Source organism: Scleropages formosus, chromosome 16, assembly GCF_900964775.1.
Source record: "Scleropages formosus chromosome 16, fSclFor1.1, whole genome shotgun sequence".
Classification (NCBI taxonomy): domain Eukaryota; kingdom Metazoa; phylum Chordata; class Actinopteri; order Osteoglossiformes; family Osteoglossidae; genus Scleropages; species Scleropages formosus.
The window spans coordinates 4,920,515-4,990,874 of NC_041821.1; the positions used below are offsets into that span (position 1 = coordinate 4,920,515).

The 70,360-nt window shown below is 47.1% G+C and overlaps 5 protein-coding genes across 5 annotated transcripts; 3 read left to right on the forward strand and 2 right to left on the reverse strand.

Moving 5' to 3' along the window:
- The first annotated feature begins 823 nt into the window (after positions 1 to 823).
- Positions 824 to 20,903, forward strand: mxd4 (MAX dimerization protein 4). The gene is made up of 6 exons (XM_018735935.2): positions 824 to 1,063; positions 1,766 to 1,865; positions 5,290 to 5,319; positions 16,495 to 16,609; positions 18,327 to 18,486; positions 19,825 to 20,903. The coding sequence occupies exons 1-6, from the start codon at positions 1,000 to 1,002 to the stop codon at positions 20,004 to 20,006; spliced, it is 651 nt and encodes a 216-aa protein (XP_018591451.1). The 5' UTR covers positions 824 to 999; the 3' UTR covers positions 20,007 to 20,903.
- A 3,652-nt stretch (positions 20,904 to 24,555) lies between these two features.
- Positions 24,556 to 34,219, reverse strand: LOC108924313 (PRELI domain-containing protein 1, mitochondrial-like). The gene is made up of 6 exons (XM_018735611.2): positions 33,919 to 34,219; positions 32,518 to 32,712; positions 30,188 to 30,413; positions 28,661 to 28,774; positions 27,859 to 27,937; positions 24,556 to 25,750 (listed from the first exon to the last, which is right to left on the reverse strand). The coding sequence occupies exons 2-6, from the start codon at positions 32,604 to 32,606 to the stop codon at positions 25,611 to 25,613; spliced, it is 648 nt and encodes a 215-aa protein (XP_018591127.1). The 5' UTR covers positions 32,607 to 32,712; positions 33,919 to 34,219; the 3' UTR covers positions 24,556 to 25,610.
- Positions 34,220 to 35,924: 1,705 nt separating this feature from the next.
- On the reverse strand, positions 35,925 to 36,623 carry LOC108924378 (transmembrane protein 215-like). The gene has a single exon (XM_018735697.1). The coding sequence runs from the start codon at positions 36,621 to 36,623 to the stop codon at positions 35,925 to 35,927; it is 699 nt and encodes a 232-aa protein (XP_018591213.1).
- A 9,310-nt stretch (positions 36,624 to 45,933) lies between these two features.
- Positions 45,934 to 47,771, forward strand: ndufb6 (NADH:ubiquinone oxidoreductase subunit B). The gene is made up of 4 exons (XM_018735767.2): positions 45,934 to 46,233; positions 47,000 to 47,092; positions 47,393 to 47,437; positions 47,608 to 47,771. Exons 1-4 carry the CDS (start codon positions 46,054 to 46,056, stop codon positions 47,677 to 47,679), a joined length of 390 nt encoding a protein of 129 aa, XP_018591283.1. The 5' UTR covers positions 45,934 to 46,053; the 3' UTR covers positions 47,680 to 47,771.
- Positions 47,772 to 62,087: 14,316 nt separating this feature from the next.
- Positions 62,088 to 63,750, forward strand: LOC108924451 (E3 ubiquitin-protein ligase Topors-like). The gene is made up of 2 exons (XM_018735784.1): positions 62,088 to 62,244; positions 62,805 to 63,750. Exon 2 carries the CDS (start codon positions 62,808 to 62,810, stop codon positions 63,486 to 63,488), a length of 681 nt encoding a protein of 226 aa, XP_018591300.1. The 5' UTR covers positions 62,088 to 62,244; positions 62,805 to 62,807; the 3' UTR covers positions 63,489 to 63,750.
- Positions 63,751 to 70,360: the final 6,610 nt, after the last annotated feature.

The following is a 70,360-nucleotide window of genomic DNA, read 5'->3' on the forward strand; positions in this document are numbered from 1 at the left end:
TGAGAAGAGCGACTTACACAAATAAATTGAACTGAACTGAGTAAATTTATACATCTCTCTCGAATGAAAGTTTTTTTTTTTGTAGTGTTAAGTAAAACACTTTGTTCTGGTTTCCTGATCAGCTGAAACAATTATTTTCACAGGCCTTGCAATACCTATTTAAATAATTAAAAATATCAAAAATGTATATTCTGCAGCCAGCAGAATCCCAGTACCTTTCTAACCCTATTAGTATGTATGCAGTGGTTATTACTAATACCTTGCTTACATGTTTATTACTGCAATTTTTCAATATTTGCAATTCCAACTTTAGGCCAACGCTAACATAAATACTATGCTGTGCATTAAAAAAACACGAATCTACAAATGCACAGGTTGTTACTCAAGTTATAGCACAATGTAATAAATAATAATGCATAAAAAATGCGTATATGCACTAGCTGCACAGATAGCCTGTAACTAACACTGTCTGGCAGCCTTGGCACATCTTCAAGTTCACTTCTGTGATGACGTAGGCGGACACGCCTGCTTGTTATATCACAGCCAATCGGGAGCCAGTTATCGACACGTCACACCAATGAGGGACCACGGGGGTGTGTCACACGTGCTGTTGCTAGGGCCCTGCTTCTAAATTGTTACAATTGCAGCCGGGCCAATGAGTAGTCGCCTCGCAGCACATCAACACTGTACTGTAAACCCGAGCTGCCGCATCTTCTGATTGGATGTCATGCGTCATTATAGACCCCCCTCCTTTTAAAAGCCTCGTTTTGATTGGCTAAAAAGCATAACTCCGCAAGTAGATATTAGTTGAGGTGCAGTTGATATGAATTTGGCAGGGAGTCTCTGAGGGAAGCAGGACGTAGTGATCGGGCACAGCTTTAGTTGGCCATTTTCTCATTTTCCTCAAATAATTGATATTTTGTGTATATATATATATATATATATACATATATATTTATAAGATTTTATTTTTTTACCTATTTTTCTAATCAGACAAACATGGAACTTAATTCTCTTTTAATACTTCTGGAGGCAGCGGAATACCTGGAAAGGAGAGACAGAGGTATTTTTTCTTTAGTCTGTGTTTTTATAAGTATATATAATTTAAGTTTATGTTTATATAATCTTAATGGATAACGACAGCAACTTTATTGTTAGCTTTTCGGCTAGCGCCGTATCACTTTACGACATTTTCTGTATTTTTCTTTGACAAACACGACGACCATCTCAGAGCAAATACATATTTGAAATTACGTTACTGTTGTTTGGTGTAAACGGTGTTATTTAATGTGTCAGGTGTCAGTGATTTGTGGCCGATCGCCCACTGCGTTGTGCTACATGGTAGCAGTCCGTGTTCTGCCTCTGCGCTGTTTATTTGTTACACGTCCGTCTCAAAGGAACTGGGTATCAGGGGTGAAGGACTGCGCGAGCGAGGACAGTGTGTTCACCGCACTTTTACCACATTACACCAGCTCATTTACACCACTCCCTGCTTCTTAAGAGTGTGACACGTCTCTTTTTTTTTTGTGGTTGCTGCTCGCGCCGTGACACGACTGTTTGCGTGCCCGTGCCGCGCGGCGCGTTTCTGCGCCTGTCCTCCTGCACGAGCCGCGCTCGCGCTCCCGCGCCCGCGCGCGCGTCCACCACCACCACCTCCCCCCCCCCCCTCCTCCCCCCACGGATGCTCAGCAGAAGCGATCGCCCGTTTTTGTTCGATTCCCCCACTGATTTTTGTTTGTTTTCCCTTTGCTCTGTCCCCCCTTAGAAGCGGAGCACGGCTACGCGTCCGTTTTACCCTTCAACAGCGACTATTCCGGGAAGAAAACGAAAGCTTCTGCAATTTCAAGAAAAGCTCAGAACAATAGGTAAATATGCATATTTCCTGTCGGCCTGGCCTGTGCTGACCCGACCCGACCCAGTGCCCACCCCGAGGAACCCCTTCATTCCCTGGATTCCCTGCCCCTGGTGCACCCCCGATGCCTGCTGTGTGTTTCCCTGCAGGATTCCAAGCCCCAGACACACCCTGTTAGCTATTTTCCTGCAGAATTCCCAGCCACAGATGACCGCTTTCCGGCAGGATTCCTTTCCACAGCTGCACGCTCACGGCCCCGTTTCCCCGCAGAATTCCCAGCCGCAGCTGCGCAGCGACGGCCGCGTTTCCCTGCAGGGCTTGGCCGCTTGGCTCCGTGTTTTCGTCCTGCACAAACACTGCCACGCGTACAGCATCAGCTTCGCCACCCGATCCGCTTTCTCTCCGAGCCGTGTGCTCGCTTTAACCCTGTCTCACATGCTCTGCCCCCCTTTTCTGCAGCATGAAACCATGCAGTGATTTCCCTCCTTTTATGGCTAATAAGAGGCAGAAGGAACATTTGTGATTTGTTACACGGATCACTGTAGGCAGTCTGATCCACGGTCACATTTAGCACAGATTGATGCAGCGAGTCTTGCGACATTTGCTGTGGCTTCAGTCCCGTTGTACGATGATGGTTTAAGGAGCTGTAAACCGTCAGATGATCGAGTTCGCCCACAGCGTCACGCCGATAAGTTGTCCCCAGCGAGTGCTGTCCTGATTCCGCACAAAGAATGCGTACAAAGAATCTCAGCAAATGTTGGCTCTCGTTTCAAGAGTCGGAGAAGTTACTGTTTGTGATAAAAGTTTCTCCTGTGGAAAGTTTCACACGTACCCGTTAACACGTATGCATCCGAGTATAAGCCGAGCGCTTGCCAGCACAGGCCGTTTTTATTGGCTGACGGGGAAATAACAAGCAGTGCGATAGAAGCTATCCAGGCCACGGCTGGGCTCTCCGTCAGTGCTTAATGTAGTAATATTAACCTTTTTTTAACGCTCTGCTCTTGTCTGTTTCTTCCATTCGGTTTTAGGCGCGTGCATTTTTGTTCCAAGTGAAGTTAGATTTATAGATATATGGAAACAAGACACGTTGCTTCCAAGTCATAAAGTTGAAATGTGTTCTCTAGCTCTTTGTAAAAGAAAATTTTAACGAAATGCATGCTTGATCATGATTTTGCTCGGAGAGGTACAACAATCATTGTGAAGCAGGTCTCATCCGATGCAAATCTGCTCTTTTTGTCACGAGAGTGGGGCCCTCCCACATCTCAGAGGGGGTTGGACAGCTTCAGAGGGTGGTCAGGTAGGATACTGACTGCCGGTAGCCCCAGCCGATTTTCCCTCCTTTTTCGAGTAAAACCAAACTGAAGGTAGTATTAAGTCCAAGTCCCTCTGCCTTTTCATGCATCCACACACTTCTGAATACAAACATGGCGATGAAACATACCCAAGAAACAATATTTTTGGGTGGTATTTGTTTTTAGCCTGCGGAAAGCCGGCCCTGTACTAAAATGTTTCTTGCACATAAAGTTCTGAGATGAATACATCCTGGAAGTTTGGTTCAAGACAGGAAGTGGAGCCAAATGAACTCCACCCACCGCAATGTGAAACATACAGGCCAGCGCTCGAGCCGGACAAACACGTACACACAGACTGAGATCAGAAAAACAAAACTGGGGAGCTACACATGCACACGCGCGCACGCACGTCTAATTTAGAAAATCAAATACTAGAAAAGCCACACACACGGATAATTTAGAAGAATGACGAAAAAACGTGTAAGCTGAATAAACAGCGACCTGAGGCTGAGTTCAAACTCGAGGCCAAAACTGCGCGAGTTAGCAGCGAAAGTCTGTCGAGCAACAGAGGTGGTCATTTTTTAGGGCTAAAGGCTGGTGCTAAAAGTTACACTTCGTGGCAAAAGTTGTCGGTTTATAGGCCTAGAATAGGTGCAGATATTTTTGTTTTGGTGGCACTCCTGAAGGACTGGTTTGTGTGGGTCAGCAGTTCCGGATTTGGGATGGAGAGCGTTCACCCCCCTCATACCACCACCGTCCCTGACTTCTCCCCTGAAAATTCGAGTGCGTTTGCATTTTCTGATGCACAGCGGGCACCGACCAGAGGGCATGCCTGGCTGCCCGCACCCCTCGTGTCCGCTTCCCTCTTCTCTCTGCTCCCGGGACCCGAAGCTCACGTCCCTCATTTGCCCATATTTGAATAAGGCCACTTCCCTCAGCCATTAATCTGCAGATTAAAAAGGGAAAAAAGCTCAACCGTGTCTCATGTAAGACGGAAGGGCCATCCACAGCAGTGTGTGGGTACCATGAATGTCACCTTCCTTTGGCACAGCGAGAAAAGCAACAAAATGTGCAGATGTAGGTCATTTGAAGAAGCTGAAAGCAGCTGCCAGCACAGGGCCAAAATTTGTGCTTTTATTTAGTGCGTGAGTGACCGAGAGTGTGTGTGTTCCACTGATGTATGGATGAGTGACCCAGTGGAAGTAGTGTATCTAGCAGTGTAAGTCACCGCGGTGAATAAGGTGTGTGGGCTCATAACACTGCATAGAGTTCATTGGAAGTCGCTTTGGAGAAAAGCGTCTGCTAAATAAATAAATGTAAATTTCACTGCAGTTGTAACCAGAGGTCCCCATGTGGCCAGTTTAGAACGCAGTCTTAGACTCGGAGAACCGCTTCTTCCGTCTGAGCGAAGACCTCGAAGTAGACACGTGTATGATTCGCCCGCAGTGTTGTGGCCGCTGGGGCTGTTTTCTCTTGGAGACTTTTGTCTTCTGCTCAGATTGCTTCCAAGTGTCTTGCTGCATGGCTGGATTGTCGTTATTCTCTGGGACAGGAAGCCCCCCTCCACCCCCTGCGGAGTGCTGTTGCGGCTGCGCTGCACGCCTAGGAGAGACGGCTCTGTCGCATATGGCACGGGGTTGCGCGCACCGTGCGCCAGGTGCACAGACATTGTACCGTTGGACGCGGTTCAAGAATCTCCGCCCTGTGCCCTGGTTTAGCGGCGAGGTGGTGGAAGCCAGAGGTCGTGCTGTTCGGCAGCCAAATGTTTCTGTGTAATGCTGATGTTCGGGAGTTCACGGGCGACAGCCCCTCTCGCTGGTCCTGCAGCCCTGCTGGTTGACCAATCCCAATGGCAGCTGCAGGACAAGGACGAAGGAAGTGCTCTCTTTCATACCAGATTGCAATCTGTTTGTTTACCTCTTGGCTCATGCATTACCCCCCTCCGCCTTCCTGCCCTCCCCATGCCTCCTCAATATTGCTGTAGTATTTCAGATGGTTTCCAGTAAATGCTACATCACTCTTGTCATCATTGTGACGTTGCCATGTTCCACTGTCATTTCTCCATGCGGTCTTGCCAGTGTTTTGTGCTGTTAACGGAAGAAATGGCCCGACAAACTCATGGATCTGTTTTATTTTCTCTTTCAGGTCATCACACAACGAGCTGGAGAAACACAGGTGAGTGACTGGAAAGCTTTTCTAGCAACTCATGGGATGAGTGTAGCGCTGGCTCCATCTCGGTCCCATCAGATGTCGGTCTCAGTCCCAGCCCTATTCAAGTCCCAGACTGCCCAGTTCCAGTCCCCCCCCTGGTTCCAGTACCATCCTGTCCCCATACCTCTGGACTCGGGGTCACTTGCTAGGTTGGACCGATGCTTTTAAGTGCCAGGTGTGTGTCTAGATTCTGGAATCATTAACGGTATGATGCATTTCTCTTCACATCGATTTGTACACACACCGCTGAATGTCAGTTTGAGTGTGTAATCACACATCAAAGGACTTACGCTCATCTGATTTTTCTCCCAAACCCGAAATGTGTTACCATGTATGGCAGGCTGGAAAGGAGGGGGGGGTCGTAATTAGACCCTGCTGTCTGTTTGCTTTAGCAATAGACCCCCGAGCTCCTCCGTACCGAAGACCAGCCCTCAGTAATGGAGTTAAACATAGTAAAATAGAGAGCTTCTCTGAAGAGGTTTAAGAAAAACAAAATTTGAAATCTCCTTTAGTGCCAGAATGACTTTGGGTTTTAGCTCTGTGTTGCAATTTCTAGGACAGCGTTGCCTTAGAAGATCATTTCTTCCCTTCATTTCAAAAGTCTTCAAATGACCAGTTCTTCTGCATTTCCCGCAGACGGGACCTGTCGATTTCATTGCAGCTTTTCTGCGGAGTCTTTCACCCCTTCCGGTGTTTAGAAAGGCAGTTGGACAAGTCTACGTCGAGTAGAGTCACCGAGGTCAATTGCAGCATCTAAATGCGAAGAGCCATCCGTTGCAGTCTTAATGAAGTTTTTATTTACAACCAGAACTTATAAGTCCTTTTGCTTTCAGTACCCACGCATGTGATGCTATCTCACATTAAAAGCACGGCGTCTATTTGTTTGCCCAAAAAAAGCAAACCACGACCTTTCTGAGGCTCGGGGGGCGAAACCCTAAGAAAAACAATGCAGGTCGAGGCCGTTTGGCACCATTGGCTTTAATGCAGACAGTGGCCTGGATCAGTTCGATGTGTTGGTGAAAATTTCAGAAAGTTGCCCAGGCTCAAAGGACAAGGCCTTTTTTGGAGGTGAAAATGAGGACTCCTACCCTACGCAAGCAGTCGTCCCACCGCGCGCGTGGCTGCGCAAGGGGGGATCCGCTTGATCCCGCAGCCGAGAGGGATTAGGCGGACGGTCAGCAATGTGACCTGCGGCATGTGTGAGAGCCAGGCGAGTGAGCGAGCATGTGAGAGAAGCCAAGGAGCTGGAGGCTTGCCGGTCACATGCCTCTGAGTAACTGATGACTTTATCTCCATCGCTGACTTGCAGAGACTTGTCCCTGCAACCTGAAATAACTGAGTCAGGGCTCTATCTCCACCTTCATATGTCGCGTACGCTGCTATTTGAGGTGGCCAGCCCTCGACGTTCTAGGAAGTGCTGCTCGGGATCCTTTCATCTCCTGTTCAGCACGGAGCTCCGGCAAACCGGTACAGAAAATATATGTGACGTCTCGTGTCACGCTCAGGGCTTCGACAGTTTTCTCGAAGAATGTTGCCCTAGACTGTTTTGGCACATTTTTGACATTTCTGTGATATGAAAGTGTTGCTGAATGCTGCTCGACCGCTCCCAGGTCACCGCAGGGATTGCGCCGCCATGCAACATTTTTTTTTCTGAGAAATTCTGCAGATTTTAACTGCGAATCCTTTCCTGCTGGAAAGGCACGGAGATGCATTCGCAGCACTACATGAGGTGTTGCACAATAAAAAATATTTCAGTGCAGAATTCAGGTGTTTCTTTTTTATTTTATTATGCTTTTACTGTTGCCCGAACTGGGTTTCAGAGGCAGAGGTGGATGTTGATCGGACTGCCCTGTAGGAAGGAGGTTTCCAATCCTCCAGGCTGGAGGGAGATTGGTCGTGTGATGGAGGTGTCATGTGGGACCCTGACTGCAGAGTGGGCAACAGAAATTAGCTCTACCTTTAGGTGACTCATAGATCACAAAAACAGTCTTGTGACCACATAGTCGTTGGTCAGATCCCAAATGGGAACTCTTGCATCCTTATTACCTCGGTAGCCATTGAACTCACGAATGGCTGACTGGAGTTCCGCGAACCCCGCGTGCAAGGAAGGCTTCAGAAGATCTAAGCTATTTCTTCTCAGTTCTGTCTTCCTCACTCGCAGCAAGGACCCTACGGTCTAGCTGCTTTTCTTGTTTGGCGCCTGCGCATGTCCTTGGACAGGTCGATGAGAGTGCCTTGGAAGGAGCGAAGATCCCACTGATTTAGTTTATGGATTTTGCGCAACGACCTGACAGTTTCACCTGTGTCTGTTGGGCCCAGACAACAATCTGACTCAGTGCTGCTTTCCATCGTTGGATTTTCTGAAGGAGTTCCACCCAGTCACGGGTGCTATTTTAGCCAACATCCACGTTAGCTGTGGCAGTTTGCTGACATGCTTAAGGGGAAAAAAAAAAGCTGGCCCTTGACCCACAGTTGTGTGTTTGAGAGCGTTTTGAGCTATTATTCGTGGCACGGTGCTCAGTTGGGTGAGAGCGACAGACGGAGAACCCGCACGTTCCCCTGATGGAGCAGGCGGTTTGGTGGAAAGGCTGGACTGGAGTGATCCGCTGTGACGCAACTCTCCTGCAGATTCCAGCGGGATTTAAACACATCCTTTAGCCAAGCCTGTCGTGCAGCGAGTGCTCTGATAGGCTACAGCTTGATCTCTGAACTCTTCTCCCACAATGCACCACAGGTGGGTTTCTGGTGTGCTGTCCTCATGGCACGCGGCCGGTTCCGGCACTGGAGGTCTGCCAGAGGCTGTCTGGCAGGGCCTGGAGGCCCGGCAGGGGGAAGCCTTGGCAGAAGAGGCTGCCTGGGGCTGTGGATGAAGCCCAGAGGGCCGGCTGGATACCGTGGTGGAGGCCCCCTAAGCAAAACTTGAGTGGCCCTGAGTCTTCTTAGCTTGAGTTTCCTGTTATGTGCTGTCACAAGGGCTCTGTGTGTGTGTGTTTGTGTGTGGCTCTGCCCTTCCCTTCTGTGTTCATGAGCTTTAGGAGGTCACATCTGTGCCTGAGGAGGAGGTTCTCCCTCTCCCTCCTTCGGTGCCAGTGGCTCTGCTGACTCAGCAAGCAGGAGACCAAGGGAGTAGGCCGAGGACGACTCCCGGACCCAGGTTGTTCTGTGTGCCTGTTTGTGTCTGCGTGGCGCTCCCCTCCGGCTTGGCAGCCGATCAACCTCCCCCACCCGTCCCCCACGGTGACTTTTTTCCCTCGACTGTGGAAGCCCCGTGAAGGTTCTTGTTTGCCCTCAACCGGAGGAAGCTGTTCAATGGGAAGAAAGGAGGCTCTGGAGGGATGGCCGAGGCCGTGGAGTCCAGGCGATGTTGAAAAGGGTCTTTGTGTGTCGGGTTTGCCCGTGCGAGGAGCCAGGAGGTTTGTCGAGGAGATGCACGTGTGTGTTGCGGACGCCCACTCGAGACGTGCATCCTGAGTCGCAGTCTCCTGCCGCATAGGTCCTGCAGGCCTAGTGGCTCCGGGCCGTCAGGTGCCACCCGAACCACGATTATTTTTTCTGTCGCTCTGCTGTTATGCAGGAAACCCTGCTTCTCCATGGCAACGGCTGCTTGTGACTCACTTGGGCAGGGTTCGGGCAGGGATAGGGAAAGCAGGCCAGACGGGTGACCTGTAGGAGTAGCAGCATTTCTTTTGGTGTCTTTCGGGAATAATGAAGGTCGGTCATCTCCCATCGAGCAGCGCGCATTGGGAGGGCGCACCTCTGCCCACGGTTTCCTCAGAAAACCTGCTGATAATCTCTCCAGTTGGGCTGGTGGCGTATCGAAGCATCCAGAATCGCAAGTCAGCACGCCGGCCGCATTACGCACGTCACACACTTCACACGTACCGACACACCGCAACTGGTACACATCACAGAGCTCCGTCACACATACACTCACACAAATCACAGTAGGCAGGCAGCACCGCCGAGATCACACACCGCAGCACTTATTGGTCACATCACACATGCACCACAACGGTCCACAAACACAGACACACCCATGCTGCGAGAATGGCGTATTTGAGAGACATTATTTTTAGATCTTTGGTATTTCTGGCGCAGCCTCGTCTGTGTTTTTTCAGCAGACCGGTGCAAAGGGACGCTTCCATTTTCAAATGTTTCCTTACAATATCCCCATCTGCCCCTAATACACTCAGCATGCACTTGGTTACGTACGTTCACATTTGTAGCAATGTACTTGCACGCCAATATTTTCCAGAAGTGAGATTTAATTGTTTTTCCTGCTCAGGCCTGGAGAAGTTTATTTTTGTTTTTCCAATCAAAATATGTGTTCTCTTCCTGGAAGGTTATCAGTACAGTGCCGTGTCGCAAGCTATCAGCTGAGCTGCGGTAAATGAAATCATGTTTGATGATTGACTGCCCCCCTTTGCTGGGACGTGCGGCCCCGCGGCGCGCGTTTCGATGTGTGCCTGCAGGGCGCGTGGCACACGCCGTTCCTCTGCGTCAGCAATTCACCCCGTCGAACGGTGGACCAGCTGACTCAGTAGCTCGTAAAAGAAAGAAAAAAAATCCCAGCTGGACCCTCGCCGCCGAGTCACATGTCTAGGTTGAGAAGTGAAAAACAACCGAGCACCGAGTAAGGGAAGTAGTCTACTGTCAGTCAACGTTTATTGTACAAGGAAAAGAAAGGCTCCGTATGTTGCCGTGCCTGGCGCCGTGCACACGTGGCGGCGACGTGTTGTTGATGTCTGCGACGGCCCCGCGGGACCCATCAGCTGGCATTTGAGCCGCTCGACGGGGACGCGGGGAGTCTGCTGGCGTGGGCTGTCCTGAGTCAGGCTTTTCATAGCACACCCTCCACGAAGCACATCCCAGGAACCTCGTACAGCCTTCGTAATCACAATCTATAATGAGATGTTGGGAGTTAGAGTAAATGACACACAAAGGCCCTGTCTTTGTCTCCGCTGTCCTGTCGTAAAAGCAGAAAACGGTCGTAACTGAGAAAATCCATTTGAACTTTAAAGCCTGTTATGGAAAAATAGAGCCTCCTGCCAAGCACGTACGAAGGGCTGCGCTGCTGTGAGCGCAGCCGCCCGGGCCAGCGGCCCACGGGTTCGACTTAGTCACAGCGGGTTGGTCCTTGTTAATCATTAACCGTGGCGCGAGAAGGAGCCAGACTCAGGGGGAGCGGGGCTTTGGCTCACAGCACGAACCATCGCCAGCTACATCTGCCTGACAGTGCACATGACCAGCCCCTCCCCACCCAGCCCAGGTGTGCTTCGTCGCCAAGCCTGGGATGTGAGGCGCATGCGCAGACACACACACACACATACACACAGACCCACGCAAACTCGCAGACACGGCTGCGGAGAGTTGTACGCTCCCCGTCCCAGACAGGTGACATTTCTTATCTGCTAGGCATCATCTATGTTCCTCCCTACGTGGGTCGCCTGCACCCCGCAGCCCTGCCGGCTGCCCGCCCTCGCTGGCTGTAAACACACACGTGGCGGCGGCAGGCTGCCGGAAGGCGACATGGCAGTTAATGCCATCTCTTAAGTCCATTGTTGCTGTGGCTAACAAACTTTTGCATGTGGTTGCTGGTTCGAGTCCCAGAAGGCTTCTCTGATATACCTTTTAAACACAGCACTGAATTGCTTCGGTAAACATTTCTATGCATGACCCGAGAAAATTGTGAGCCAGATGCTTTGAATAAAATCGCACCCCAAGCAAATAAATAGCGAGTTCCTCCGGAGCACGTCGCCGTCAGATAAGCTAGCAGGATGTGGACCGTAAATGGCTGGAAAATGGACGTGACCCCATCGTGCATCTGAAACTTGGAGCATGTTTCGCACCCGTGGTGTGTTCGCTACGTTGCTGCTGCACGTCTCCTCGCCTCCGGAAAACGCGCTTTACAGAGCGAAAGAGCTTAGCGGTGCGGCTCGCGGCTTCATGTGAGCCGATTTAAATCTTTCCAGGATCTTCCGGAACGCTGTAAACAAGATTCCAGTTTTGTTTGATCTGGAGACGCGGGCCGTGAGAAAGCGTGCCTTTCGGCTCCTGGGTCAAAACATGGCAGGAATGCCGGAGACGGCCTCAGCCCCGACGTGGCACGCAGGTGGGGGGTGGGGGTACAGCCGAGCTGACCTTTCGCTCGGTGAGAAGAGGCACACTCCCCACCAGATGGGCAGCTCCGCCTTCCACACGTGCGGACCTCAAGGAGACTCTGTGCCGTGACCTTATTTACCACCCCCCGGGGAGAGTGGGCCACAGGGAACGAAGGTGTGCGAGCTGTTGCACTCTTGCATTCTGGGTCTGCTGAGCTGGATCACCTCTAGGGGCTTACAGACCTTACAAACCTTCTGGAGGTTTTGGAGAAGCCAACCGGAGGTTCTGTTTGACCCGCCAGGCCCTCCTCGTGCCATGTTGTGCCGAGGCGGCCAGCTGGTGGTCACAGCAGGGTATGGGGGTTCAAAGGTCATCACGCAGCAGGCGGCCTCAGAAACGTTGTGTTATGTGAGCGATAAATCTTGTGTCGGGAGAAGGTGATCCAGCTCTGGTCTGCAGCTGCGAAGCACGCAGTGTCTGAAAGACCTAAATCTTTTTGGTCCCCTTCTCTACCGTGTTCAGTGAGTGTCTTTTTTTTTTTTTTACTTCTCACCCACTCAGTCCATGTGAAGGACACCAGTTCGAATCCCACCTCCCGCTGTATTACCCTTGATCTCTGCACTTACCCTGGATTGTTACAGTAAAAATTGCTATTTTGGGTAAATCAGTGTGTCACCTTTGGAGAAAAGCATCAGCTAAAATAATAATAAATGTTGCATGACTCAGTGCCTTGAGAGCCTGTAGAAGACAGCTCCCCCGCCAGGGGAGATGGAACTGTCCTTCTCACTGCACCCTGGGGGGGGTCCAGTACGCACAGCCGCCACCTGCGGGCCATCGCATCTGGAAAGCGCCCTCTAGACGGCTACCTGCACGACAGCAGAACGTGTGTCGTAGCAAATTGTCCCACCGCTCGCAGGCAAGGAGGGTCATAGTTCATAGTGGGGAGTAACGGATGAGTGCATTTTTCCTGTGTGGCTTTAATACGGCGAACTTTGTGGGAAATGAAGGCCAAAGCAAACAACAGGGGGAGGTTTCAGAAGGCGCTCGCATGAAGAGTGCAGTGATGGCTGGTGGGATAGGTGAACTGCGAATGTCATTAAGAGTGCCATTGCTTCTCCCTCCCTCTTCCTCTCTCTCTCTCTCTCCCCCCCAATCCCTCCCCACACGGGCCCTGATCCGGCTGGCCGCTCCTCTTCTGTGCTCCGCTGTACCTCCATTGCTTTCCGCTGAGCTTGAACGAACCCAGGCCGTTGTGCCAAGGTGTCGGGGTGCAGGTGGAAGGGGGGGATGGGGTGGAATCAATAAGCAGCGAGTGGTGATTGCGGCAGCGGTAGTGGTGGTGGTGGGGGGAACGCCCACAGACTCAGGTTACCCTCGGGCGATGAGACGGGTCCCGCCCGACACAGCTGAACACACTGTCCTCAATGGCCCCCTTGTTAGTCCTCGCCAAAAGAGAAATATTTCGACCAGATCGGCCCCCGGCCCCCCGGTCCCCCTTTCCTGCCTGCCTCCCTTGGCCCTCAGCCAGCTGCTTCATGTGGCTGAGGGGCCGGGCAGGTTTGAGAGGGACCCCCGCCCCATCGGCTCAACACAGGCACTTGTTCCCTAGCAGGGTGGGGCGAGGGAGCTGCACCAGCGAGGGGCAGGGTGGGGGTACGAGGTGAGGGTGTACCGTGTTTTCCGGGGAGCACAGGGAGTGGAGCGGGACAGGAGCGATTTCACACACTTCTCCAAGGAAGGCAGAAAATTTTCTTCTCGTTCATTTTCTTCTCGTTTCTCTTCATCCCCCTGAAACTTGGCAGTCCCTCCTCCTTCGTAGATTTCTGTCGTGTGTGGAGTTTCAGAGCAGCAGCAACAGCCAAGCAGCACCACCCGTGGTGGGAGAAGACGCTAAAGCCCACCGTGGGGCAGCATTTAAGGATAGGCCGGTTTAGTAGGGGTGCCTTAAAGTGAAATTTCGATTTTGAGTGTCCTTCGAGCCTCAAACCAAAACCTCAATGCACTGTGTGGGAGGTTCCTACTGCTGTGACGTGGACTAGAGAAAAGAAACCGTGGGATCTGCAGGTTTGCTTCCAGCAGGTGGGACTGGACTGACTCCGTGGCGGTTGCTCTCCTCGGATGCCATGTGAGGCTCGGGGGCTTCAAGAAGTTATGTGCACGTTGCACTTGTGGAGTTTGCTCTGAACTTCACTTGAAGGAACTAGAACAAGATTAACCTGTTTTATCTGCTGGGAAACAGAGAACCTCATCCACTGAAGGTTGTCTGACAGTATGATTGTGACCCCATTACCGTATGGTGTCCTCATTGACCTGTGATCCCAAACTTCAGGTGTCATGGTTTGATGGAGTGGGGGTGCTGATCCCACTACCTTACACCATGTTTACGGTTGAGCTCTGACCCCCATCCGCAGGTGGTTTACTTGTGTTCGGGTCACACCAAGGACACAGGTGGCTTTGCAGGTGAGGTTCTCATCGCATCACTGCCATGTTGGGGAATCAGACCATTGACCTCCTGCCTGCTACACACCCCCCTGTCACGCACCGCAATGTGAAATATGCCCCCATCTCCCTCCGGGGCGGCGCGTGGCACACGCACCCTGCGGGGCTTGAGTGATGACTGGCCCCTGCCAAGGCCGAGATTTAAGAGGTGCTCCCAGCACCCCTCCACCATTACTTTCCCTGTCTGGGAGGGGAAAACAAACACATGCTCTGCATTTCCTGGAGAGCAGCCCTGCGTGGCAATCCGGCTGCACCGGTCCAGCATTGCCGAGCATCGCACAAAGGGGGACGGCGGTGAAGGCACCCATCTGTGACCTGATCCAGAGAGCTGTAAGACCTCAGACCAAATCCCCCTTGCCCTCGTACTCAGACCGTCAAGCATGACCACAAACATGGGCTCAGTCAAGCGCCGTTTTTAAGTTAACCTCTGTGGTTGGATGCGCGCAGTCCCACAGTGCACTGGGTGTGGTAGCCGGTTGGGAAGCTCATCCTGGGTATGAGGAGCACCCATACGCGTGCTGTGAAGCAGGTCTATGAGAGCCAGTGCAGAACCTTCACATAAAACCCCTCCAGACCATAGGTGGCGTAGTAGTTAAGAATTTCTGCCTTTGCACTTAGATTGCAGCGTTTAATCCCACTTGTTGTTGTACCCTTGGGTAAGGTACTTACACTGAATTGATACAGTAAAAAACCACCCAGCTGTGTTGATGGGTAAATCAGTGTAAGGAGCTCAACAGTGTAGGCTGCTTTGGAGATGTAGGTGAAACGGTGCTGGTCCACAAGAGGAGGGAAGGCTGAGGACAGGCTGAGACAACATATTTTCCTTTAAACTGATGTGAAACTGTTTTCGGGCTGTGCTTTACCCTTCTCTATGTTTCTGCTTGGATTTTCACGAGAGAACAAACCACGACTGTGCGGTTTACAATTTCCAAACCTCTCGCGGTTTTCCTCCTCAGTTCGACAATTAATAACAGATTATTTTGTGGTGAAATATGCAGCCTGCAGTACCTTGATTTTTTTAAAATCGCTATAAAAGCTGTGTAACATTTGCAGTATCAGTGCTGACTTATCAGATAATGTGGGTAAATTGTTGCAGCACAGGATGTCTATGAAAATAACATGAATGAAACCGAATAAAAAACGCCTGTGTTCGATGGACTGGTGAGCAGTGGGTCATTTGGCCCTGCTGCAATTGGAGCCACTTGAGGGGCTCCTACTTTCATGAACGGTCAAATTATGTTCAAAAAGGCTTTTTGAGGTCCTCGGTTCTATAGTCACTTGCTCCCTTCTCACTTCCGGTGCCAAGGGAATAAATATCTGAGGTTGTTAGGCCTGCACTTGCTCATCAGCTGACGTCAAAGTGGAGTACTGAAGAGATCCGCTTGGCCTGGGTTCCTGTTGCCGTAGTAACATGAGTGTCGCCCTTGCGGGTCATTATATAATGTTGTACAAAGCACCATCACTGTCCTTTTACACCAACCGTGTGTCCAAGTAGACCAATAAACTTTCAAGAGGAAGATTTTACCTTACATTGTAAATTAATTGCGTGTGTGTATGTGTGTGTTCGTTCGCATGAACCTGAGAAAGTCTGAAAGTGAAGTAGCGGTTGGAAACCAAATTTTCGCAGCTTCTGAATCTTTGCATCAGACATATACAAGAGCGGGTTCTGCTTTTCGGACTGCCCACAGTGCTTTGCATTTTGATTGCTTGTGAAACTTGGCACTGGCGAGCCGAGGGTACGATCCTTGTTGAGATTGGCCAAAGAATTTTGCACATTTTTGCATTAGAAAACTACCAGTAGCATCCCTTTTGTGATTGGTTGAGAGCGAGTGATCCTTTTTGTGATTCGCTGGCAGTGAAGGGTGGCTTTTTTGATTTGTTTAAAGAGAAGGATCCCTGTTGTGATTGGTTATAAAGGGACCCCTCTTGCGATTGTTTGAGAATGAATGAATGATGTCTTTTGTGATTTGTTGACAGTGAAGGATGCCTTTGTGATTGGTTGGGAGTCAAGGGTGCTCCTTATTGTGATTGGTTGGGATTCTTAAGATTGAGCGAGGCAAGAGAACAATCCCTTGTGTGACTGGTTGAGACAATAGAGTCCTTTTCATGATTGGTTGACAAGCTTGGAGTCACAAAAGCAGTACTAGGTCCCCCCATGTGATTTAGAGCATCCCTTTGTTTGGCCACAACTGCTTACACGCACGCACGCACGCACGCACGCAGAGTCTACAACTGCTTGTCCTGAGCAGGGTCGTGGCAGACCGGAACCTAACCCGGCAACACCGGGTACAAGGCTGGAGGGGGAGGGGACACACCCAGAACGGGACGCCAGTCCATCGCAAGGCACCCCAAGCTGGGATTCGAACCCCAGACCCACCACAGAGCAGACCCCGGCCAAACCCACTGCCCCACCGTACCCCCCACAAGTTCTCCTAGACTCAACAGCAAACAACTGCTCTCTGTCTCCGGTAAATATAAACAGTTCAGGTCACACTTTTTTTTTTTAATCATAACAGTTGTCGTCTCCCTGCTCCGCAGACGGGCCAAGCTGAGACTCTACCTGGAGCAGCTGAAGCAGCTGGTGCCCCTGGGCCCGGACAGCACTCGGCACACGACGCTCAGCCTCCTCAAGAGAGCCAAGATGCACATCAAGGTACCGGCAGAGGAACGCCTGTTTTAGAGCACTCCCCGCTTCCGCACGATTACTGACATACAGCGGCACGTTTTCTCCTGCCACCTTCGTCAGTGTTTCACAACAACAGCAAAAAAAAAAAAAAACCACTCAGCTCTCGCACCCTGTCAAGACGTTCCACTTCAAACCGAACTGCTTCTCAAGAACAACAGGCGTACATTTGCAGTCGGAAGCGTCTGACCGTGCAGCTGTTTGCATGCAGCCTCGCCTGGGTATTTTGTCAGGCGGCACGGAACCCGGTTGTCTGCAGGACTCTCACAGCGTGAACAGCCTCTGCAACTGCATTTTCTACGGCGGGCGGTGTAGGCAACGCACCGCATCCTGAGGGGACGCCTCGGTGACGCACGCAGAAAGCCCGTTCTCGTTTCCTAGCGGGGCCCGCCGCGCAGACGGTTAAATACCCCTGCAAGGGGGGTACTTTCACTTGGGAGAAAACAATTATGTAGGTAGGCTGGCTGATGGAGATAATTTAATAGCATCATCTGACATGTCGTGAATTTGGGCGATTCTGCATGCAGTGCAGTGGATTCAGGGTAAAGTGGTGTCGACAGGGCGGGTGGAGAGATGGTGGGACCGTGTGCAAGAGACACCCCGGTCATCGCCTGCTCTTCACAGCTAATCTAAGATCAGTTACTTATTGGTCCAAATGGAGCCTTAACCGCTTTGAGCTGAGTTCAGAGCCGATTCAGGATGTGGGCAGCCTTCGGGCGGGTCCGAAATGCGCCGCCTCACCAGCCAGTGCGTTCAGGTGACCTGTCTGTTAATGTCATTGTTCTAGCGCTCTCAGAACAGACCTGCTGTTCTTCTTTTTCGAGAGAGAGGAAGACGGGAAGTTAATGCGCACGTCTTTAGCTCTCGTCCTGCCGGACTGTAGAACAAGGACCGTAGTGTGGAGGACGATGGCCACAGTAGGGCAGTGATGCCTCGCTCTGTAGCTGAGGACTTTGTGTGTACCAAACATCATGGTTGAGTACGTTACCTGGTGGATAGGGCACCAGGTTCCATTCCTGGTGCAACGGCTCCTTGCGTTATGAATGATGGAGTTACGGATTTACAAAAATCCCAACATTTTCCACTTTCTGTTTTTAGTCCTATTTTCAATTCTTACCTATTCTGTGAAATTTTTGCGTGTTGTGGAGCAAAAGCAAACTGCATTTACTCGGCCAGCTGGTAGATGGCGGTAAAGAGCACCCAAACAAAATAGCAGGGTGGGACCGTCTTAATCCAACTCAACTCCACAGTGTTAACAGCTTATGTTAGTGTGTATCAGTGATTAATAACAAGATGCCCAACACTATATTTATGGGATGAATCGGTCTACAATTAGTATTGATCAGGAGTTTGTGGAGACCACGCATTTTTGTTTTCTGCCCTTTGCAAGTTTTTGAGTTCTAATGTTGCCGAGAGTTAAGAAACACGACATTTCGTTCTGCTCTGACTCCATGACCGTTCTGTCTTGAAGTCTGCATTTTGTGCTCCTTGTCCTGAAAACCACCGCTGTGTAACATCCAGCGAAGCCGCTGCCAGTAGATGCTTTCACGTGTGGGGAGCAAACTGCACACCCGAGGTAACTGCAGTTTGCTCGGAGGTGTGTTAACATGTGACGTGTTTCAACACGCCTGCTGTGTCACTGCTAATGACCCGTGTGTGTGTCTGTGTGTCTTCGTGCGGCGTACAGAAGCTGGAAGAGCAGGACCGGAAGGCCCTGAACATGAAGGAGCAGCTCCAGCGTGAGCATCGCTACCTCAAACGGCGCCTGGAGCAGCTGTCTGTGTCGGGCCTGGAGCGCATCCGTACCGACAGCATGGGCTCCACCATCTCCACCGACTCCGAGCAAGGTGCACACGCCCGCCGACTCCTCACACACGCCCATGCTCCTCACACACTGAGCCCCTGTAGGGTGCTCAGTCCCACACAACTGTTCACCGCACATAGCAAGCCAACGGTATGCAAATCCTGCCGTGGTGCCAGGACTCAAGGCCTCGTGAAGGACCTGAGGCCACTCTCGCGAAGGCTGGAGCTTCAGGGAACTCACGAGCCTTCTAGGCCCTGCTGGAAGTGTTTTGTAAGACAGGAGGATGTTCAGGGTAACACCTCAGGATGTATGTGGTAGGATGTGGTGCAAGTTGGGTATTTCTGCTGGTTTTTCTTGTAAATGAAAACTGATGTACAGCATTCTCAAGCCCGCGGTGATCCTTGTGTCTTCTGAACTTCAGCAGAGACCGTTTGGTAGACGATGAACGATTATTAGACAGGTCTAGACAACAACAGCCAGACTCGATGGTGCTGGTCTAGTGCTGTGGTTTTAAACCCGACTTCCATGGGCCCTGAAGGACACGTCATCAGCCAGTGTGAAGACTGCTGTGATGAAAGGCCTTCTAGGTGTGCGAGGTTTATGGTCTGAAGCAACATTCGCAGCGGCTCTTCAGCTTACAGTTGTACGCAGACAGAAAGCCTGTTCATAATTTGTTCATGCCGTGACTCTGATGTCACTTTTACCTCATTTGAATAAATAAATGTTTAATAATAATAGACATCTCTAAACTTATTAACAGGTTAGGCTTTTGCAGAAGTCTTATATGTCATTGTAATAGATAAAAAATAGGAAGGGTGTTTATTATGCTGCTTTTATTAACCTTAAGCTACATTAAAATTAATTTAAAAATCTAAATTGATTTAAATATAATTTAGCATTGTCTCCACAAAGTCATTCAGTGTTAACTGGCAATCGATTCATTATATAAACTCGTGTAATGTTCTTCACCTGATTTTTTGAGGAAGGACACCCTGGAACGCCAGAGACAAAGTGTAAACACCGTGGACGCGAGTTGAATCAAGGCGGTCCTTCGCTCCTGCTTTTTTTCGGCGTGTTTTTCTGACACCTTTTGGCTGGGAGTGTAGACACAGGCTGCATTTGCACAACTAGACACATTTTAGAGAAAATATACTAGGAGAAAATGCATGTGAATTTAAGAAAAAAAAAGCTGGAAAATGCAGCTTTGAAAATTTGCACTTTGACCTTTTGTAACACAAGAAGCCAGTATAGAATGCTCACGTACGTTCTTCCCTTGTTAAGCTGGTGCGTTCATGTGAAAAAGGGAGGGCGAGTCGGCTAACGGGGACGGGGCATTTGAGACTGACTGTCTGTCCATCTCTCCGACTTCCTGTGTGCGCAGAGGTGGACATCGAGGGGATGGAGTTCACCCCGGGCGAGGGGGACAGCATGGGCAGCGTGAGCGACGGCGAAGATTACCACTACAGCCTGAGGGGCAGCTCCGCCTCCAGCCCGGGCTCCGCCTCCAGCTCCAGCTCCGGCAGCTACACACATTCCCACAGACTGAAGTCCCACCTCTTGTAGGCTCCGCCCTCCCTGCCTACCCAGTCCAGCCATGCAAAGGCACCAGCTTCATCGTCCTAAGGGGTTCAAGACTGCCTGGCTTCCAGGAAGCGGACCGCAGACAACGCCGCCTATGACTTCCTCCCCCCCCGTGCCCCTCCCACCCACCCCTGCCCCACTCCTCGTCTCATGGTAACCGCAGGCTCAGATATCAGAGCAATACGCTGTCTTGTTAGGAACCTCTGTGGTGCGGTGGGCAGCTTTGGCTTGGCAGCGCGAACCGCCAGCGTGTGGCTCTGTGTGTTTTGAAAACACGGACAAGAACTAAAGGAACGTCTGACACAGTTGCACCTTTTGTCCATTTCTAAATACACGAGACCAACTAATGACCAAACACTTTCTGCAGAATTTTAAATTGAGAAATAATATATTTATTATGGGAGTTCATCCCACTATTTTTTATCCCACTAAAAATCCCACACAAATATTTTTGCCACAAAAGAAACAGCACTTAGCGCCATTAGTGCCATAGACGACTTGTTGATCTGCTCTCGCCGCGCACACGCTGACCTGAGAACCTGATGAACCCATTCACTCGGTTCCGGCTGCACGTCTTTCACCCTAAAGCACCAGCTTATGACCCTGTCGACTCCACGAAGAGCACGTTCTTTACCGGCTGTACCGCCCCTCGTATTGTGACACTGACGTTGCGAAAATTGCGGTCGGCGTTAAAGAGCTTTTGATGGGAGTCTGCAGACAGCAGCAAAGTGATGTAGTGATCCTGGAATCGTTCTCTTATTATTATTATTATTATTATTATTAACAACTGTCTGCCTTCATCCAGGGTAACCAAGTTTTTACACTAAGCTACTTACATTTACCTACCCATTCATACAGCTGGGTCATTTTTACTGTATCACTTCAGGGTAAGTACCTTGACCAAGGGTACTACAACAGGAGCGGCATTCGAACCCAGGTCCTCCAAATGCAAGGCGACATGCAGCATAACTAATTGACATGAAATGAGAGGCCGTGTCGCTCAGGATGGGGGTTCTCCTGTCCTCCGGCTGCCTGTCGTATCCCATCTGCTCTCTGGGAACATGAAGGTCATAGAAGAGAAGTGGGGCAGCTGGCAGCGTAGTGGTTAAAGCTGCTGCTCTTGAACCCACAGGATCAAATCCCACATCCACCTGAAGAACTTATGAGCAATGTAATTGCCCTAAATTGCTCCAGTAAAATTATACAGCTGTATAAATGGGTAAATAATTGTAAGTACCTTAGCACTTTAAGTCGCTTTAGAAAAAATGTAAATGTATCTGCCTGTTCAACTTGGTCTCCTGTTGGGGGCAGCTGGTAATGTAGTGGTTAGGGTTGCTGCCTTCGGACCCAACAATTGGAGGTTTGAATCCCACCTCTAGCTGTAGTACTTTCGTACTTACCCTAAATAGCTCCAGTAAAATTATCCAGCTGTATAAATGGGTAAGTAACTGTAAGTAGATTCATGCTGTAAGCTGCTTTGGAGAAAAGCACCAGCTAAATGAATAAATGTAAGTGACTGGAACCCTAACCATCTCCCCGGGTACAAATGAGCCTAAAGAGTCATTTCTTTTCACAGTTTCCCAGGTCAGTCAGTGCTCTTTGTGCGTGTGTGTGTGCTGCGGTTCTGGGTCGGCTTGCCAGTTCTACAGAAGACAGAAACGCAACATAGACAAGGAAAACAGTCAACTGTAATGGTTCACTTTTGGTGGGGGGGGGAGCAGTTTTGCATGGAAGGTGATTAGGAGACTACACTGATTTTACCGTGTTTCCCTGTCAGATGAATCTTCTGGTATATTAACTCTTCATTTAATTCTGCTAGTTATAATGGAACCTTGTCTTTCAACTGTGCTCAAGCGCTTCTTTGTATTTTTTTTTAACTTGACCGCAGGAGGTACGGGGCTTTGCGTGTCGGACCAGTGTAGCGTGTACCCATGCTCCCACGGTTACGCGAGCTTGTCCCGCGGTACTCGGCTCTGCAGGGACACGCGTGATTCCCTCCCGCTTCTCCTTTCGCCTCCTGCTCCTGCGCTCCTTAGAGTCGGTCACTGAAAAGAAGACCGTTTCCCGTCGATAACGGTCTCGAAAAAAAAAAAAAACCACAAAAACTTGCATAGAAAAAAAAGATATTGGACACTTATGAAGTGATTTCTAGAAAATTTTAGCCTATATTTCGTGTATTAAATTTTGTATTATATTTTCCTAAAGGTTCTCTTTGAAAAGGAAGACAGAGTATATCTATGTGAGAGAAGTGTGCGGAGAGACTAGAAACCAGGCTTGTAGAGGAGAGACCCCCCCCACGGGGAGTGTCTCGCTGTCGTTTGGTGCCTTGATGAGCCTCGGTGTTGTGACCCCTCCCCTCTTCCTCCCACCCCCCCCCCACGAGCTCTTGCTATTGCACTCCCTGCCAAATTGGGCTATTAACTCTTCCTTAGACCAGTGCTGCGGGAGGGGATGGTGGGGGGTCCTTTCCAAACCCCCCGCCCCCACTCACACCCACCCGTGTTGCTTTAGTCACACTGACCACACTGGTAACCCCCCCCCCCCCACCCCATGGCAGCTTTCCAACATCCTGGTTACCATTAGGGCTGATAACTGTTCCTTAGCAACAGAAGCAACCATTACTGTTTTTCCACCCCCTCCTATTCCTTTTTTATTTTGCTTTAACTATCTTTGTCTAATCCTAAATGAAGAGGAAGACCTAGGGAGACGAAGGACAAAAAAATAATGCAAACTCAATCCACAATGGCAGCTGACGTTCCCCTTCCGTCTGCCTGGGCCTGCTTCCGCCGTAGTGTTGAAGTACCCTGTGGGTCCGCAGCGTCCCTCTGTTATTTTGAGGTGAGACAGCAATACAAAGACCTTTTTTGTCTAACAAGCCAACATGAAAAGAGATTAATTCCACTCTCTGGTGCATTTTGAGACCAACTCTTTACATTTTTCTTTTTTTTTTTAGTATTGATTTATACCTCTCCACTTTCTCCAAACCAAAGGGGAGAAAATTAAAGTTTTTTTCTTATAAAGAGTTTACATTCATGTTAAGGAACACGACTGTTAATAGCAAAAATGTACTTGTGTCAGTTTGTTGGTCAATGAACAACTGGGTGACTTGGAAATTTTAAAAAAATCTTGCACAGAACCTCCCATGAGCAGAATTGTGAGAAATGAATCAGAGAGGGGAGTACCGGGCCACATTCTTACTTTTTTCTTTGCTTGAGTGATGTTAGAAACTACATGCAAGTTGACATTCCGTAAAGAACCATCCCCAAGGACACGCGCGGAGAACTCAGTTCCATTTCTTCCGTCACGAATCCATGACGACTCAGCTACGCTTAACAAATAGTATCGTTTTGAAACTGCTGAGGTGCAAAAACAAGGGGATCACCAGTAAAATGTGGGAAAATGATGCTCTGCGAGCGAAGCCGTTTTCTTACTCGGACACTCTTGTCAGGTGGTGCCAAGACAGTTTATTAAATACCCACTTCAACGCACCGCGCACCCGGATTAGTAATTTCCTGAGAGCCAACGGTGATTCACCACGTCTGAGTTCACCTGAGTGCGAAAGGTGTCGAAATAAAGCAAACAGGGTCAAAGGGTTTTTGGCTGCTGGATGGAACTCGATCGCAGCAGACGTGATGGGAAGCAGGGAGTGTCCATACCCTTCAGAGACTCGGCAGAAAACAAGTTTTCTAGGATTTATATGAAGTTGCAAAAGCAGAGACTGTCCTCTGTAAAGTGCATCAGTAACACACCCTGCTTGGGAGATACACTCGAAAAGCATTTGTCCTCTACAGTGGACAGAAATAATTGACTGACCGTTGTGAGGATGGTGATGCTGAAGGATTAATCGCCGTCTTGGTGCCTGTTGAAAAGTCATTTTGATTGTTTCTTCCTCCCAGTTAACATACAAGCGTGTGCAGTTCAACATATAGAGGGTGTCACACATGGACATCCGTATTTCCCCCTGCGCGCACTCACACACACCAATCGCCACTGATAAGTGAGACCACGCGCAAACACAAATGTCTCCCCAGTTGCAGTATCTATTTTCCTGATGTCATGTCACTTGTGACAGAAGTAAAGGACAGTCAGTCCTTTTTTTTTTTTTCTTTTTTCCAGATTTGGGGGGGGGGGGAGGGGGGTGAGCTGATTAGAATGAGGGAAGCCAGGGGTGCAGCTTGACATTTTTGGTCAGGCGTCCACCAAGAGGGAGGGTTCTGTGTGAGAGTCCTGTGAATATGTACCTTTTAAAAGGCAGAGAAGTGTTTGTGCTTTCTGAAGATGTATAATATTGTACAAGATCATTTTGTGTACACAGCCGTTACCTGCTGTGGGCTGCTTGGCGTGGCACAGCACTCACCTCCAGGTACTGCGCTGTATCATTCTTTCATTGTATTATAAATAAAGTTTTATACAAACGGATGGCAGTTTTTCCTCAGTCTCGTGTATGAAAAATAAGTGCAATAAACAACCCAGGAAATCGCATGAAAGTAGGATTTCTTGGCATTCGTTATCATCAATGATGACACTTTTACCCTGGTGACAGTTTATTCAGTGTGGTGACAAAAAGGTATTTAAGCTTCCTGTGCGCCCTCTGCCGTTTGCCCCTTCAAATGACATTTCAAAGACGGAAACCTGCACTGCTGTTGCCCCGACAACACTGTCAGGCAGAAGGTGTCAATTTCCCAAAATCCAATCAAAGTCAACTCTTCTACATGTCACACTGAAAATACAGTGCAGCAACTGCAGATAGTAACAAGCCTTTTGATTGTCACCCCAGAGACCCTGCAGACAGCCAGGCCTTTCAGGTGACACTCTGAAGGAGTCCCTGGCTCCTCGTCTCCTGTTCGGCCTCCTCGTCAGGTGCGCAGGGTAAAACACGGTCGCTGTATTTCCCCAAGCTAGGGGATCCTCCCCGTGGACGTTGGGTAACATGGGTAACCAGGCGGGATAAGTTCTGAGCTCCTGTCCCGGTGGGACTAGAGCAGAGCTCCACCCAGGGCTCCAGCGCTACAGTCCCTGCAGCACGACACAGTATCTCCACTTCCTGCTGCTGCCTCCGTGCCACTTGGCGCCAATTCCCAAACGCCGTACAGATTACAACATTTACAGTCCGTCTCAGAGCCAAGTTAAAAGGAGCACCTGCAAATTTCTATGAATGCAGTACATCATATTTACTCACCTAAAGAGGAATGCGGTAAGATTTCCATGTAATCGCAGTGACGGAAATTGCAAACAGAAATGAGGCCATTGGTTTAAAACAAACATTAACACTTTTGTAAAAACACTCATTACAAACATTATACAGGGGTGATAACAGCGCACCTGTCAACTTCTGAACCTTTTACAACATGAAGAATCGAACTGTTAAGACTGAATGAGATGTAGAACTACAACATGTCACTAATGATTAGTTAACAGTCACAGGCAGATGGCAGTTCTCTTATTGCGGAGATTGCGCTCGTCCCTCTCTCAGCGCCTTTCGGTCCAAGCAGGCTGGAGACACACTGCTGAAGGCACTGCTGAGGGCCCCGCTCAAGGGTCACTCCCCTCTCTGATCACACGTTGACTTTGAACGGGGCACCTGGGTCACACGAACTGCCGGGCCTTCTTGGGGTTGGCGGCCGTGGCGAGGTTCTTGGCTGTCTCCGTGGCGGCCTGCGCCGCCTCCTTAGCCTTCCCAGAAGCGTCTTTCACTGCATCCCTGCGCAGCCAATGCGGCGCCTCTCCTGGACAGATAAGACACTTTGGTGACGCAAGCACACACAGTCAGTAATAGCATCTCGCGCGGTGATTACACTGCAGGTGCCGGCCGCTCCACGTTTACCACAAACTAAGTTCTTCTTTGCTGGTGAGCCCAAGTGGGTCACACGGAACTGGAGATGAACAGGAGCCGAGCCATGGGGTGTCCATGCATGCATGCGCACACACACGCACGCACGCACGCACGCACGCACGCACGCAGAGCGTCGACCACTCTTCTCAAACAGAGCACGCAAACAGCGAACATCCAGTAACAACACGGTAAAACCTGGCGAGGGTGACAAGTCATGGTGTGGGAAAGCCAACCAACACGGTGCTTAACCGAGAACTGCAGTGACATAATACTGCTACTACCTGAGTGTACAGAAACATATACATTTGTCTTGAAATACACACAAATCTATAAGAAAATAAATTACATTATTTTCATATATGCTCAGCAATTGCAAAGTTTTCAGGCTTTCGTGAGATGAGGACTGAGTAAATACTGAGAAAAAGATATGTCACAAATACCTCTATTAATGAGACATGTAAAGGAAGCTGACGCTGTTCATAAAGATCTACTTCATTAACTAGAAACCCCATTAATTGTCAAAGGTTTTCATTACTTTCTGTAAGTCTAATTATAATATTGATTTGTATCAGTCGAGTTATTCAAATACCAGCTTGTCTTCTACAATCAATATGCCCAGAACTGCGCTACACTTTTACATTTACATTTATTCATTAAGCACTTTTCTCCAAAGTGACGTAAATCTCAGAGTAATACACTTTGTACATTACTTTAGGAGAAAGTGAGACATAGTTGCAGACATGTGATTAAGTAAACCTAGTTTGTTTCTTTCCACTTTATGGACCAATGTTCTTCACACGAGCAGGTGCATAAAACTCAGGATAGATGAATCCTGATCACCTTCCTACTATTTTTTTTTTTTTTGTAAAAGGTACACAAACATTTACAAACAATACAGGAGTAGTGGCTGTGTAAAGGCTTTTACCCTGCTGACCCACCCCCCACAAGTCCCCAAGCAGAGTACATCCAATCTGGCAACCATGAGAGATCAGTGGTCCAAGGTGGGGAAGGGAAGAGCTGAGGGTGCGAGAGAGAGCAAGAACAATGGGCACTGGCTTTGTAGCTTTAGGCTTCTCAGAAGATCAAGGTCCCAACCCCACTTTCCACTGTCAGTAGACCTTGATGAAAGTACATAATTCATTTAGCTGACACTTTTCACCAAAGGAACATACAATTATTTACCATTTACACCACAGGCTAATTGTACTGGAGTAATTTAGGGTAAGTATCTTGCACAGCTGTACTACAGCTGGAGGTGGGATTCAAACCTGCAACCTTTGGCTCTAACCATTATACTGCCAGATGCCTCTGGTACTTACCTGACTCGATACAGTAAGAATTAGCCAGGTGTTTAAATGGGTAAATCACTAAGCATGTGGATGTACAAACTTGGGTTTGTCAGTCACCTTGGAGGAAAGTGTCAGACTGAGGAATAATTAAGTCGTTATTGAGTCCAGCAGTGATGCTCAGTCCAGACCTCCCCCTCTGAAACTGCCAAGAGCAGCAGCATTTATCTGAAACGACGTTTTCTTACAGTGACTGTACACAATGAAGCATGACACCGCAGCGGTTCTGTTCCGAAATAATCCAAAAAAGAGAAGTGGACAGGAGCTATTCTGATCCGCGCACGCGCGCACACACACCAACAAAAACAACTGGCATCTAGCTGCAGCAGCACAAAACATAGCTATAGAGCTTCTACAAGGTTTGCCTTGCTACTCAAGACTCTGGAGCCCAGAGCAATGGACTTACCACAGTAAGGCTGACTCCTGTACTAGAGTGAGGCAGGGAAAAAGGTACACACACACACACACATTAGTAAAAAGAAGTGCTGCTTTATGGCCTCTGTCCAACCGTTTTTTTTTTTTTTTTTTTTTTTTGTGTGTTTTCATCAGGCCACAAGAGAATGATGCCTTGAGGGAAAATGAAATGAATTCTGATCAAATACCGAAAACAAGCAACGAACACCATTAAAAAAAGAGGTCTCCCTCTTGGACATACCGTGCAAGTTGGCCAGCGCATATTCGAGACCCTTCATGGCCTTCACCTGGTTCTTCTTGAAGCGGGCCAGGCCAAACTCCTGGGAAAGCAGACAGGAAGTGGGCTAAGCAGGGCTGGGGGTTAGGGTCATGGGAACATGTGCAGAGGCCCCCCTCTGCGGAGCAACGGGGGTGCACCGCTGAAAGAAGGGCACATTCCTCCCTTGTACATTTCAGCCTTTCTTATAAAAGACTTATGACGTGAAGGGTGTCGTTACTTGACCTACAAACCAAGCTGGAAATATTTACTTCAGCAAAGCTTCTGAAGGCCACTTTACAAAAAGAGTAGACAACACAAATGTGGAAAGCACAGATATGTAGAGAAACACATGCATGTGTGTGTGTATCCCTCCATATATTATTATTAACCATTTGTGCAATTCAGTGTTGGTCAGGAGCCAATCCCAGAAGCATATGGTGTAAAACAGGCTCTCCCTCTCTCTCCTGATGTATGGATGAGTGACCCATTGTAAGTAGTCGGTCTAGCAGTGTAAGTCACTGCGGTGAATAATGTGTGTGGACTGATAACACTACATAGAGTTCACTGGAAGTTGCTTTGGAGAAAAGCATCTGCTAAATAAATAAATGTAAATAGATGCTTTGGTGCCCTCCCTCAACAACCCTTTGCTCTTCTCCTGGAGTGAGAACCTGGAGCTTCATGGGTGCAGCTCTTTGACAGTTACACCACCTGCTGTTGCACGTTTGGTACAAAAATGGTGAGCAGGGGTTGCCTCACAAGTCTCACAGCGGGGAGGGTTCCACACCTGTATGGGTCGAGAGAAGCCGTACACCCGGGAGAAGATCCAGGCCTCTCGCTTCAACTGGGTGCAACCGGGCTGCTGCTGGCTCTCCCGAAACACACAGCGCTCCTCGACCGTCTGCCATACCAGTGACAGGAGGGGCATGTGAGGTGGGCAGGGGGAGAGGAGGAAAGCAGAAGCAGTCAATACCTATTAAAATCAGCCAAAAGGGACAGGAGAAGAAACTCATGCCCGCAAGAGGAGGCAGGCTCTCGTTCGTTGCATCGAAAAACTAACAGGAGCTTCGAGCACAAAACTTCAGAACTTTTTAAAAACTAATTTGATGGATAATGCTACAATTATGGAATGAATGACAAGTATTTTCTTCTCCTCTTATCTAACATTCTTCAGGCAGCAAAAAACTCTTTCCTTAGCGCACACAGGTTTGTTTACAGACACCCGTCTCGTTATTTTTGGTATTTTGTGGCTTGAGGAGACGTGTGTGCGCAACTCCCACACAAAAGGGTGTCCAAACAGCATCTCCTGCAGGCTGGAAGAGAACAAGACCAGGATCCGGCTGAAAGGTGACCATAAATAATAGATGTTTCTCAACAAACAGCAAGGAAAGAACAACATAAAGCCGAGAGCGGGGTGAATTTAAAAGCAGTGAGCCTTATGTCACAGGAGATTGCCTTAAAACAGTACCTCATCCACTGGTGCCAATGACACCACTCCAAAATTACGCAAGGACACCAAGTTCACCGTGTTGTTTTGCAGTAAGAAGAATGCAGCACAGTTTGGGTTAGGCTGACAGACAAATCGCCAGCGGCCTTTCCGGGGTCACTGTCTCGAAAGAAGGTACCAGAGTCACAGGCTCATCGTGTCTGCTGGAACTACTCACTTTCAAAGTAGTAAAGTGGGGGAGGGGATCAAAGTGAATCTGCCTGGTGCTGCACTGCAAAGACCCTACAGCTAATCCAGCTACGTCTGGCAGCACTGTCGAAACATGGTTGCAGGCTCTTCACCTTATCATGGGTTCCTAGGGGAGGAACCCCTCCAGAGCAGGACCAGGGAAGAGTCTGCCAAACACGGCAGGAGACTCTCAGCCTGCGTGGCCACATCTGCAAAGCAATTAAAGTGCCTGGGTTTTGAAAGGGGAGTCTCGTGGTGCTGCAGCAACCTCTGATTCCCAGTGTATGACTGTAATGACTTTAATGAGCAGTGTGGAGGATGGGGGTAGGGGACTGAATCCTCTGAACATGATAAAGCTCACACAGAGCTCCGACATTACCGCAGCTGTCAGAAGTGTCTAAGTCTGCTTGCCTGAGGTCATGGAAAAAAGGATGAGCTCTGAAGAAACACCCAAACTATGAGACGACCCCGCGAGCAATTTCCAATCATCATCAATTCGCAGATTACTGCAGCACACGTACCGAGCTGCGTCTGGTGACTTAATGAACTCTAAAAACCATGGGAATGTACACATTTATTCACTTATTTATTTACATTTAAGTAAACACACACAGGAAGATGCCCTGGAGAACACCTCACCATCAGAGTCGTGTGGTTGAGATTCCACGTGAAGATGGTCAAGTTCCGCTGAGCTGGGTCCACAATAGAGTCCTCCACAATGTAGACGGAGCGTGATAGGTTGGAGGGGAAGAACCTCTCTGCCCACCGTGGAAGGCGATTCGTTTTGGTCAGGAGGCGTCTGGTGAGGAGTCTGTGGTCGGCAGTCACCTCACGGAAGATCACATCCTCTGTCAGGACATGGTTGCTGGAGGAAGACATGGGGGAGTACCACATTCATTAAGGTTCAACAGGGTTACATGAATGGATGTTGGGGAGCAACTCACCCTCCATGCAGTCAGAATCCTGTCTATGACGATACCGTTTTATATGACAAAAAAAAACAGTACTTTGCAAATTCGGCTATTACCTCAACAAAGCTAAAATACTCAAAAAATGTCTTCCTTACTCTCACCCTGGTGACAGCACAGTAACACCATTAACCCATATTGTAAATGATGGTTTAACTTCACCTGATGTGGGAATTGCCTCACTTATTATGTTGTTGGACTCACATACATATTTATTCATTTAGTAGGTTTTTTTTTTTTTTTTTTTTAAAAAATCAAAGCGACGTACATCTCCAAGAACAATAAAAACAAGTGCATTACATCAACAGCAGGAGAGCTCTAGATGCAAACGTGATTCTTGAGAACAGTCAATTTTTCAAATCCCACTGTATACTGTTGACCAAAATATTTTACTTTAGAGGCTTGAACATCCAGCTGGAACAAGATAATGCTTTTTAGTGCTTCCACTTACTCTCATTAAAAAAAAATTCAATCTGTACAGAAATCTGATGACAGTGCCCATTCATTCTTGTCTAAGCGCAGTCATGGTGTTCCCCAAGGTTCAGTGTTCGGTCCATTACTTTTCTCACTTGATATGCCCCCACTGGGGGATATTATTTGAAAATATAATAGCTTTCATTCTTAGGCTGAAGATATTCAGCTCTTTATCTCCATCAAACCTAACAAGACCTAGTCTCAACTGGCTACCAAACCCTTGACTTATTTCTGGTGAACTGCATCATAGAATTACAACAGTGGACAACCTAAAAATTTTTAATCTCTCAAACACTGACGTATTCCTGGAGGGTGGGGATGCTGTAACTGTAAACAAATTATTTCTGTTCCAAATTATCAAGGACTAAATTTTAACTGCTCCAACTGAGCTAGAAACTTGGGAGTTTTTTTTCCTTGATTCTAATCTTTTAGCTCTCGTCTTGACACATTATTTAGGTCTCGCTTCCTCCAGCTGAGAAACATAGGTAAACTGAGGCACTTCATCTAGCTGGTCGATGGCTTTATCTCAAGTTGAATCAATTACTTTAATGCCCTGTTAACAGGCTGTCTGTTTTGGACTATGTTGAGCCTGCAGTTGAATCAGGAATGTCACTGAAAACAGGAAATATGATCATATAACAAAGGTTCTTAAGTGGCTACACTGGCTTCCAGCTAAACTTACAGCAGACTGTAAAATCTTCAACATACAAGGTACTAAATGACCTTGTTCCAGGTTACCTCTGCAATATTATTAATTCATATATTCCTGAACATGGTCTACATTCCTTAGGTACTGGATATCTTAAAGTACCAAAAGAACTCAGCACTTTGGTAGTCTGGTGAGAACAGTACTTTATAAAAATATACTGAATTGAATAAGGTGCATTTACCCCAAGTTCTGATGCCTGGCTGTCCTTGGTTGAGGCCCTGCTGTTGTACCCTTGAAACAGGGCTTAATCTAAATTAGTTCAGGAAAATACCCAGTTTTATAAATGGCTAAAGGGCAAGACTAATCAGCCATGGAGAAAGCTGTCAGCCAAGAATATGATTTATATTACTAATAAAGCTACATATTCTGCAAGATAATAAAATCAGTAAGAATTAGTCTGAAATTTAACTTACTGACAATTCTGCTAATGTATTTATTAACTTCCTTTTTTGCAAATTTTGCTTCTCACTTCTATACAAAATGACCTTTCAGTTCTTGCTGGGGAAATAAGTGTGGGTGTTGCAAGCTCTTGTGTGAGAATGTACCTTGCAGAAAATACCGTGAAATTTGTATGTGTTATAGTAATGACATTCTTTGTTACTATTTTTACAAAGCAGGAAACTCTGCCACCGCAACCAGTGTGTGTCCTTTAAGTGAAACTTCCATAAACATAGTAAAGCCATAGGGTATTAAATCATTAATCACGCAGTGATCCACAGTTTCTAAACATAAATGTCCATGGAGAATGATATAGAATCAGGTTGAATAAAAACATAACAACCCAAGTAGAGGGTCTTGCTTGGACCTTAGCTGCTTACCTAAACGGGTTGGGGTACCTCTGCCAGAAGGCAGACACGACGTGGTCCCACACGCTCCTGATCTCCGTCTCGTTGAAGAAATACTTCATGGCTGCCTGAAGATGTATCCGAGGGAGTTTGCTGGACTGCTCGCTGTGTAACTAAACGTCTGATCAGCTGTCAGTGACAGTTCTCCTTCACCGTGTACAGATCAGGCTGCAGATTTTAAAAGAGTACAAATATTCAAACTTCCTCTCCTTCTCATGCAGGAAACTCACACTCTTTCTAGTCCTCTGACCAGGGTGAACCTGTGCTGCACTGATTAATGAGACACGTGATGTTTTTGACAGGACAGGACATTGCTCTGCAGGACAGCTGGTAGCGTAGTGGTTAGAGCTGCTGCTTTTGGACCCAAAGGTCACAGGTTTGAATCCTCATCCTGCTATAGTACCCTTGAGCAAGGTACTTACCCTTAAAAAAAAGCTTCAGTAAGAAACCAATTACAAATGTGGTGAGATACCTGGCATCTACACATGTGTGAAACCCATGCCATGGGAACTCACATACGCGTGAATGTGGTCATTGGTAAGTGGATGAATAAACATCGCACACCACAGCCCCAGAAACACAGACATCCTCAGGCTTTCGCTCTACATCGCTTGTTTACATGTGGCTGTCAGCTGAGGGGGTCATAGTAAAGTCTGAGCCTGGGGTAGGGGTACGAGCCTTGAAGTTGGAACACTCAATGGGCAACCTGGTCGGTTCGAATCGCCACTCCTGTTTTTGCACCCTTGACCAAGGCACTACTTACCATGAATGGATACAGTCAAAACTATCCTGCTGTATAGAATCGGGGAAAAAAAATGACTTTGTAACCAAGTTGCCTTGGGAAAAAGAACTGGATTAAAATAAACGGCCGGACAGCCACCGCACTAGACTCTGAGAAGCACGTGACACAAGAGGGCACGTGATTCGCACGCGGTGAAAGGTGCTCCACTCGTCGCGCCTTCAGGAACCCATGATTAGTTCAAGTTCATTTGTCACATAATTGTCACACACACACAGTTATCGCTACTAGTATCTTTAGACTGAAGGTCAGGGTTAGCATTAGCATTAGCTCGTCACTGCGGATCACACGGCTCGTATCCTGACCGGCTGACGCTGCTAGTCACACCAGCCAGTTCCACGTCGCCTTAGCCTAGGCTAAGGCTTAGCTTAAGTTGCAGCAGCCAGCCAGGCCCTTGCGACATTTCACACATAATAAAATAACTCGAGATACAGGCGCTCCTTTCATTACAAAAACACCGGTCGCAGCGGGAAGGTTAGCCTGAGGCTAACCTGAGGCACTATGCCGGGAGAACGGACCGGTCGCTCGATGAGTCAGCTGCTCAAAACACGCAGAATAACGTGGGGATTACTTACATAATACGCCATAACCGTAGTATTTCCATTAAGTGTCTTTATAACGAATCTGTCCAGAAAGACCAGGTACTTCGCACCACCTGCCCTCCCTCACTCTAAGTCAGGGTGAAAAGTGCACGCGGCAGCCGTCGACTTTTTTTGATTGTCAGCGCAACGCTTCCGGTGGTATCCCAGCATGCAACGGATTAATTAATATTCATAAGAAAAGACCTTTCCGAGTTGGCAAAACGCGTCCTTCACAATCCCGGGATGCAGTGGTTTTAATTAATATTCATGATAAAAAGATCCTCAACGTCGGCGCAACGTTTGCTGTGTTATCCCAGAGTGCACCACTGTTAATTAATATTCATAAGAAAAACTCAGCTCTGTATCAAGTTGCTACCAGTTATCCCAGAATGCAACGCTTTAATAACGCATATTCATGAGTCTGTTTTGGTTAACCAGCAACAGCGACTTGCTATTGGATACAATCAGTAATACCACGCCTCCCTATTGTCACGTGTTCATGGTGCCACTTTACCTTGATGTCTGTCACTTTTATGGAGGTGTCGGTGACTTGTCAGACGTTGTCAACGTTATATTTGCCATCGCAACAAGAAATATAATCAAACAGTATCAGAATATGAGATCAAAGCAATTCCATAGACTTTTTTTAAACTTTTTTTAATTTAGCAGCTGCAGTAAATGCTCATCTTCCTTATCCTTTGCCCCCCCAGTGGGGATGACACCTTGGTTCGTTGCCCCCTGCCATGACCTGGGGTCTCGATTATCATAGATTCATTACATTGTGACTCCGCTGTATTTATATTATATTTGTGAGATTACAGCCTGCAGTGATGAGCGACTTTGCTGGCTGCCCTCCTTTGGAATGTTTGAGAGACGATGACTTCATGAACTGGATGAGCGGTCCTTAGAGCAGCAAAGATGGCATGATCGTTTGCCAAGCCAAGGATCATTTCTTTGCCGTTCGGAAGAGGACGTGAAAGCAGCTGTTGCTTATCTTCTGCTTTTCTTCATCAACGGTGTTTTTGAAACAGGATGGATCATACAGTACAGCGGCATTTATATCTGCAGCTTATATTTCCTGAGAAATGTGAAATAATGCAATCTGTAATGCCCTGTTCAAAGCAATCTGGCAAAAAAACTGCGTTTCTCATATTTTACAAATGGCCAGTGTAACATCTGTGGTGTTTTTTCTCCCAGAGGTAAAAGAAATATTAATTTTGCAAAGTATTAAATTTTTTAACACTGAAAGATAATATAAAATAGATAGAATATAAACAAAGACCAATAATTCACTGGGAAAAAATATTTCAAATAATTGTTGCCATTAATCGGTTATAAATAAAATACTGTTTAGTCAGAATTTCACACGTGTCATATATGGTTGAGTGATGACACTCAGAAACACTCGCTTTTGAAACGGCACACTGAAGACACACAACAAATAACAGTACGCCGTCAACATGAGAGGATTGACACTTTTTCAATCAGTTTCAAATTACATTAATATTTAACAAACTATTTTTAACAAACAATGGTAGCAGATTCACAACATGTGCTAAATTAATATTACCGCCACAAAATCTCAAATGACTGAAGAAGTGCAAAGCCCTTGAAGACTTTATGCTGTTTGGCTTCCCCTGAGATTTTAATAATTTAATGAAACAATCAATAAATACATCAGATGTAAAATAAACACTTTGCAAAGCACAAGTAGGTAAATTTCTTTAGAAAACGAGGAGGAATTCTTTGCCCGCTGAATCCTTACCTTTGAAAATGGCTCATACCTGCAATGCGGACAAGCGAGTTTATTCTCACGTGTCCAGATCTGCGTAGTTCGTGAACTTGAGCGGAAAACGTGTTTTTAGCCTACAGACATCAACTCTGGGATTCATAATTAACGTGAACGTTCGGATCCTATTTTCTTTACTCTGGGTGGTCATAACCTGAGCACTGAGTATGTGGGAGTTTCACCGAGATCCTTTTGCCCCTGGATGTGCCCCTCAGACAATGGTCTCGTTGCCCCAGCTGAAGTCGCGAGGGCTGATGTAGCAGCAGAAGGATCCGTAGGGGTTGCTGTCCCTGCGTGTGCGTGAGTACACAACGATGGTGTCCCGGGGTACGTGCACGGCGCTGTAGCGTGTGGTTCCGTATGCCGTGCTCTCCCTGGAGGGGCACAGGCGGTCGACCGCGCGGTAGTCTGACGTGTTGCGGTCAGTCAGGAAGGTGCTGGACGGGTAACAGGCCTGCAGGTAGCGCAGAACCTCGTCTCGCTCGATGCTGCGAATCAGCCGGCTGGACTCTCCCACCGTGGTGGTGCTAGACACGGAGTCCTCCCCGGTCCGGCCGATCCTGCGGCCTTGGAGCGCCTCCAGGTCTTCACAGATCCTTCGGTTCCGGGACTCCTTGGAGTGCCGTCCTGTTCGAGCCCCTGCCCCCACCCACACCCCCGTTCCCCTGTGCTTCCAGGGCCGTTTGCACCAGTAGGGGAACTCGGTGCAGCCCTTGGTCTTGTTTGCCAGGACGATGGCCGCCACCCCCGGCAGGCAAATGACCGGCCCGATGGCAAGAAGCGGGACGTCGCCGAGCGTCTCGCCCTTCATCCCCGACACGGTGAACATGAACCCGAAAACCAGGAAGACACCGCACAGAGCCACAACCAGCCCCGTGCGAGGGTTGATCCCACCTACCCTGAGGGTCATGGCGTGCTGTCTTTGATTCAGCCGCCGCGGTTGGATCTCAAGAGAGCAAAGGCTTATTTTTCTATAAAAAATAGAAAAAGGAAGGATTGCTATCGTGCCATCTCTCCGAGTCCTTCTCGCCTTGCCGTGACCTCAGAATCACCACGAAAACCTTAGCGCATCGAAGATCCAATACAAATTTGGGTGGGTTTGAAGCCTTCGCCCATCCAGGTGTCAGACGTCTCCATGCGTAATGATGGGAAACGAAGGAGCGCCGGTAAAGAGTTGTCTTTTATAGTGGCCGCAGCGCCTCGATGTAAACAGACCCCCGGAAACATGAGAAGCGGCGGGCGGCAGCTGAGAGCCCTGCGGTGGCTTTCCAGCACAATCCAAACGGCACTGGGAGCCCGGTTATCAAACTGCGATAAGCAAACGACTTCGTGGTGATAACGGGCTGACAAGTAAACCTCCAATCCTGTATTCGCGTATTTGCCAAGGAGCTGTCCTTCTCAGGGCCGGAGAACAGCTCAGTACCTCTGCACTTTTCTTTTACCCCAATACATCACTCACACTTCAAGGGCGCGGTCCAAATTATTAATAACGAAAATTTCTTAAACTACTGCATGCGCTTCATCAACTTCGTTAGCAGTAGCGTAAGAGAAAACCCTTGCGAACACGGGCGGAACGTGCAAACTCCACGCGGACGGAGCCGGATTCGAATCCGTGTTCGACCAGCGGACCCAGGAGCTGTGAGGCGCCAGCGCTACCTGCTGTGCCGCCTCCACACGTCATAACCACACCATACAAGCGTAGCGTCTCACTTAATGGAGCTGTTATCACACCGCCCTTCGGAGGTGGACGTTCGGTAATAAATGGGCTTGTTTATGTCGTCTTCTACAGCTCTGTGGGATGCTGTGCACCCGGTTTTAGCTCAGGTTCGTGCTGACTCCTCGGCAGACCCCATGAGCTCTGAGTGTCACGGGCAGAATTACTGTAATGCTAAACACTTCCGCTAACTGGACGAGCCAGGAGACACTGTGCCCTACCCTCATGAAGGGTAAATATAGAAGAGAGAAGGTCTCTGCGGGACACCCCAACCATGACATTAGGGTGCTGTCCAGGAAGAACGATGCGCGTGGCACTATTCCGGTGGCACTTCACACTTTGTACGCATCACCGGGTGCCGAACATCATTCCTCAGGTGTGTTTTACTCTGGTCCACTGCGTACTCGCACAGACCCCAGGGGGGCAGTGAGCGACAGCACTGGGAGAGGAAGTGCGAACGGCGAGGCTGGGGTTCTTACTCCCATACGTAAAATGCCTCCAACGAAAACCTCCAAAGGGGTCGCCGCTTGACTCCGGCACAGCAAATGAACACGAAACACACCTCGCAATGGGATGACGGGCCAGGAACCAGGTTTTCTCGAGGTGAAAAGCAACAGGAGGACGTGCGATGGTGGTACTTCCCATCACTTTGTCGGAAATCCTCAGAGCAGTTATTGAGAACGTCAGCACAGTGTCCCCATATAAACTGGTACAAACCAGTATTAACCGGTATATGTTACATAGGTTTTGCCCCAGGTAGAGGAGTTTAAGTAACTTGGGGTCTTGCTCACGAGTGAGGGGAGAAGGGAGAGTGAGGTCGGCCGCAGACTGGAAGCAGAGGCAGTAGTAATGCGGTCCCTCTACCAGACTGTAGTGGTGAAGGGGAGCTGAGCCATAAGGCGAAGCTCTCCATTTACTGGTCGATCTATGTCCCTACTCTCACCTATGGTCATCATCTCTGGGTGATGACCAAAAGAATAAGATCGCGGATACAAGCGGCCGAAATTAGTTTTCTCAGCAGGGTGTTGGGACTCACTCTCCGTGTCAAAGTGAGGAGTTCAGACATCTGGGAGGAACTCAGAGTAGAGCCGCTGCTCCTTCAAATTGAGAGGAGCCAGTTGAGGTGGTTCTGGCATCTGATAAGGATGCCAGAGGTATACCGGGCACGGCCAACTGGGACAAGACCCTGAGGACCCGCTAGAGGGATTATGTCTCCCAATTGGCCAGGGACCGGCTGGGGATCCTCCAGGTTACACTAGAGGAAGTTGCGAGAGACAGGGACGTCTGGGCTTCTCTGCTCTCCCTGTTGCCACCGCGACCCTAGTTGGACAAACGGTCAGGAAAATGAATGAATGAATGAATGAATGAACGTTACACAGATTAAAAAAAGGTTTTTAGCATTGGGGTATGTCTTTTAGTGTCTTATAGGTCCTGTCATGCAGTTTACATTAGTTGGTTTTATTGATTTTATTGTTTTATTTTTGAATTTACCATTGGCATGACAGTTTTGAGGAATTATTTATTTATTTATCAGATAAAGATTTTAATTGTCGGAAGTGATGAGCAGCTCAAGGGACGGGCTACATAAGGACGGTCCCAAACGCACTGCTATGCGGAACCTCCTTTGAGCCACTGCAACTACCCAGTGAACCGCGATCTTCCCTCCTCGCCTCCTTGCCTACCCCGTATGCCCCTTGCTTTGCTCTTCTGGCTTTGGACCTTCTGCGTTGTCTCTTGGACCCCGTCTACTGGCTGTTCCTCTTTACCGGTGTACGCACCTTGGTAACCCCTGCCTGTTCTGGACCATTACTCTGCCTGCCCCTGCACTGCCAGCACCAAGCAAAAGCTCACGCACTTCACTCTGACGCCCGTTGTGGTCGCCATGACAAATGGAGAAATTTCTAGCTGTCGAGTTGGACAGTGTGTGGAACCAGACACTTTTGATAGGCTGGTAATCCATTCCGATCCGTAGGAAAAAAAACATTACATAGGTACCTGCATATAGGGTTTTTTTAAATTATCGAACAGGTAACATAGTACATGTTTACTGAGCACATAGAAGATCACGGGAGAAGTGAGTTTGAAAGTGATGAGTTTTGAGACCCTTCTTGAATATTGAGCGGTTCAGCACTTCCGAGTGTATTTCTCTTGTTATTTTACTTTTTAATATATAAAAGTATAGGGGGTGCGGTGACGCAGTGGGTTGGACCAGGTCCTGTTCTCCGGTGGGTCTGGGGTTCGAGTCCCGCTTGGGGTGCCTTGCAATGGATTGGTGTCCTGTCCTGAGTGTGTCCCCTTCCCTTCCAGCTTTTCGCCCTGTGTTGCTGGGTTAGGCTCCAGTTGCCCGTGACCCTGTATGAGACAAGTGGTTTCAGATGATGTATATATAAAAGTATGTTTTTTTTTGTTTATAACCAGCAGCACTTTACTTCCAGTTCAGGTGAGGTGGCTGCTGCAGGATACAGCAGAAGTGCATTTTTTTGTGTTTTTCCAATTATCTTTACTATTTTCCCTTTGTTTTTTTGCATCTTTCATTCACAGTGAGTTGGTATGAAGCTCATTTATGGTTCAGTTGCAGCTTCCCTGAATGCTGTAGGGTTGGTGTGATGGACATGTCCTGTTCAGGGGACATCAGCTGAGACACTTGACATCAAAGTGTACTTTATTCTGTCTGTCACATCATTTTACTTGCTAGTGCAAATGTCTCATGTGATATCACAGTCACAGGATGTCAGACAGGGCAGTTCAATTCCTAATTTATCTGACACTTTTCTCCAGAGTGACTTAGAGTGTTATTTACCCATTTATAGAGCTGGGTGCTTTTACTGGAGTAATTCAGGGTAAGTACCTTGCTCAGAGGTGCTATAGCTGGAGATGGGATTCAAACCTGTGACCTTCTGAGCCCAAGGCAGTCACTCCACCCACTATACTACCAGCGTCAGCACTGAAGAATCCTCATATGTAATGCCCTACCTAAATTTATATACTGCCATCATTGTTATTTTGTAATATAATTTTGTTTCTTTATATTCTTCTATGTTTAAATATCCAGATGTTGAAGCACTAATAATATAATAAACTGTGTGGATGTATGGACATATACTGACAGTTTCGGTATATCCCTAAGGACAGTCACGTACACAATTGTCCATTAGCAGAACTCAGCAAAATATTTATATAATTTGTGTTTTTATTAACTCGTTCATTTCCGTCGATGCAGAGTTAATATAAGTCACAGTGGATTTAACTTAAAAGAAAATTTAATATTTGATTTAGCGCCACTCTTTGGTCCAGTATTTTGGAATGTAAGCGAACGGAGTTACAGATGTGATCTTTGAAAGGAGCGTGTGGCGGAGCGCGGTCGAGATGGTCTCTCGGTGCCGGGCCCCGGGGGGGGGGTTCTGGTATTTTCAGGCCACATGTAGTTTGTCATTCCCAAGAATCCACGCTTCCTGTCCCGGGAATCTCCCCGAGCGAGGGATGGGCCCTTCGCTGTAAAAATCCCGCTTCGGAATCCCGCGCCTCGGGGTTCGGTTTCTCGGCACAGGGCCGACCCGGGGCGTGGTTCGGTGCCGTCCGTGTCCTTTAGCGGTGACGACGCCCACAGACCCAAAGCCAAATCTGTCCTCTCCAGCCTGGGGTCCTCGGAGGCTCGCGACTGATCCCGGAGCAGTGGCCCTGAGTACAAAATTGAGGACATTGGCTCTCCGTGGACTCTGCAGCTTCATTAGGACACTGTCCTCATGTTCCTGTTCCCTTCCACACACACACACACACACACAAGACTGCTGCTCCAGCTGGTCTGTCTCGCAGGTGTCGAGTCGAAAACCTACCGACTTGTTAGAACTCCGCCACGTGTTTCTTTCACACCCACACGAGAATTCACACCTTCACACCCACCAGAGTCAGTGATCCAATAACGCAACGATGCATCTTGAGTCTCGAACGAACGTCCCGTAGGATTACGCTTTATTCCTAACTCTCCACCGTCTCATTGTTTTAGGTTATTTTCTTGTTTTCATCTGAAATAATTCAGAAAAATGCAAAACACTGGGACCTCCCCCGCCTCACACACACACACGCTGAATTACTGCAGCCGTAGAAATGATCCATCTATAGTTATAAAGCAGTTAACGGAGCAGGAAAGCCAGACACTTGAGAAGGACGTTCCGGCAGTCCGGACTGATGCAGGCGGTGTCGTGTAGAAGCAATTAATAGAGAAGCGTATCCTTTAGCCCCTATTTTTAATACCAGTTCGGCTTTCCAAGTTGTTGGATGGTGTCGGTCAAAAATACAAAAAAACAGCTTGTACTCCAGAGTGATGATCTAGCATTAACACCTCCTAATTGGTTTAGTGTAACAGCGAGGTAAACAGCTGTATCCTGCAAAATGCCCCACGGCTACGGACATGAACCACTTCAGCGACTAATTATAAAAGATGAAACTATTAGAATTTTACAAGGGGAGGGTAGAACAGGAGGGGGTGTGGCGGTGCAGCGGGTTTGACCGGATCCTGCTGCCCGGTGGGTCTGGGGTTCGAGCCCTCCTTGGGGTGCCTTGCGACAGCCTGGCATCCCATCCTGGGTGTGTCCCCTCCCCCTCCAGCCCTACGCCCTGTGTTGCTGGGTTGAGCTCTGGCTCACCACGACCCCCCCACTCGGGACAAGCGGTTTCAAAGAGTGTGTGTGTGTGTGGGTAGAACAGTGGCCACGCGCTTTCTCTGTGTGTTCTGAGCGCTTGAATTATGAATTTTCAAACATATATTTTCCGGTTTATCTTAATGGAATTTTCTCACCGGTTTTCCACAATGTGCAAAATGTGTTATGGAGCGAAAGCGACCTGTGCTTCAGTTTCCATTGCAGAGTAGAAGTGTGGGACAGGCCGTCTTCAATCAGTTCACTTCCGCATTGTTTGCAGGTTGTGTCTGGTGTTTGTAAGCGTTGGTGATCAATAGCAAGAGGAGGAATTAGCACATTCATGAGACAGAGAGGCTGAGATTGTTTAGACCATGTACTGGTGTATTTTCAGCTATTTTAAATTAATTTTATTAGCATTTTAAATAGAGTGGAGTAAACTCTTAAATGGAGTTTGCATGTTCTCCCTGTGTCTGCGTGGATTTCCTCGGGGTGCTCTGGTTTCCTCCCACACTCCAAAGACATGCTGTTCAGGTTCCCCCCTAGTGTGTGAGTGACAGAGAGAGAGTTTGTGTTCCACTGATGTATGGATGAGTGACCCAGTGGAAGTAGTGTACCTAGCAGTGTAAGTCACCGCGGTGAATAAGGTATGTGGGCTCATAACACTACTGTACATAGAGTTCATTGGATGTTGTTTTGGAGAAAAGTGTCTGCTAAATAAATAAATGTGACGCAAATAAAAATATAGAAATTAAAAGTTTTGCAAAGTATTGTTTATTAGATCTTCATCTCAAGTTTATACAGAAGCCAACCCACAAACAAATGGAGGGTCTTGAATTAAAAAGCTTCTCTTGACTGTGACTTAGTGGTAAAAGGGAACTTCCAAACAGAGCAAGATACCAATGGACTTCCAGCTGAGTTCTTAAGGTGAGTAGATGTGCACGGGCATGAAAGTTAAAGCGCTCGCAAATATTAAAGAATTATTATTATAGCTGGGCGGCGCGGTGGCGTAGTGGGTTGGACTGGGTCCTGCTCTCCAGTGGGTCTGGAGTTCAAGTCCCCCTTGGGGTGACTTGTGATAGGCTGGTGTCCTGTCCTGGGTGTGTCCCCTCCCCCTCCAGCCTTATGCCCTGTGTTGCTGGGTTAGGCTCTGGTTCCCCGTGACCCTGTATGGGACGAGCGGTTCAGCAAGTGTGTGTGTGTGTATTATTATAGATAGATTTTTAGAGGATTCCAGAACAAGCAGAAAGGGCTGATGCACACTGATAAATGGACTGGCAAATATTGCATGATTCAATAATCAGAACACAACAGCCTATGAAACGGAACCAGCTGTTGTCTCAGTGACTCAGAGACCTTTTTCATAACCTCTAATGAATTTCACACTTTAAAATAAATTCCTCAGCTGGGGAACTGTGAGTCTTCGCTGAGACACGTGACTCTGTGGTAGCACCTGCAGGTAGGAGTGGGGGCGAGTGCAGTTCAGGGACCTACATTCTGAGAAGGTGCCTCTTCCTGCAACGTCTCAATTGTACGTGTCATCGGGCAAAAATACCCCGGTGTGTCCTGCGGGTGAGGTACGAGTCCCTACAGTGCGATCATATCGTATGGCATCTTTTTACGCAAACGATGTGAGCGACATGCTTTGCGTGAACTTACAGAATTACACAGTCTTACACAGTCAAGGCCTCCAGCTGCTGGATCTCTCTCACACACACACACACACACACACACACACACACACACACATTTTCAGAACCGCTTGTCCCATACAGGGTCACGGGGAACCGGAGCCTACCCGGCAACACAGGGCGTAAGGCTGGAGGGGGAGGGGACACACCCAGGACGGGACGCCAGTCCGTCGCAAGGCACCCCAAGCGGGACTTGAACCCCAGACCCATGGGAAAGCAGGACTGTGGGCCAACCCACTGCGCCACCGCGCCCCCTCTTGACTGAAACAGTTCAATTCAATTTATTTGTATAGAGCGCTCTTCTCACACAGTGACACAGAGCGCTGAACAAAGACATAAGACAAGTCGACAGATAGTTGGCTATATATTAAATTACTATAGTATCCATTGAGTTATTAAAGCTGTAAGTACGTCTACTGACCATGGAGGAAAGGAACAAAAAACTCTCAATCAAAAAGGAAGGGAGACAAAAAACTTCTGGGGGTTCAAGTGTCAGTTGCAGCCCACCCCTCCCGGGTAATCTAGGTGAAAAATACACACACACACACACACACACACACACACACACACACACACACACACACACACATTTTCAGAACCACTCGTCCCATACGGGGTCATGGGGAACCAGAGCCTACCCGGTAACACAGGGCGTAAGGCCGGAGGGGGAGGGGACACACCCAGGACGGGACGCCAGTCCGCCGCAAGGCACCCCAAGTGGGACTCGAACCCCAGACCCACCGGAGAGCAGGACCCAGTCCAACCCACTGCGCCACCACGCCCCCCATGTGAAAAATACTATTAAGTCAATTTAGAACTAATAATAACATTATAGATGACTGATATCTTGATGTTCCAGTTCACATATGTTCGTCTCGTCAATCATGGTGGCCATCATCAGCTTCAGTCAGCATGGCGTGCTGGTATCATAGCCGGTCGGCCTCCTCAGGTCTTATCGTAGGGAAACGATGCTCAAAAAGACAGAAATCATTAGCAGCTGAAGACTTAGTGAGATCATAGAGTTTTACACACAAGGAAAAAGAAAACACAACAAACAGGAATTACACTGTCATTGATATGCCAGAGTGAGCATGTGAGTCTTAAACCTGGATTTAAAGGCTGAGACAGATGGGGGATTCCTGACAGTAATAGGCAGACTATTCAACAGTCTAGGATCTTCTGAGGACTGAATGGAAAGAGAGAAACTGGTTTTCTGTTTTTGATATCTTCGTGATCTCTGCAGTAACTTCTCACGTCTTTTTTAACCACTAACTCCCTTTAACTTTCCCAGGAAAGCTGACCCTGTGAATGAGGTGCACGTATGACCCCCGAGTGCCACTGAGCTACCCTCCAGAGTCTCTCTGATTAGAGGTCTGGTAGTTACCATGGCAACAAACCAACGAACTTGTTGGTTGTGGTTGAGTCAATAAATCCTATAGACACACAGGTTAGAAGACACAGAAAAAAAATCACTGCATATGGACTTTTGTACCCCGTTATGGTTGAAAGACATGGTATAATAACCAATGTACAGTTCATGTCCTCACGCTAACAATAATTCCTAATAAATACAGAAAACCCAGTTAAATGTAACATTTCTTACCTGACTCCTGGGTTTTAAACATTTAAAAGCAACAATTTCTATGTTATGGTGTCAATTATTACTATTATTGCTGCTAGTAACAACAACAACAACATAATAATAATAATAATAATAATAATAATAATAATAATAATAAGAAGAAGAAGAAGAAGAAACAACAATAATAATAATAATAATAAGAAGAAGAATAAACAATAATAATAATGATAATAATAATAAACAATAGTAATATTAATAACAGTAATGATAATAACTGTGGGCAGCACTGTTGTCCTTGTGTATTCGGACATGGGTTCGAATCCTGATCACTTTAATAATAAAAACTGGAGAAGATTGTCTTGACTTTACTGGGGCGCATCTAGCTCTGTTAACCCCCTTGGCCAGGGGTGTCAGCTAAATATTATTAGGTGTACGTCGCTTCTGTGTTGATGTTCTGCTAACGTGAATAAATGAAAACAGTACAGCACAGTAAGCAGAAAAACACGAGGGGGCGATGGCTGTAATTCCCCTCCTATGCAGCAGGGGTCGCTCTAAGAAAGGGAAACGCACACGATCCAGTCAGCCGCGAGTCTGTGGTACCGGAAGCGGAAGTGCCGAAGCCGCAGAGGGGTCATTCCGTCTACTGTTTGGTGTCCTTCTCGCAAAGCTCCGTGCGCCCATGTCATTTTAGTAGGTTTGGTTTGGCGCGTCTCTCCGAAATGTCAGGTTACACGCCGGACGAGAAACTCCGCGTGGAGCAGCTGACCCAGCTGAGGCGGCGCTGGCTCAAGGACCAGGAGCTCAGTCCGCGGGAGCCCGTGCTCGCGCCCGAGCGAGTCGGACCCGTGGCCAAGTTCTGGTCGCGCTTCCTGGAGCCCAAGAGTCTCTGGAGGATTTACGTGAGTCGACCTTGGCTTGTTACGTGGAGCCTTAACCACTGTGGTCCAGTACGGCTTACCGTGGTAATAATACCGCGGAAATCAGCTCCGCTGTTTATGCTCATCGTCGCTCAGTATTGATGATGATCAGTTCTCACTTTTCTGATTGTCAGTTTGATCAGGTAAACTTGCAACATGATTTTCGCAGCTTATGTCATGATTTATCAACATCAGCCTGGGTGAATAATCTTTTACTGCGTCAGTTATTCTCAGCCTGGAGGTGGCTTAAGTTTGAACCCAGGCTGCATTTATTGTTTAATTACTGGCTAAATAAGATGGGCAGCAGGGGGCGTAGTGGTTACAGCTGTTTCCTGGCAATAGAAATGTCCCAAGTTCATTTTGCTTATTCGTTTAGCTGCTGCTTTTCTCCAAAGTGACTTACCACGTTAATCTACCTACAGTTGTTTACCCATTTTGTTATACAGCTGGGTAATTTTACTGGAGCAATTTAGGGTAAGTACTTTGCTCAAGGGTATTATAGCTGGAGGTGGGATTCGAACCTGCGCCCTTTGGAGCCAAAGGCAGCCACTCTAACCACTACACTACCAGCTGCTGCAATACACTTGACCAAGGTACTCGCTTGTACAAATTGGTAAATTGTTCTAAGTCATCTTGCGCAAAAGCATTTATTTTAATACATAAATTGTCATCTTAATGTGACTGTGGTGCCCGACAAGCCGGATTATGTAAAAGTGACTTTAACTGAGATTTTGCATTTTGTTTTCAGACATATAAAGTGTACAGCGCAGGAGTGTTCACGTTCACACGACTGCTGATTCCGGCCTGGATAGTGCATTACTACGTCAAGTACCACGTTGCAGTAAGTTTGCAGCACAGCTTCTGTTTATAAAATAAGTGTTTTATACATGTTACACCTGGTGTGTATTGCAGTCTTGTTGATTTTTGTTGAAAAACTAATCCTTGAGTTAAAATACATTACTGTAGCTCAGGCTTTGTGTTCCTCTGTACTCCACCTAATAAAGTTAATTTTTTTTTTTTTTTTTTTTTTGCGCTGCAATAATGCTTAAGTATTGAGATGAAAGATTTTCATATGCTTGTCAAATCAGATAGACGCAGCAACTTTAATTTTTCCTTAACATCTTTCTTGCTTTGCCTGTAGAAAAGGCCATATGGTATTGTGGAGCTGAAGCCCAAGTTGTTCCCTGTAAGTATTTTTCAATGTAGGAACTGTCCCTAAACTGATCAGTAACTGTGTAACAGTAGATTGTTCCAGTCAGTCCGTACAGGGAAAAGAAACATGATTGGTGTATGACGCAGGGCACTTTTCGGGTACCGTCTGTCCCCGCCTGACTGTGTGTTCCGAATCCTGTGCAGGGAGACACGGTTCTGGAAACTGGAGAAGTTATTCCTCCCCTCCCAGAGGAAGAGGGCCATGGACACCACTGAAGAAAAGGATGGGCACAGAAATGGACATACGCCGCTTCCTTCTGTTTCTATGACACATGTATATATTAATAATTAAAGTGAATTTAACTTCCCGCTTCTCGTGTTTGCTTGCTTTAGTATGTGTTTACTTATTTAAAGTCCCCTCCCATTCACATGTCCTCCAGTGGTTTGGGATAGTATTATTTACATCAGACATTTCCGGATTTGATACGGATTTAAGACTCCGCGACACTCGCTTGCGTGTATCACTGTGAGACATTTTCAGTTATATATTTCTGCATTAACTGCTCTGAAAATGTGATCTGATCTTTAAGTCATAAAAACACAACTTTCGTATTTGTATTTAAGTGTTCATTGTAGCACAAAGTATGTGACCTAGGATAATCACCAATCTTTCAGATAACATTATGAGTCTGGTGTGTTCTACGTAATGAGTAATAACGCGATTTTCCACAAGCTGCTCCTTAAAAGTGTCAGGTATGTCTTCCAGGTTGATTTTGTAAGCTGAACTGCCTTTCTCTTCCTCTTCAGTTTGATTAGGAACTTCAGAAGTTGGTTTTCAGTTCCGCAGTCTGCTCCAGGGCACGTGTTTAATAGCCAAGTCAAAGCCTTTGACCTCTTGATTTCAATGAGCTCCATCAGTTGATGTGCAGGAGTACAAATGGCACTTGGGCTCTTTAAAGAACGTCTTGGACCCAGATGTTGAAATCGCAGTACTTGATCTTGTTTTTTCGGCAGTGCCCTCTTTCACCCTTGCTGGTAGTCTCGTCCTCTGTCTTTGGCTTGCAGGAAAACTCCATTATCTTCTTAATCCCTGGTTGCTGTGTATCATCAATAGCCATAAAAAGCTGATTAATGCACCTGTCAACTAAGGGTTTCTGCCCAGCTTCAGGTCAGTAAGAGGTGCAAAGTACAGGAGCAAAGTGACAGCAAGTTACTGCCTGCCAAGAAGCAAAAAATGAAAGGTGTGGTAATACTCACAGCTACTCAGTTTGCACTGTGGTAACACTTTCCAGACTACAGCTATAACTAAGGTGTCACTGTAGGGCAAACACCCTGAAGCTCTGCTGTGTAGACTATACCTTAAAAAGGAAATTAATGCTTGTATCAAACCTTTGTATTTCTTGCATTTATTTCCATCTAAAGAACGTTGGGAAAGCCGTATGGTTGCGTTGTGCGATTGTTATGGTAACCTAGTTTACAGCTGTTCCGATTAACAAACAGTGATGTCATAATTGGTGCATCGTGACATCACAGCCACCATAATAATAATACGTTTGAGTTTGGACTCAGTATTTAATGTCATTTTCGTGGGAAAAGCCAAGAGCTCCGAGTGCTTTGGTCGCTCTTGGTTTCCAGCACGGATCAGGGAACTTTATGATTAAAGTGACTTTTTTTTTTTTGTTTTAGCTGGGAATAATATTTATGTCTCTCCTGGCAGGTAAGACCTCAAAACTTTGCCCTTATTTTAATTTACTAACATTAATTTACCAACAGATGTAACAATATGACCTTTATAATGTACATACAAGTAAAATTGTTACCAAGCTCAAATGGCTGTTCCTAATTTGCTGGATTGAAACCTCTCTGGGCCAAATTAATACCAGATGATGCTAATTTGCAAGTCTGCCTGGGAAGGGTTAAACAATTGCAATAAAACATTTAAGCACTAATTGTTATGCTGTACTTAATTATAATGAATTGACAAATATTTAGCACCACTGCGTTAGTTTTCTATACTTGGTGCTCACTGTGTTTCTTATAGGTTCGGTGAACATGTTTTCCTCCACACAGAATGTCAAAGCAAAGACAAATTAACGGGCGCTTTTCAGGATATGCTGTCCATGTCGGATTCCTCCAGGTGCTCTGGTTTCCTCTCACAGTCTGGCAAACTGGTGGCTCTAAATTGTCTACAGTGTATGCGAGTAATAACCCTGTGATGGACTGCTGTCTTGTCCACGGTGTACATTGACACTGCCCTGCTCTTCTGGAATAGGCTCTGGACCACGGTGACCGTGTTGGATGGGCAGCTGTTGTTGATGGATCAATGGCTGGATGCTCCATATGTCAGTGAAACTGAGGCTGCAGAGGACATGATGCCCAGTGTCACGTTTATGACGAAGGCGGTGAAGCCACCCAGCAGCTTCGATGAGTTCTCGTTCTTGATCCCGTCCGAGGTGGTGGCGGCGGCGAAAGCCATCATGACCCCTGAGGACTCTCAGCATTCGAAATGCCCTACTGCTTGAGCTGGGTGACCAACGTGGCCCACCTTCACCGCTGTGGCCATCAGTTTTGCTGGCCCTACATCCAGTAGCGGACCGACGTCGAACCCCGGTGCCCGGTGCAGGCGGATCATAAGCTCGATGTTCCACTTTGTGGGGCAGGATGTCTTTGAGATTGTGGACCCCTCTGAACGTGGCGACGGCGGCACTCCTCCCGTGTGACTCCCGATCATCATTCATGATGAGGATGACGCTGCACGGGGTGACGAGACCCCCATCCTTACTTCCTAGGCCGCTCCCCTTCCTTAATGGCACCCCAGTGAGGAGAAGGGCTCTGTCGACGCGGAGCCTACACCCTAGCGGGACCGTTCCTGCTGCACAGGTCCGAGTCGAAGCCCTCACATTTGTGATGGTATGTGAGAACTAGGCGCTGGTGCAGAGAAAGCGGCGGACGACTCGGGAGGACGCCACTGCCGCTGATGTCATCATTAACAGTGGCAGCAACAGATGTGCTGTCCGTGAGCTCGAAATGGACAAAAAATTCCCTTCATCATTTTTGAAGCAATGCAAAATAAAGCACATCACTTTTTTTGAACTTTTTCTCATTTTTCTGTCCTTGTTCAGTCATGTGATCGTGTTGTTTGGTTGTCATGACAGCCGATAACTCGCTCACACAATGTGTCCATGACGGCATGTTCTAGGCAGAGGTTCAGAGCCCATCCTGGAAGCACAGGGCGCTAGGCTGGGTAGGGTCCGCCCTGGATGGGACATCAGTCCATTGCAGCGCAGTCGCACACACTTTGTGACGTTGGAGTTACGTGCCAGCTCGTTGGGTGGGAAAAAAGATTTTTTGGATTTCAGTTTGTGTTTTAAAGCAGTTTTAACAGTGTAGCCACTAATTCAGTGCTGCTGTTATGTTTTGCTGAACTTGCAAGCTTTACATTTATGTCATCGCTGTGCTTGTTATCATTTCAGTGTTTTTATTATTACTATTTTTGGTCTTACCACCACAAGTCACATGAGAGAGCTTTTTTTGGTTGCCATGACAACGTGAGGGATAGTAAACTCTACAACCGGTGCTGTGACGTTGCAGCCGCTGTGGATGCAGTTCAGTTTGGACGCAACATTTAGCAAATCGTAGCTGTCGGTCGCACGACAGACTCTCTTTGCTCCACTTGTGGATGACAACAGGTTGGTGTAGGAGTCGCAGAGCGCTCAGATTACTGACAAGTTTCTTGAGATTGACAGGTTAGACTGCACCACTTTTACATACAGCACAGTAGTGACAATGGAAAATACCTCTATTAATATTTAATGTATATAAAAATAAAATTGATTTTAGGCAAAATGCCTGTATGGAGGGAGGGCAGCCGGTAGCATATTGGTCACTTTGCTTGAATCGCACCACCTCTTGAAGGGCCGTTGAGCAGGTTACTTACCCTGAATTGCTCCAGTACAAATGGTCCAGCTGTATAAATGAATAAATTGTATATACTTTATAAAAGCATCAGCTAAATTAACATTTCTAATTTTATAAGAAATATTTCTAATTGCCAGTGTGTTTAAACAAGTGGAAGGTAGCACAGTGGTTGAAGCGGACCCCTTTGAACCAAAGCTTCTAGGTTCTAGTCCCATCTAATACTGTGGTACCCTTGAGCAAGGTACTTAACTATAAAACACCTCAGATACCTTATTTTCCTGCACTTACAAGCTTTGGGCTTATTTTTGTTAATAGGTAAAATCACCCAGCTGTATAAATGGGTAAGTCAGTGCAGGCACATTAAAATGGTAAGTCACTTTGGAGAAAAGCATCAGCTAAATGAATAAATGTAACGTGAATGTAATAGGTGATGCTTATTTCTGCAGGTTTAAGACATGGGTGTTGTGTCCCTCGCTTTGTGTCACACATATCATAAATAAGCGATACACAGCAGACAACCACATTTTCTCCTAAACATGCACTGAAGGGAATTTTAAGGAAAGTGACAAGTTGCAAAGGAAATGATCCAGTAGTCATGGTTGTGACGGAGGACAATTTCTCTGGCAGCTTAAATTCTTTTTTTTTTTTTTTACTTCTAATCTATTCTTTTTCGAGGTGACGACAGCAGCAGCAACGTAAGTAGTCATGGCCGCTGAGGAGTCTTTGGAGATGAACTGCCCCATTTGCCTCGACCGCATCAACAACATAGCCTACCTGGACTGCTGTGACCACACGTTTTGCGTCCACTGCATCCAGCAGTGGACTAATATCCAAGCTCAATGTCCGGTGTGCAGACAGTTAATTAGCTTCATTTTCCACTCGCTGGAAGAAGCGGTCTTAGAGGAGTTCATGGCGTCCTTTGACTCCAGCTCCCTTTCGATGTGGTTCCTATTTATCGTGCCAGAGGAGGAAGACAGGAGGAACGAGGAGGAGGAGGAGGAGACCCCAGGCCCTTCTTCATCAGCCGTTACGGAAACCGGGGTGCTCCGCGTCTTTGACCAATCGGAGTCGGGCCAGGGAAACGGCGTCTCCATCGAGGAGGGGGAACGTGTCGTTGTGGGTGATGAGGAGCCCACGGGTGAGCAGATGCAGCAGGTCACTGAGCCGCCTGTGGACTCCGAAGGACAATCCCCCAACCCGACGGACTCGAGGTGGAGAGAGAGGAACGCGAGGAGATCTCGATCCAGTTCCCCATCCTATTCTCGATCCCGTTCCCGCTCCCGATCTCCTCCTCGATCCCATTCCCGATCCCACTATTGATCCTCCTTGCTCTCCGATGGCCGCAGCCATCCTCGGGAATCCCGCTGGCTTGGCCTCTCGGCTGCTGAGGTCTACCCGGAGGAATCGCAACCGGAGCCCCAGCGCTGCCCTGATCCATGAGAACTAGCCTGCAGAGCTGAGCAGGAGATGCAGAATCTACGGAGGAGCCATAGCAGCGTACCGTGATCCGTGCCATCGACGGCGGCAACGAAAGCGACAACAAGAATGGCAGAAATTTCTGTGCTGTCCGTGAGCTCAGAATTTTCAGTTATGCAAAAGAGCATCATTTTCTGAGGATATTACTGTTATTCAATTGACCATGGCAGCTGAGGACTCTTGTCGATTCGAAATTCCCCATTTGCTCGAAAGGGTCAACCTGGGCTGTCGCCCACATACATTCCGGTTCACCTGAATCCAGGAATGCCCCCTTGCAGGCAGTTCATTAGCTGGGTCTTCCTCTCCAAGGGGAACCGTCATGAAGTTCATAGCCTCCACTGAAGACAGTTCCAGCACCCCTTTCACGTGGATCCCGTTGACCGGTCGTGTTGAAGATGACTGGATGAATGAGGAGGGCGACCCTGAAAACTTGTTGCTGTGGGATGGTGAGGCCTGCAGCTCTTCATCCTCAGTTGGAGATGAGGGTGCCCCACCACCCTGACATTGGGTCACTCTACGGGGAGTGCCTCTCTGCTGAGGAGGGCTGTGCCACCGGGGGACTATGTGAAGCCCACAGCTGAGCACAGGTTGGAGCTCAGTCATCGATCCAAAGGATAACACCGTACAGAGTCCGCCAGCCTCAAGGGTGGAGAATGAGGAGCGCAAGATCTATATCTCCGACCGTCTCAGTCTATGTCAGCTGAGGTTTTTATTTCCACAATATCAGCTGAGGGATGTTTAGTATACTTCCTGGTGCCGAACGATGACAAGGTGAGTTCATTTTCATGGATACCACCGCAGAGTCAGCAGTAGTGCAGAGCGACATGCTTCACGCTCTCAGCCAGTGACACGCTGGAGTTTAAGCATTAAAATGGAAAATCTACCAGTCTTTCAGGGGAGGGGATCTCAATAAAGACATCGTACAGTCGGGAATGGGCTACAGCAGTCCCTTCCCAGCTGTACATTTTTGTGTACGAAATATGGATTGTGCTGTTTTTCATTACTTTGTAGCCTAGCAACTTACAAATTCAAAATTTTAACATGTGCTCTAGGGGGGCGTGGTGGTGCCGCGGGCGGCACTGGTGCATCGCAGCTCTGGGGCTGGGTGGGTTCACATCTCTTTGTATGGAGCTTACATGCTCTACCCTGTGTTTTCGTGGGACTTCTGCTGCGAAAGATGTGTTTCATGTAAATCGGTGATTCCAAATTGTCCGTTGTGAGTGTGTTTGTGATTACCCTGCGATGAACTGGTGTACCCTCCAGGGTTTATGCTACCTCATGCCCTATGGGTCCAGGACCAGGTCTGGACCACTGCAACTCTAAAGTGGCTAAATAGTTACAGTGCTGAAACTGGAAAAAACTCCAGGGCATATATTTATTTGCAAAAAAACTGTCCATGTGTCACATCCAAGGTAACTGCGGTTGAATTAATCGGGTCATATGGTAGCGTCAATTTCTTATTTTAGCTGTTTGTATCTCTTTCTAGCACTCAGTTCATATATTTTCCCATCAAAACTCAATATTGACCTGGGCACGGTTCACAGAGACCACCTCTCCTATGAATACTGGGAATATGAGCTTCATCGGGCAACTTGGTATACTTGGAGAGCCGAAAACCACCTAGTTCCAGGCTCAGCTCTGTACGCACCTACTTTTTTTAGGCAGTCATAGTTACAGCTAGGAGGCAAGAACTCCAACCACCACACCTACCAAAGGAAACAGACCAGTTCACTCGGTATTCCCCAAGCTTCCTCTTCATAAATGGGGTAATGTGGCACCCAGTTTCCAGAAATAACTTAATCAAGATGGTGTACTAGGGACAGCTGGTAGTGCAGTGATTAGCGCTACTGCCTTTGGCTCCAAAGGTTGCAGGTTTGATTCCCACCTCTACCTACAGTACCCTTGAGCAAAGTACTTACCCTAAATTGCTTCGGTAAAAAAAACATTGCCCAACTGTATAAATGGGTAAATAGCTGTAACCTTAACATTCTAGGTCACTTTGGAGAAAAGCATCAGCTAAATGAATAAATGTAATAGCAGGGTGGACAAAATAATGGAAACACAGCAAGAAACAAGTGGCTGAATCAGAAGTTCAGCTCCAAAGCTGAGTTATATTCCTTTATATTAGCTATAAAGGAAGTCTGACTATTTGGTATGTGAGTTTTCAAAGCAACGTGAGGCGACTAAGAGCACCAAAGAGGCTAAATAGTCGGTGCCTGATTTCCAGGTGGATCAGTCACAGAAACCGACAAAGAGGAACAGTGGTCACAAGTAGAAGGATACCCACAGGGATATGTGAGCACTTTACAGGGTAGCTGCTGAATGCCCCAAAAGTATGGCCTCAAAAATGACCACACAATAGAATCAGCACCCCTGTGACCTAGTCTCAAGAAAAACTTTTGGGAGCTTCACAAGCTGGAATTTACAGCAGGGCTTTTACTTGGGAACTGCTTGCATCCAAGGTCAATGCACAGATACATAACCTGGTGTAAGGAACAAAACGACCCCTGAGCAATGGAAAAAAGTGGTGATGTCTCATGAGTCATCTTTCAAATTATTTCCTACATCCAAACAGGTTTACATTTGGAGAAAGCCAAAGGATGGTCCTTCATCCCTCAAAAGACTGGAGGGTTTTCTTCATCAATGCTGAAATACCCCAGTACACACTGCTCAGGACTTGCATGACTGCATTTAAGGAGGAATGAAACTGTTCTGAAGGCAAAGGATGGCCCTACCTACATTAATTTAATTAAAATTAATTTAAATTATTATATTATATATTAGGGGGTGCGGTGGCGCAGCGGGTTTGGCTGGGTCCTGCTCTCTGGCAGGTCTGGGGTTCAGGTTCTGCTTGAGGTGCCTTGTGATTGACTGGAGTCCCGTCCTGGGTGTGTCCCCTCCCCCTCCAGCCTTACGTCCGGTGTTGCCAGGTTAGGCTCCTGTTTGTCGCGACCCTGCTTGGGACAAGTGGCTTCAGCCAGTGTTTATTAAAATTAATTAAAATGTAATTTAGTGTGAGGAGGGGGTGCGGTGGCGCAGTGGGTTGGACCACAGTCCTGCTCTCCGGTGGGTCTGGGGTTTGAGTCCCGCTTGGGGTGCCTAGCGGCGGACTGGCGTCCCGTCCTAGGTGTGTCCCCTCCCCCTCCGGCCTTACGCCCTGAGTTGCCGGGTAGGCTCCGGTTCCCCGTGACCCCGTATAGGACAAGCGGTTCTGAAAATGTGTGTGTGTGTGTCTGTGTGTAATTTAGTGTGAGGTGTTTCCATTATTTTGTAGACTGCCATGTATTTTACAATTTACTGCAATCTTACAGTATCATAAGGCTATACTCAGAATACACTCGGTGGTCATGGGTAAATGGAGAGGTATTTTCTAGAACCGAGTTCCTGAAATTAACGATTATATTTGATTACTCACAGCGAAGCACTGATAAGCAATAAACCACTATATGCAAATTAGGACTCACAAAACTGAACCTGCTTCTGCCAGATCTATAAAATCTGTACCACCTATATTCAAATAAAGCTCATTAACATAAAATGTGCAATTATAGACCAAATGTGTAGTGTAAGCATATTGAGTCATGCCCCATGTTGAAAACGCACCCACGAAATTACTGCGGAGGAGTGTTGTTGTGAGGTGAAGTCATCAAATTACAATGATTTCTTATGGAAGAGAAATAATTGGTTTCCAGATGAAAAATAAATCTAACTTATCTTGTAATATGTGTATATTCCTGTATCTCTTACTGCCTTTGCAGCTTTTAGCAATTCTTCTTCACTTTTGTTTCAACCATTTTAGAGATTTTGGTAATATGGTTCACAGGTGTTTGTGATACAGGGGGGCACAGTGGTGCGGACTGCGTCCTGCTCTCTGGGGGGTCTGGGGTTCGAGTCCTGCTTGGGGTGTCTTGTGGCGTACTGGCGTCCCGTCCTGGGTGTGTCTCCTCCCCATCCAGCCCTGTGTCTTTGTTGCTGGGTTAGGCTCTGGCTCCCTGTGACCCTGCATGGGACAAGTTGTTTCAGACAATGTGTGTGTGTGTATTTGTGATATATGCTAAATTTGAAGACAAAACAGCCAGATTGGCACCACTGAGAAAGACTCTTTTAGAGTCTGAGACAATACCTCTGTACCTCTGTCCAAGAACATCTGATACAAATGGCATTGCTCAGAATACACCAGCTGAGTTAAAAAAAAGGGATACAGTATATCTTTCATCGCAATTGTGGTAGTTTTTCATTGCAGAGGAACCCGTTATATAGAGGATGAGCGTAACTCCAAGGTCACAATAAAGTGCTGCAGCTCTGGCCCTTAGGAACTGTCATCCATCCTTTTTTACTGTATCTGTGTTGGTTTGTACAGAAGGCCATATGTCAGGGGTGTATCGGCTGGTATGGTCCTGGGGTGGACCAAAAGTTTATGGTTCTGTGACACAGCACACGAGTGTCCGGGTTCGATAGCTGAAACAGCTGAAACAGCTCCAGACTGCTGGACTGATCACCACACGGCTCTGTCTCATTTCATGGGCCACAGGGGAAGCAGACAGCACTTGGATTGGAGCTTGGAACTTAATAATAGTAATAATATTATTATTATTGGAACCTAATAAGAGTAATAATATTATTTTTATAGATCCATCATCAACATAATAATAATAATAATAATAATAATAATAATAATAATAAAACCACCCTTCTGGGGGTATCTGACGCTCTCCAAGCTGCTAGAGCTACCTCCCTCTCCTCGGTCCTCATCCTCCTCAATCTGTCTGCAGAATTCGACACTATAAATCACCGGATTCTACTCTTCTCTCTTAACCAGCTTGGGATCAAAGGTGCAGCACTCAGATGGTTTGAGTCCTACCTCTCTGACAAATCCTATCAAGTGGTCTGGCGGAGCTTTCGTTCCTCTCGTCTGCCTCTCTCAACCGGTGTTCCGCAGGGCTCGGTACTGGGTCCTCTTCTTTTCTCCATCTACACCTCTTCCCTCAGCCCAGTCATAGCCTCCCATGGATTCAAATACCACTGCTATGCTGATGATACCCAGCTCTTCCTCTCCTTTCCACCTGGTGCGTCAGACATCTCCGCACGCATTGCTGCCTCCCTGTCAGACATCTCTTCATGGATGTATGGTCACCACCTCCAACTCAACCTCTCCAAAACAGAGATTCTTTACCTCCCAGCTGGCCTGTCCTCCTGTCACGACCTCTCAGTCAAACTGGACAACTCACTCATTTTGCCTAGCTCCTTTGCTAAGAGTCTGGGAGTTACGAGTGATGCAAGTCTGTCATTCTCTCAATAAATTGAAGCCACAACCCTGTCCTGCAGATACATCCTGCATAATATTCATAGGATCCGTCCCTACCTCACGACTGACTCTACCCAACTACTTGTCCAGGCCATGGTGACTTCCCACCTGGACTACTTCAACTCTCTTCTGTGTGGCCTTCCTGCAAATGTCATCAAACCTCTGCAGCTTCTACAGAATGCTGCTGCACGAGTTGTGTTTGATTTGCCAAAGCACTCCCATGTATCTCCTCTACTCATCTCTCTGCACCGGCTTCCTATAGTTGATCGTATCAAATTCAAAACCCTGGTTACTGTGTACAAATGCACGAATAGAACTGCTCCCTGCTATTTACAGGACTTGATCAACCGCTACACCCCAGCCAGGCCCCTTCGCTCATCTTCTTCTGCTCGCTTGGTGGTCCCGCGCACGAAAGGCAAAGCTCGGAGGTTCTCGGTTCTGGGTCCGTTGTGGTGGAATGACCTTCCCCTGTCACTCAGAACTGCGGAAACTCTGTCTGTTTTCAAGAAGGGTCTGAAAACCCACTTTTTCCAGATCCACTTCGCCCAAGATCTCTTCAGACATTCTATGGTGTAATGTTCGCCCATCGTAACTCCAGAAGCATCCCCAGATACAACTTTTATTCAGCCATTACTCTGCTATTGTACTGCTCATTTGTGTACCTTATAATATTTAATAAAAAAATTTTTTAAAAAAATTGGTGTGGGTATCGGGATTTGTCTGTGTCTCATGCACCTACTTGAACGATGAACCTCGGTGCAGCAAGTGGTAGGGAACAAACTAGGTTTGCTTGAGGCTTTCATGTCTGCAGCTATGTCTCTTTCTCTCAATGTAATGCATAAATTGTACTTTTGCTGAGATTTATGTCGCTTTGGACAAAAGCGTCTGCTAAATGAATAAATGTAAATGTCAATGTAATAATAATAATACACACACACACACTTTCCGAACCGCTTGTCCCATACGGGGTCGTGGGGAACCAGAGCCTAACACAGTAACACAGAGTGTAAGGCCAGAGGGGGAGGGGACACACCCAAGACGGGACGCCAGTCCGCCGCAAGGCACCCCAAGTGGGACTCGAACCCCAGACCCACCAGAGAGCAGAACCTGGTCCAACCCACCGCACCACCGTGCCACCGTGCCACCTCAATAATAATAATAATAATAATAATAAAAAAAAAAAATTTATGTTAGTTAATCCAGATGTTCAGGTGTGCTATAATTAAATAACATGTACAAATAAATATATATAGTTGTTTATTGTAAAAAGTTTGAGTAAATAAATGTAGGGTAAATGGTTCAAAGGCATTTTCTGGAAGGCCACATGAAACATCCCCAGATGCTGCAGAACATTTCTACTCGGTTGGTGACGAAAGTGCACCGAGGTCACATTGCTGACCTGTTTTAGGTTCAAATCAGAATTTAATTGTTTTTTTGGATCTGGTGCTTGAAAGGGTGGCACCACCTTGTCAGAAGGACCAAAGTGATGGAGACACACAGTCTAGAGTGTTCCTTTTGTTCATAAGATGCAGGCTATCTCCTGACCTCCAGAATTAATAAGATATGTATGGGTGATGGAGCACTGAGATAGAGTCCCAGAACTGTGGAATTGTTCCCTGGTCATTTTATGAAATGATTCCTTCATCTCATCTTTAAATCCCAGTCAAGGACCCACTATTTAGGTTGCCACTTCAAGGTGAGCTCTGCCAGTAGGGCAGTCTGATACTATACATATTAAAGCATCCTCAGATGGTAAGTCTACACTAACAGTTTTTATCTTTCTCCTTGTTCTCTGTGGCACCGACATTGGAACCTTGTGAGATGTCACAGAGAATCGCCGCCGCTGCTCTGCCTGATGTTGTGCTGTCCATCACCTGCTGACGTCTTTGGCATTATGACGAGTTCAAGAGTCTCCGGCGACCAAGGATCACGACAAGTGCGCCCCCTTAAATCTCACTGGGACTTCATTACATATGTTTGGAGGTTCTCAGTAGATGCCTGACACGGCATCACCTTTACCATGTCGATCACCTGATGAAACATTGCTGTATCTGTCTGCGCTGCCTGTATGGGAGGAAACCACTGTGACCTTGGACCTACTGACGTGCATTTCCCCTTATTTTTTCTTCCCTCCACAGATTATTTTCCTGTATCGCACACTTGTGGTCCGTAAGTAATCCCTCGTATGTTCACTTCTTTTGTACCAGTGTAAAGCACCGTGTGCATAGTGCAAGTGCTGTATTAAAAATAAACTGAACGTTTTCCCTGAAATGTATCAGCGTCATAAGTATCATATTCTTCATTCCATAATAATTTTTAGGGAATTATTCCATAATAATTCCGTATTCAGTAGGGGGGCATGGTGGTGTGGCGGCACGGCGGGTTCAGCCGGTGCCCCCTGTGCGGTGGGTCTAGAGTTTGAGCCCTCCTTCGGGTGCGTTGCAGTGAACTGGCATCCCGTCCTGGGTGTGTCCCCTCCCCCTTTGACCTTGCGCCCTGTGCTGCGAGGTAAAGTTCTGGCTCGCCACGATCCTGCTCAGGACAAGTGGTTGTTGACAGTGGATTGCGGGATAATTCTATATTTATCATACACGGGATTTTGAATTTTACTTAATGAATTTTTTCGCTGATACACTGTGTGACTTGTGTTTGCATTGGAACTGAAGGTTAACGTTTATATGTTAACGTAATAAAATTCTAAACAAAGTGTCCATTCATCGCATCCTCGCCTCCAAAGGACTGGAACTGTAGGGCAGCTGGTAATGTAATGGTAACAGGGGCTGCCACTGGACCCAAAGGTTGCAGGTTTGAATCCCAGCTGTAGTACCCAGGCGCAAGCTTTACCCTGACTTGCTCGATTAAAAATATCCAACTGGGTAAATAACTAAATTCCTTGACAATGAAGAATAACAAAATCTGTCAGTGGGCATCATGAAGAGGATTGCTGGAAGAACACCCATGGTGCAAAAGCCACAAAAAAATCTCTAATGACAATTTACACACACACACACACATTTTCAGAACCGCGTGTCCCATACGGGGTCACGGGGAACCGGAGCCAACCCGGTAACACAGGGCGTAAGGCCGGAGGGGGAGGGGACACACCCAGGACGGGACGCCAGTCCGTCACAAGGCACCCCAAGTGGGACTCGAACCCCAGACCCACCGGACAGCAGGACTGTGGTCCAACCAACTGCGCCACTGCACCCCCCTAATGACAATTTAATTCATTGAAATATAAAGCTCTAAGGGGAATGGCTTTAGATCAACACTCAGTAACTTTTAGTGCCTTTTTGCATGTGTTGCCACGAGCCCAGAAGAATCTGCCAGATTACGGAGAGATAGGCAGCTAGTAAAGGCATTGAATTTCTGTACTAGGGAGCAACTTAACTAGTCGTCTAGCTGGTTACCTAATGGAACTGGTAGCCCACTGCCTGCAGTCAGCATCGACATCATTGTCATTAACTGCAACAGCATCACTGACACTGACAGCGAGAGCCACTCGTCTGTCCAAAATGTTCCTTTCGCTTTTCACACTAGGCAAAAAAAAAGCCCATCAGTCCTCAAACTATATTTTTCTGTTGTGGAGCGAAAATTCCACTACCTTTCAGTTACTTATTTTGGCTAACAGATTTTTTTTCTTCGTTTTTCAAACATGGGCTGCAACAATAATAAATTCTTAAGGCTAACCTATTCCGCCTCATGCCCGGTTATTGTCCAGCCCAGACACACTGCTGTGGGTCGCAACACTGTACCGTGGGGGCGACACTGGGGGACAGCAGTTTCTTCCCAGCTATGTCCTTGTAAAGTCATGTGATTGTTATTTGGTTGTCATGACAGCTTATTATCTTTTCAGAGTTATTATTTCTCGAAATTGCAATTATTGTTTTCAGGCCATGAAGTCACATGTTTGTGTTTGGTTGTCATAACAACCTTGAGTCAGAATAAACTGGATAATGAATTACTCATTTATTTGTACAGTTCAGTTCAAACTCCACATTCGAAGCCATTATTGTGGCACCCACTTTGAGGACAGCAGCCTCCAGACCCATTTCTGGGTTAAAATCAGGGAAATTTCTCATTAAAGACTTTTTGTTTTGTTTACATTAGCTGAGTCTGAGTCGTCGAATCTTCCTTGACAGGCAAGACCACTGTACTTTACTACCACGCTTTATCACCGCAAGACAATTAATACAATAATATAACAATCAAACCTTGTAATGATATTTAACAACTACAAAAAGTAAATGTGCTATGCAGCACGAATTACCTCCTGTATCTAATTTGTTGGATTTAAAACAATGTTTTAGACAAATATGATAAAAAGCAAATTAATATGATTAATTATAATAAGCATGATTTAGTATTGATGCTTCATTTTCCCCCTATATTTAGTACATTTATAAGTGTTGTACTTATTTGTTACACTTGTGGTGCATTTAATTTTGCAGGTAGATCAAGTTTAAGATGAGGGTATTAACTAATGTATTATATACGAGTTACATGCATATCATAAATAGATGTCCACATACACACAGGCTGGGTGATCATGTTTTCTTCCACACACATTTTTGAAATACAGTTATATTCGTTGCTAAAAGTAAGAAGAGGCTGCACAGAAACACAGCAGTTCTCGCGTGTGATGGGGCGAACGATTCTGCTGACAGCTTCTCTTATTTTTTTATTTTTGACCTTCCTGAAGGTCATGGCGGTGACGAATGCAGTGATGGCAGCTGAGGAGTCTCCAGATTCAAAATGCCCCATTTGCTTGGACTGCATTAATGACATTGCTGACCTGGACTGCTGCCCACATACATTTTGCTTCCCCTGCATCCAGAAGTGGACTGATATCCAAGGTAAATGTCCGCTGTGTAGGCGATTAATTAACTGGATCTTCCATTCACAGGGGGAGCATGTATTTGTGGTGTTTGTGGACCCCATGGAAGATGATGACTCCAGCACCCCGTTGGTGTGGTGGATGAGCGAGGACGATGATGCTGGAAGCCTCTTACTGTGGGATGATGACACCCCCAGTCCTTCTCCTTTGGCTATGACGGACAATGGAGTGCCGCCCCTCTGTGACATCGAGTCAGAGTTGGATCACGGAGAGGGCATCTCCACTGAGGAAGAGGACTGCTTCACTGAGGGCTTTGTGGAGCCCACAGCTGAGTGGATGCCAGAGGACACTGAGCTGTCTTCGGACTGCAAAGAGCAACACGTACAGGCCCCCAGTCTCACAGGCGTGAGATGGAGAAGGAGCAGTAGGAGATCTCGGTCTAGCTCTCGATCCCGCTCTCTATCTCCCTTCCATTCCGATGTCTGGGAATCCCATCGGCGGCCGACCCATCGACTGACCTCTCTGGACAGGTCCAGCAGGAGCAGGTGAACCCAAAACCCCAGCACTGTGATAGTCCATGAGTTTTGGACTGCGCAGCGAAGGAGGAGGAGGCCCGAGAGTCAGGATGAGGCCCCAGAGACAGGCTGGCACGGTTAATGGTAATCATCACCTCTAGTGACAGCGACAGCCACTGATGAGCTCTCCGTGAGCTCCAAATTTTCTTGAAATTTCTCCTAATTGAATTGCGTGAAATAAAAAAGAGCATCATTTTCAAATGATCATTTTCTCAGGACATTTATTTCTGGTTCTGTTAAGCGTTAAAAAGTCATCATTAGAAACTCACACACACATCATCTGAACCGCTTGTCCCATACGGGGTCGCGGGGAGCCGGAGCCTAACCTGGGGCAACACAGGGCGTGAGGCTGGAGGGGGAGGGGACACACCCAGGACGGGATGCCAGTCCGTTGCAAGGCACCCCGAGCGGGACTTGAACCCCAGACCCACCCTAGAGCAGGACCCGGTCCAACCCACTGTGCCACCGTGCCCCCCCATCATTAGAAACTATTGCTTCCAAATTTCTATCACTTTTTAGGGATTGCATAATTCATTTGGATTTTTATTTTCCACGTGAAGGTACTGTATACACACAATGGGAGCTTTTTATTTCAATCTGAATGTAGGCAGATTAAATTTCATTGTCATTCATTCCTACAGCTAGGTTTTAAAAATGTCAAGATTTACTCTCCTGTAGGTAAAATTATCCATGTTCAATAGGAAGATTTTAAAAAACACACTTCTAAGGGAGTAACTAACATATTCCCAAATATATGCCATTTTTGTGCAGGGAAAAAATATTCTTGAATTATTTTAAGCAGGTTATTTATAGGGGGGGGGGGGGGGGGGCAGGGCTTGGCCTGTGCCTGCTCTCTGGTGGTTCTGGGGTTCGAGTCCTGCTTGGGGTGCCCTGAGACAGACTGGCGTCCAGTCCTGGGTGCATCCCCTCCCCCTTCAGCCTTGCGCCCTGCGTTGCTGGGTTAGGCTCCGGCTCATCGTGACCCTGCTTGGGACAAGCAGTTCTTGACATGAGTTGTTGGTTAACACAAGCAAGCACTGCATTTCCTTATGTATGTATAGATGGAGTACAGCCAGAATAAGGCTGCCTGCACCTTATGTGCATCCATCTGCACCATGTATGGACTTGGGACATAAACTAGAAGTGAGGCAGTGACCTGATGCAAAGGTGCTTTTCAAAAAAAATGGTGGTCATACAACTGTGTAAGCCCGTCTAATGAGTTGAAAATGTGAAAGTAGAAAAATATAAAGTAGCATATCATCGGCATAGACCAGAACCAACTGATGAATCATGTGTCATAAAACCCCTCTCATACACACACTGAAACACAAGGGAGTATTGGCTAGGCCAAATGGTATTACAAAGTATTCATACGCACCTGTGTGCCATAATTGCTGCCATCTTCTACTTGTCTCCACTCCTGGATCCTTATCTGTAAGTTTTCCTGTATGTACTTTGTAGGTCTAGTTGTCTATGTTACAGTTGCCCCTCTAACCTGCTCTGCTGCTAGGTTAGATAGTTAAGATAGTAGAACTGGGGTAGACAGGGATTAAAGGCTGTTGTAATCAATACATGGTTTTAATTCCCCAGACTTCTCAACAAAGAAACTGCCATGGCTGATGACTTTTGAGTGTCTAATAATTCCTAAATGCAAAGCCTTTTAGAGATACCCTTTCCTGGCTCTGGTTTGTGAAACTGATCACAACGAAATATGTCCCCATGGGAGCATAGTACTGGACAACAGATCATTAACAAAATCCCATCGACGATGTAAATGAAACACAGATGCTTTACATTTATTGAAAGAAACTCTCAAATCTTGGTACTTTAGAGAGATACACCTGACTGGCAGATTCCGGGCTTCTGCTGATGTAGTCCAACAATGCAAAAACTGACAACATTGATGGCATTAGGGTCCCCATGAGTTCATGAAAGGACAGTCAGGAATGACCAGCCACAGCTAATAAATACTTAAGGGACACTGTAGTTGTTCCAGGGGATACATTGCAGTCGTCTCCTGGTGGCATATCTGGAAATGCACTGAAACAAGCTAAAAAACTCAACCAAACAAGAACAAACAGTCTGACCATGTAATATCCATAGCTGCAAAGCAGGTGTCCATCTTTGAACTGGGATACAGAAGTGTCTGGGCTAGAGTTCTATTGTGGAAACTGATGACTGCCTCACAGTGTCCAAGCACATATGAATGGTGAGTGTGTAAACTCCATGTGAAAAGAAGGGGTAACATACTACCTGCCTCAGAAATGAACAAGACTTGAATTCTCATCTCATCACTGCAGGTGTCCCCTGAAGTTGTCCTAGTTAAGTCGGTTGGGGCAGAAGAAATAAAACTGACAGCACAAGCCCTCTCTGACATGCCCATCTTAGAGCTCGGGCTAAACACCAACTTCCTGACAGAATGGGCTATGGAGTCTTTGAGAGGGGAGTTTGAATGAATGGGGTGACTGGAATCTGAGATGTCAACCTTTCAGGTTTTTCACAAACCAGATTATCAAGAGAAATAGACTTCTGAATAAAGGTGAAGTTGGTCCATGATCCACTGGTTACCTCTGAAGATCCGTGATCATAAAGCCATCAATGGTAGTTCGAAAGAAGTGCTCTTACCTTCCACCCACTTGCCACTGACAGCATGTTAAACTCCAACGTATGCTCTGCTGTGGTCTGCTCTCCCAGATGGCGCCCCTGGATGCGATCACTTACCTGTCACGCCAAGGGGTTACCAAGGATCGCGGGACTGAGTTTCAGGTCACTGGTCCAACGAGCTACTGGCTTCCCTGGTTGATTCCACCCCACCATTCCCCAGTAAAAGTGCTTTGCCTGCGAGGACTTGACCACCAATAGAAGTCACATGACTGTGTTTTGTGGTTGTCATGGTAATCTTGGTCATGGTGATTAATAAACTGTACACACCATAATCGGAAGACATTGACGTAGACACGGACGACATAATTTAAGGATCAGTTTATTTACACTTTTCAGACTGGTTTTGTTTGAATACAAAGAAATGTATGACTGAATAAAATTATTTTTGTCACCTGAGACTGACAGGTAAGACCTCGCTGCTTCTTTATTTTGTTTTACCAATACAGATTTAATATGATGTATATTTAAAGTACACGCCAGCCAAGTAAACAGTTCTGTTAAATTTACAAATGTGTTTGACACAAATATGAAATCTAAGCACAAATTAATTTATAAAAATATAATAAATGATCAGTGCTATTTTGTTTTGCTGTACTTGCAAGTGTTGTACTTAAGTTTTTTTACTGTTGGGTTTAATTTCGCAGGTAGATAATGTTTATAATAACAGTATTAATGAATGCTGTTTTAAATTACTCAAGAACCATGTGAGGTTCTGTCAAAGTAAAGGTGGTTTTAACGAAAATTAACATGACATTTCTCACTACAGTTAAGATTTGCAGAGAAGATGACACCAGGTGAGGACTTTCCAGATTCGAAATGCCCCATTTGCTTGAACCAGATGAATCCCATAGCTTACCTGGACTGCTGCGACCACATGTTTTGCATGCCCTGCATTCAGCAGTGGACAACCAGTGAACATCGATGCCCTGCCTGCAGGCAGTCAATTAGCTGGATATTCCACTCTTTGGGCGAGAATGTTTTAAAGGGGTTTGCGGCCCCCTCCGAACACGTTGACTCCAGCACCCCGTCGATGCTGCCCCGGCCAGTCACGCATGACTGGAAAAGCACAGGGGATGACGCTGTGGGCCAGTTTTTGAGGGATGACAGCGCTCGTCCTTCTGCCTCAGCCACGATGGAAGGTGGGGTGCTCCCTCTCTCTGATGAAAAGTCGGAGTCGCACCAGAGAGGGGACGCCTCCGTTGAGGAGGAGGACTGTGTCATTGTGGGCTGTGTGGAAGCCACAGCCGAGCGGGTGCCAGGGCTCGCTGATCTGTCTTCGGACACCGAAGAACAACATATAGAGCTGCCCGGCATGTCGTTCTTGAGATGGGGAGCGAGGAGAGCGAGGAGAGTGAGGAGAGAGAGGAGATCTCGATTTCACTATCAGCTTTGCGGTCGCCCATGCTCTCTATCCACCTCACTTTTTGACGACTTCTGTTGCCTACGGGAATCCAACTGGCAGGCAAGCCGTCACCTGCCGCCTGGGGCTAGGTTGGTTTGGGGTCCGAGGCGAAGCCCTAATGTCGTGTTAGTTCGTGAGAACCGGGCTGCAGATCACAGGAGGTGGCACAGGAACCAGGAGGTGGCCCTGAGACAACCTGACGCAGTTATCACCATTGACAGCGACAGCGACACCCACTGACGGGCTCTCTGTGAGCTTCGAATTTTTCCTAAAATTCTTCTTAATGGCTTAAAAAACAATGCATAACAAAGAGTGTAATTTTTCTATCAATTTTTAAGGATATTACCTTCATTCCTACTCTAAGTGGTCACCTTCATCAGAGACTATTCTGCATTTTTATGCATTTTTTTCCGATTACATAATTTAATTGCTTAATTTCCTCTGGAAACAGATGACAATAGGGAAGATCACTTTAAATTTATAAAGTAAATCAAGTTGTAAATATTTTAGTATCTGATAAAAGATGAATTGGTCTACAAAAGCATCAGTAGAACTGCTCCCAGATATCTACAAGACTTGATCATCCGCTACACCCCAACCTGACTGCTATGCTCTTCCACATCTACCCGCTTGGTGGTCCCACGCACGAAAGGTAAAGCACAAAGGTTCTCGGTTCTGGCTCCATTGTGGTGGAACGACCTCCCCCTGTCACTCAGAACTGCTGAATCCCTGTTCACATTTAAAAAGGGTCTTAAACTCACCTCTTCCAGACTCACTTCTCCCATCGTCTCTTAAATTCATATAAGGTATAAATGTTCATGCGGTATAATTTTAAGATCATGCCCAGATAAAACCTTTACACAGCTACTCCTGTAATGTAACGCAATTGTTTATATGCATCGCCAAAAAAAAAAAATTATTACCAGGAAGGTGATCAGGAATCGTTGATATTCAGATAAAGTTTTATGCAGCTACTCGTGTGATGAACATTGGTTCATATTGTGGAAAGAAACGACTTAAGAATCACGCGTCTGCATCTAAGTCTGCTACTTTAATGCACAGAATTGTATTTTCTATGAGATGTACGTCGTTTTGGAGAAAAGCGTCTGCTAAATGAATAAAAATTAATTAAACAAGTAGAAAAATTCAGCGTGGAAAGTTTTTATTTTATTCAGAATGCAGGGGAAGGGATTTCTTATGGACCCCCTGATGTCCTGTGATGACAAGGTGAGTTGGATTTCATGGATACTTCTAAAACATGGGTGGCATTTCCTTCTTTTTATTCTGTGTTGTTATTTTGTTTCCCACCCCACAATTTACAGCTTCATCTATTTTTGCAACTTTTGAAAATGTACTGTTTGCCACGGGTTTTACGGTATGTTACATACATTGTCTTGCAGAAGAAACCCTTGATCTGAGGTAGATCTCTTCTCCGTGGCAAATTCCAAAATTTACCCATTTATACAGCTGGGTAATTTTTACTTTATCAGTTTACGGTAAATATCTCGATCCCTTACGGATACTACTGCAAGGGGTGAGACGAGACTCAATCTCAGTTGCAAGGCGACGGCTCTAACCACTGCTTCTCCTGTCACTCGGCCTGCAGGTGTGGTTGAGTCAATGTCCATTTATTCTCTTTGACTGGTTTTACCCCATTTTTAAACCCAATATCTACTTTTTGGCAGCTGACAGATGGCCACCTCCTCTGACACGTATGCTGAGACCAGACAACACGGCACACCTGGAAAAGCCCAGCTCTGTAGGCGCCTAGTTAATGCAAGGTTAGGGTTAGTTACTCATAGTTATCTTTACGTGGGAGTAAAAAAACAGTGTAAAAATAGACAATGAATGCAAATACGTAGAAGAAAAAAGCAGCACTGACAGCTCAGTACCACAGGGACAATGAATCAGTAGCACCCTGACAGGGAGAGGAGCCATTATAGAGCCTGAAAAGCCGCTGGCAGGAATGACCTTAGGTGACCTCAGGGACTCCTCTGTCTACCCAAGGTGCCGCACAAACCGTGAGAATCATTATCCACGGTGGACAAGAGCTTGTTTACACATGGAATCCTTTAACATCAGTCATACAGTGGTGAATTGGGGCTGTTTGGATTGGCATGTAACACTGGTGATGGCTGCTGTCCCAGAATGCTTTGTGGTGGGACAGTACAGTTACTAACAGTATTGTTTATTGTTACTGGTACGCTTTCACAACGCTGTTTAAGTAGCCGTAGTTGTTTAAGTATGAAAGGATTAAGTATTAAAAAAAAAGAATTGTAGGAAGGCTATCAGGATCTAGTGGTGTGGTGGCGCAGCGGGTTCGGCCAGGTCCTCTTCTCTAGTGGGTCTGGGGTTCGAGTCCCGCTTGGGGTGCCTTGCAACGGACTGGAATCCCGTCCTGGGTGTGTCCCATCCCCCTCCAGCCTTGCGCCCTATGTTGCTGGGTTAGGCTCCGGCTCGCCGCGACCCCCGCTTGGGATGAGCGGTTTCAGCCAGTGTGTGTGCGGGCTATCAGGATTCATCTATCCTGCGTTTATGCACCTACTCGATCGATGAACATCAGTGCATCAAGTGGAAAGAAACAAACTAGGTTTACTTAAGAATCTCATGTCTGCAGCCATGTCTCTTTCTCTTAATGTAATGTACAAATTGTATTTTTGTTGAGATTTACATCGCTTTGGAGAAAAGTGTCTGCTAAATGAATAAATATGTGTGTGTGTGTGTGTGTGTGTGTGTGTGTGTGAGTGTGAGATGAGACTGATAGACTAGTTCATCCAGGG

Coding starts and splice junctions, on each gene's coding strand:
- mxd4 (XM_018735935.2), top strand. CDS start 1,000: ATGGAACTTAATTCTCTTTTAATACTTCTGGAGGCAGCGGAATACCTG. Junction 5,320..16,494: donor AACGAGCTGGAGAAACACAG/GTGAGTGACTGG, acceptor CCTGCTCCGCAG/ACGGGCCAAGCTGAGACTCT. Junction 18,487..19,824: donor CTCCACCGACTCCGAGCAAG/GTGCACACGCCC, acceptor CTGTGTGCGCAG/AGGTGGACATCGAGGGGATG.
- ndufb6 (XM_018735767.2), top strand. CDS start 46,054: ATGTCAGGTTACACGCCGGACGAGAAACTCCGCGTGGAGCAGCTGACC. Junction 46,234..46,999: donor AGAGTCTCTGGAGGATTTAC/GTGAGTCGACCT, acceptor TTTTGTTTTCAG/ACATATAAAGTGTACAGCGC. Junction 47,093..47,392: donor ACGTCAAGTACCACGTTGCA/GTAAGTTTGCAG, acceptor CTTTGCCTGTAG/AAAAGGCCATATGGTATTGT.
- LOC108924313 (XM_018735611.2), bottom strand. CDS start 32,606: ATGAAGTATTTCTTCAACGAGACGGAGATCAGGAGCGTGTGGGACCAC. Junction 28,775..30,187: donor TCAACCACACGACTCTGATG/GTGAGGTGTTCT, acceptor CTGGTATGGCAG/ACGGTCGAGGAGCGCTGTGT. Junction 25,751..27,858: donor TGCGCTGGCCAACTTGCACG/GTATGTCCAAGA, acceptor TTATCTGTCCAG/GAGAGGCGCCGCATTGGCTG.
- LOC108924378 (XM_018735697.1), bottom strand. CDS start 36,623: ATGACCCTCAGGGTAGGTGGGATCAACCCTCGCACGGGGCTGGTTGTG.
- LOC108924451 (XM_018735784.1), top strand. CDS start 62,808: ATGGCGGTGACGAATGCAGTGATGGCAGCTGAGGAGTCTCCAGATTCA.